Raw genomic sequence first — 53,861 nt, forward strand, 5'->3', positions numbered from 1 at the left:
ACAAAAGAAACAAGAGACAGAAGTAGTTTAAGTTACCTACTTACTAATACTAAGTAACGTAGTGCAGTAGTACGTAACGTATAATATAATATATTCTCTCTCTCTCTCTCTCTCTCTCTCTCTCTCTCTCTCTCTTTCTCTCTCTCTCTTTCTCTATTTCTCCGGAGAATTCAAACTCGTCCCATTCATTTTGCTTGAAACACGACGAGCGCAGGAAAGCATAGCTAAAACAGGCACACCTAATCGTGCTGGCCTTGCGATCGCCTTCGGCGATTAGTGCCGTGCGCGTAGAAATATGCACGCAGACGCGGGCGGTAAGTGTGCAACTTCCTGAGGCATGAGATAAGCTCGTTAACAACAAACTTGTATGCGTACACCGGAGAGTGCGGCAAGTGCTGCCGATAAACACGGCGGATCATTTTCAGCGCGTGTCCAATCTAAACACCATGTATGCGATCTGAATATGCGTGACTGGAAGTTCCAGTAACGCAAGGATAAGATCTATTATGTTTTTTTCACAAAATTTTACAACAGTTGCAAAGCTTTTTGTTGTAAACGCCATTTTGCATTTCGCACGACTGATGGGGTGCGTTATTTTAAAAATATCAATAATATATTTTTTTATATCCGCGAAAATTACGTGTCGATTCAGAAATAACGAAAAATTATAAAATCAAAATTGTCGCGACCGTACGAAGATTTTTTTCTCGATTCGCATGCCGGATCTAAAACCGATTGTTGATTATCTTAATCGGGTCTTCATAGCGAGTTGATGAGGATCACCGTTAGGCCTTAGGATCGTCGTCGTCGTTTCTTAATTATTATCCCGTTGTTAGAATTGCGGTCTGCAACACCAGGTACGCTTATCACGCGTGAATTCTCACGCTCGGAAGCAATTTCTTGCGTACATTGCGCACTTCCGGCTGATCGATGTCGATAATCGTCGCGATGATGAACGAAAAAATTTATTACAGGCATGTGAGCGCCTCATGTTATTTTACACACACATCCTACGAACTACAAAACTTCAGGATATCCATCTTATGACCGTTTCCGTCAATGCAGATAATTTCAATCTCAATTCAACTTGTTCTTCATTCTTTTTTAATTTTTAGAACTAAAAAAAGATGAAGATTAAATTAAATCGAGATTAAAGTTAATCTACATTGGCGGAAACAAGTATATAATGGATGTCTTGAATATCCTAAAGTTTATTATAGTTCAGATGTGTATGTATTATATATACATGAAATATATATTTTAAGTTCTTGTAAAGTTCCACGTTCTTTATACGTACGATAATTTATATTACTGTTTATTCAAAATAAAACTGTACAATTCTCTTTTAAACCTCTTTTAGGAACATTGCTTTAAGTGTCTGGCAATAATCAACTGGCATGTGTTGAGCTTCACTTGGTTACACGGCTCATGTCGAATGATTCACGGCGCGATTGGAAGTCTAATTACGTCTCATGTAGCTTTCCCTGATGGAGGGAAATCGGTCGCACGCTTGGCACGGGTCTAGAACTGGTCGATTTAGAAAACGATCACCCTCGGAATTGCGATAAATCACTATGGGTAAAATCGCTGGTAAGCGAGATGTTGGCATGATGAAGCTACAGTAAAAAAAATAAAAGAAAAGGGTGATTCACCTTCTCTCTCTCTCTCTCTCTCTCTCTCTCTTTTTCTCTCTGTTTTTCTCTTCTTCCTTTTCCTCTCCTCGTAGATTGGATCCCGAGGAGAATTAAGGGGGAGGACAAAGACAAGAGATGCGAGATGCAAGGGAACACCTGTCCAACAGCTGCCTCACATATGGCGCATTCGCGAGATTACATAAGGAGAGTAGATGCCTTGTTTTCAAATGCCGCGGGTAGAAGCTCTCTTGGAACAATTAAGATGATTCGCGTCGCGTTAATTCTGTCATCGACGGGTTCTTTAAGAGAGTCACCTCCAGACGAATGATTTCTCTTTCACGACAGCTTATACCGGGTTATACTGTTCTTTTTCGTAAACGATAAATTAAAATTCTGTCCTGGATCCTTTTACGTCTTTACCCTCTCGCGAAAGATTATACAGTACGTTCCGGATCCTATTATAGGACCGTCTGTGGGTGGCATCTGAATCTCTCATTCGGCTCACGGCGTTCACGCATCTTCGCGGAATGCAATACCGTCCCTCCTCTCTTCCAGCCGTTGCACAGACGCTTCGACCATTAGTCATCCACCAATGGGTCCTCTGTCCGGTAACTCACGGTCGAAAAGCCGTAAGTCAACGGAGAATGCTAATAATCTGCTTGTAAGCCCAGATCTCTGGTCTCTGCACGGTCGATCTCACCACGCTAAACCTGTCCTCTTCTCGCGAAGATACGTTTTAAATTTACACGGAGACCGCACTAAAAAAATCTGCCAATGGATAAACAACGATGGTAATTAAAGTGACACCAAGTTGGGAAGAAAGAATTCCGTGAAAATCTTCACGCCGCAGGCGTCGAGATCTCGACGTCTACGAGTTTGAGGATTAATTCCACGACTTGGTGGCTCGCGCGCACGCGGTCTTGGCGAAAGGAACCCGCGTATCGCATTATGAGAAGGCGTGGCAGCGCTACACGTAACAATAAAGCCGGTATAATTAAAGTAAAAAGGAAAAGGAAAAACGCGCAGCTGCCTGTCGGGCAGACATTCAGCACTCTCAGCAGCCGACCCATGCAACGGGCCTCCAATGCAGCGCTTGTTTCTCTTCATTTCGACTTGCATAGATTGTCAATTGAACGATTGAGCTACGTTCATTAATTCTTAATCACGTACGACACGTAAGACGGACTATCACGCGAATGCGGACTATCGACGCCGAAACAAGGAGCTAAACGCAATGGAAAATCGCTTAAGTGGAAGCGATAACGACTCGCTCGACGATGGCAGCTAATTATCGCTAATTGGTGGATTATGATATATCAGGAGGATGAAAGGTAGTCGATATTTTTTTTATATAGTTATTTGAAAATAATGCTTTAACGCTTTAAAAAGTAAGGTATTTTTATATGATCCGATTTTCATATGATCGTCAAAATGCTGAAGAGATTGATTAATCTGGTTTAAAGGAATGTTTTCTTACAACATCCTCGCAATGCATCAATGTCATCTCTCAAAAAGAGAGAGAGAGAGAGAGAGAGAGAGAGAGAGAGAGAGAGAGAGAGATTCATTTATGTTACAAGGTTCGAGACAACGCAAATATAAACAGCGATTAGGGAGTGATCCTAAGTAAACACATTCTGTGAAGTGGTTGCGAGTCGCAGACAGTGTCGGAAATAAAAGCGACAACAGCACCGATTGTGAGTGCCAACGAATTTCTTTGATATTATTCTTTGATAATACTGTTGAATGTTTTCTTCTCGATAACTGAATTGGGTCTAACTTTGAAATTTGACGTGCAGCTCGAAGAGACGAATCTTTAAACTCACAAATATTTATAAGATTGCATAAAAAATTCAAATAGTCGATAAAATGTCCAACATGAAATATGTTAGAGAGAGATCCAGGTTCGAATTCTGATTGAAATATTTTTCGTAATGAGTTCTTTACAGTGTTTTAAGATGTTCGAATTAACATTAATATTATTAAATTGCTTGTCAATTATTATTATTATTAATATTATTATTATTAAATTTATTTTTAATTTAGAATTATGTGTCGCAAGACCAACAAATAATCGACAGTTTGCTTAAATTGGAAATTGTAAGATTCACGCAGAAATATTATTAGACATCCACTTTGATTGAATATGATTTTTTTCGCTTATTTGTGCTAAAAAATTCAAGTATCGAAAGCATCTCTTTTTCATATTTGATATACAGATCGCATTTTGCTTTGTTGGTTCGTTACCGGTAGAGATCAAAGTAAACCTTTCGATTGGTGGTGAAGAGGCCAGGATGATTAAAGTTTGCGGGTTTGAAGAGCACAAGGGAACTTTGAGAGGCGCGCGCGCACGCGAGAGAGAGGAAAAAGAGAGAGAGAGAATGAGAGAGAGAGAGAGAGAGAGAGAGAGAGCAAGATGTGTGGCATAAAAGGCGAAAAGGCACCGCCCACGCTGAGAAGAGAGGCGCTATTCCGGCTGAAAACTAGGACGAGCAGTGATTGAATTAATCTTTTTCGTTGATCATTTTTTAAAAGAAATCTTCATTAAGTTCATATTAATGCGCTCGCGCACAAATAAATTAGAAATGCTTAACACCTTTAACCACTACTAATAAAATTATTCAGGAATTTTTCTCGCATTCCCTTTATGAAAAAAAAAACACGGTTTGTTAAAGTATCTAAAAATTTAGATACAAATCTCGAATCGAAATTTAAATTTTTAGATGCTGCTGCAAAATTGTTCTTTCTATGATAAATCGAATTATCGCAAGTTGAAAATTTTTCTAAAATTGAATTAAAAAATATAATTAAATTCTTCATAAAGTCTTATTTTAATCTATTGTTCCAATCAAGAAAATTACTGGCGGTACTTTTGAGAGACCGCTATCTCCCAGGACGACCGCAAAGGTCTGATCCCAGAGTCGATCACGAACGAAACGGATGTCTTACGGCGTCCGTTTGTCGGTGATTCCACGGTGTGTCGTGAGCTAGATCCGAGGGTCGAGTGATTTCTATACCCGGCGAGGAGCCCCCGTGCCCTTTCACGATTTCCGTGAAATCAGAATAAAAAGTTGTAACTGTTGGCCGCTGCACCGTAACCCGAGACCTGTGTATCCTACGTGTTTCGGTCCGTATCGCAGCCACGCTTTTAATGCCCGCGCTTGACGAAAGAGAACCATGAATAACAACGACGCGCGGCGTTTTTTCCTCGAAATACTAATATGAAAGGCATTTATTTTGGCATTTATTCACGGTCCCTCATTAAAAACGAATATTGGTAAAGGGGCAACAAGAGCACGATCGCGTTAATTACTAACATCGACTCCTATTTAGCGGGAATTTGAAGAATTCTTAATGAGAATGAGAATTCATTAAATATGTCAGTAATTGCAATATTTAGCGTCCAATTGGGTGTAGATGTAAAATTTATGACGGATTGATATGCTATTTTTCTAGACACGGTCGAACGATCTAAGAATGGCATAAAGAATCAATCAGATCGGCAGCATGTGCTATGTGATAGTCACTGGACGCAGTCTGTTATGGACGCTCTTATCTCTGGCAGCGTTGATGGCAGTTTTATCAGGCCTCATCACTCCCAGATGGCTTGTAGGACCACCGACCATTAAGGACACAAGTAAGTAGCTTCTTCAATTCAAATAAAGTATGTATCGAAATCTCTCCCCCCCCCTCCTCTCCCGTTGTTTGTTATCAAGATAAATTATAGTGAATCATTAGGATCATTTTAACCAACTCCGGTTACTTAATCGATCAGCATTATTTTATTAAATAATATAAATAAAACTATCAAATTATATAACTTAATCGATCAGCACTATTTTATTAAATAATACAAATAACTATCCAATTATATAAAATATTATATATAATACCAAAACAGAACAACAAGTCATTATATTAAAATAATGCTAAAATGATTATTATTTTTTCATCATTTCCGATTCATTTTAATGTCACTCTGACGTTATCGTGACTTATTGTTCTGCTTGGATAATTATAAAACTATGACGTTAATTAATAGAATTAATTATTAATGTAAAAAGGATATTAAAAATAAAGCTGTCCATTAGAAATATTGTTTTAAGTTAATTATCGTTTAAAAAAGATAATCTCGTGTGTCGAAATAATCCTTAATATCGTCACAGTCATTGCTTCAAAACTTTATAGAAAACGGCACGGAACTATACACACCAACCGTCGGGATCTTCAATCGTTGCACGAGATTATTCGGCAAGACGCACTGCGCGAATTTCAACGTCGACGGCTTTGCGACAGACTCCAACGTCTTCCCGGGATGCTGGAAGGCGTCCCTGTTTTTCTTGTCCGCGGGCCTGGCGGCGATGTCGGTGACCGTGATAGCCGCCCTGCTCGGATGCTGCGTGCAGAGCATCGGCCGTAAGAGCATCTTCAATCTGGCGGGAGTGGCGCAAGCCGTTGCCGGTAATGTTGCTCTTCAACGGAGGCGAGGATTGAGATGATGGGATGACGAAACGATGAAACCCCGACTATAAGCTTCTTAGCTCGCGGCTGAAATAATCCTTGAAGTGATGGGCGATGTTTTTTATAAAAAGATTTGTATTTCTTTTTCTTTCACATGTAGTGAGATTTATAGATCCCAACAATTCTTCCTTAGAAACTTATATACAACGTTAGCTCCGATATACGTATAAAGTATATTGTTGGCCTTTTCTCAGCGTGACATTAGTAAGAATGACGTTAGATCTCAGAAAGCAATGATCGCTTCGTTGCAGCTGAGTATTCCGCGTGCGTAATGTGCTTTCAGTCTGACAATGGTGTCTCGAGAGTGCGAATGACGCAATCTCCATTGTGACGAAAGGTTGTGCCCGGAATAATCAACGAATATACATGCCTTAAAAAGTGATCTCATTGTCACGATTCTACAAATCAAATAATCGGGAAACGCATCTATGCAAAGCGTACTTTGTATTGTCGTTCTGATTTCGCACATTGATTTTTATAGGAATACTATATCTTTTTGGGATGATTTTGTATCCTGCCGGTTGGGGTGCTGAGAGAGTACAGAGGATCTGCGGTCCTGAAGCCGATGCCTTCTATCTCGCAAACTGCAGTCTTGGTAAATTAAATTAGAAAATTATAAAATTAGTTTTTAAAATCGGATTTTTATATTTTTCTTTAAGAGACAGTTCTTAAATAATTACAGTTATAAAAAACATTTCTAAGAATTGTGGTAGCCATTGTTCGCCAAGCAAAACAAGGCACGATAGTGTAAAAGAAATCGTGATTTTTGAAATGAAAAATGACTTTTAATAATCATTTTGGAGCTATTTTTATATTGTTTTGATGTCATCATGATTTTTTTTTGTTTAGATTCTCTTTTACTACACAAAAAAAAGTAAAATAAAATTAGACTAGTGTTGAATTAAATTAAAAAGTCTACAAAATATAAAAAAAAATTAATTTAATTATATGATTAATTACTGATATGATTATTATTATTAAATTGATTATCATTTAATTTAATTTACTAGATTATTATTCAGTTTAGGACTGAAATTGCGTTTCAAAACCGACTGTGTTGATGCGCAGTTTGAAGTGCTGGAAACTATATATAAATTTATTAAAAAAATATTAAGATCCACTCTCATAAAGTGTGTATATATAAAATATATAGTATATATAAAGTGTTTTCTTCTTATTTGTGCTAAAAAAGATCGTTTCTTCAGGTTGGGCGTTTTATAGCGCGGCGATCGGTGTCGCTCTCACCTTCGTCTGCGCCGCTTTTAGCGGACAAGCAGAGAAGTCGACGGCCAGTGACAAGGTCCAAGACAAAATGAACGAAGGAAAGACCCTAATATGCTTAGCCTGAGCATGCAAATAAAATCAGCGAGGGGTCTGGCTTCGCCGTGTAATGGATGATGCGAAGCGTCAAAATGGAATACTAGAAGAAAACCAGTGCAACCAGAAATATTCACCTCGTTGTGTTCATCGCGCAGCAAAATGGAAACGAAAGTTTTATCGTGGTCGAAATTGTTGCACGAATAATTTAATTATGGGCTTGCGAGGGAAATGGACAATATTGCTGAATGTCATACGCGACGTATTGTACGCATGAAGATCAAGTATCGGATACTTACCGTCTTCCCACACTTACTGCCGCAATTTATATTGACGCCTACGATGCTCTGCAGAGAATTCCTATTTTATATCATATACATGTTTTTATATGTTAAAGAAAAATATAAAATAAAATGGATGTTTTTTGTTCACTCGATGTGAATAAAGGTGAATGTATTCTACTGTCACAACGAAAGAATATATCTAATGATTTCTCAACATTTGTTAGCTCTATTAATTTTTCCCACTGTTTCCAGGCACACCTGATTGATAAATATATATAATAGAATTTATTCATTTTATTCTCAACAAATTTCGTGAAATTCGGTCGAATGGTATAACTTAAATAGGTATATGAAATTATCGGCTGTCAGTCAATTATATACACACATATAAATAATGAAGGCACCAAGGGAATCGACAATCAATAAATTATTCGGAAATTTGTATGAAAATTTCGAATAAGACGAGTGTAATTGGCAATTATAATAAGAAATGTAACATTATAACAAAATCGCGATTACAGTTCGTGTGTGACGACACGCGTGTGATTATTTACTTAGAATATGAGTGTTATTTGGTTGATGACTTGCCGTTAGAACCGCTGACCATTGATCGGACGCCGAGGAGTAACGCTATCGTACAACTACGCGAAGAAAAGTGTATCGTATCATGACGAGAGATACTCTTGTCGCAGGAATGTCAAATTCGGCGGATGTGACACGTACGTCGATCACAGTCGAATTCTCGTCGCAGAGATCCGTCACGATAATGAGGATATTATCAGCATCTGTTACGCATTCGCATCCGAAATACGTCTCTCTCCCTCTTTTTTTCTTTTTCTCGACAAACATTTCGAGTTATGTGCAATATTTCATGATTTATCAAATATAATCATCTTACAAAGAATCAGAAAGTATGCGATCGAGTGTTTCTGGCGCGATGAATCTCATATGCGAAACCTGGAAACATCGTATTATTGAGAACGGAATTTTCTTTCTGAAGAGAACGGAATTAAATTATACGTCCATGTTTCGCGCGGGAAATGTGAGAGTGTAACTACACATGGTCATAATTAGAACAATAATAATAAAATAATATATATCGCCGTGAGACGCGCAATATATATGATAATAAAAATAATAGGAATCTTTTTACTCCTAACTGCTGTTGACAATACCTCTCAATGAGGGAAACTTTATCGACGTCTGATAGAAAAAGCTATTAGGCGAACACTTGGCGTAGAGTCAGCCTTGTGCAAATGTAAATATTCATTAATTCTATTTACATACATAAGCTACGTAATAAATTGCCTGTCTAGGTTAAGGAAATTGCGAATTATCAAAATGGAATCTATTCTGAATAAATTAGTAAATAATGCATTTTCTCACCGGAAAATATTATATATATCAAATCATTATATATGTTACAAATTCTCAAATTCATTTCTTTATCCTTAATCTAGACGTGCTGCATCTTTCTTGATTTTTAAAATGCGACTGATTTCCACTAGAGGATTCTTGCGGGGGCCACACCTTCTTCAGTCGCTACAGTTTCTAACTTCTGCCGCACACACGCAACTTATTACTATTTATATAAATATAAGTTAATAATGTCCGTGAAGAGACACGTAACGTAGAAAAACAATTTGATAAAATGCTACAATAAATGTTTTCCACCTTTCGTTTATAAAACATTTTTATGAACAAGAAGCGACACATCATCGTTATGTCACGTTATTGCGCTAGAATGCTTGGGATGACACGTCGAAGCTCGATAGAAAAAAAAAGATGAGAAATTTATGCAAAACGTAAACATCTGCCCTTCATTAACGCGTGTGTATATCCTCTTTCTTATCTGCAGTAGTATTAAATTTTTAGCAACTTCAACACATATTACATGATTTATCTGCTTAATACTTTCCTGTTCCTCGCCGCGCATAACTCACGTGCAATTCACGCGCGCGTGCACGCAGCGAAAGATAATATTTTGAATGGATAATTATGTAACAAGCGAATTTGATTCTTTTTGCCGAAGCTGATTATGTTACCGTCTCGTGTATGAGCTAAGCCCTTTCTTTCTTTTTCTTTTCGCGTTCGAACTGACGGTCTATATACTCTAATATTCCTTAGGAGCCGCAATGACGAGCGATCGTATCGCTCGGTCAAACTCGAACTCAATTTATCGTTACGTTTCGGGAGCAAAGATCTCGACGGAATTGTCGACATTCTGCGCGTTGGAGCGCATCGCTCGTCTCCGTTCTTCAATTATTTGTCGTCGTGCTTGCTCCCTCGCCTCGCGCGCCTTTTTATTTGCCTCGCTGTTCGCGGTCGATTTCGCTTTGTGGACTGGTATGACTCGACGTTTACCGTTCTGTTGCGAGGCCGACGCGGCTTTCTTGTCTGGCACGACCTATGTGCACAAAGTGTAATCGCGAAGAATCAAAATATTATACAAGAATTTGATTTTTATTGAATAGAAGGAATATAAATTGAAAAATTAGATGTCGATTCCGTATCAACAATAATATTTGCTCATACCTCTTGCCATTGCGACTTCCTCAGTTTCTCTATCTGGTCAAAGAGTTCGTTTACTTGAACAACCTGTAGCATCACCATGTCCCAGAAGCCAGCCAAGTCTTCGTTTGTCGTTGGAAATTCTTCACCTGGTACCTGATTCTAAAATATCAAGATATTTTAGCCGCTAATTTTATTATTTGTTTGATATTCTAAATAAAATACCAATTAGAAATTTTCTTACGATATTCTTTTGACATAATCCTTCAAACTGCTGCATCTTCTGCGAGGCTAATAATCTAGCTTTTCCTGCAGCAGATCGCAGCTTACCAGCCGCCTCTTCTGGCAGTGCAACAGTATCGCCGCTGGCTAATTCGGCCTCTGCAGATGCGGCCAACGATAACAGTCTATCTGTCTCTTGTTTCAATAACTGAAAGCACAATATGTGTAAATTCTTATTGCCGATATAAGTATTTACATCGTGTAATATACGGATTTATTCTCCAATTACCTTCATAAAATAATGACCATCTTTCTCTTCGACTACTTTTTCCGCTTCTTGTGCTTGTTTCGCTATGTTTGTCGAACTGGCGCTGGGTTCTAATACAGGTAACACTACTTTCGGCGCGGCTGGTTGCTGATCAGGTATGCTTTTACTAGTCGTATCACGTTGCGGTATGTCAGCTTCTATGGTAATCGGAATCCTTCTTATTACGTTGGTCGGTGAATTTATAGTTGGGAGACTCATCTGTTCGGTTTTCCGTGTCACCGGCATTATCCTGAAAACGTAAAAGTATTTCATTATCAAATAGAAAAAAAATTCAACAAACTAATTTCTATTTTACTTATAAAACATAGAATTCACCTTTGTAACGGCTTTATAACTTGTTCCGTGCCGTCTGTGGGTTTTCTACTACTGACTACAGGGAGCTGTGCTCGAAATTCCGGGCGCAAATGTCGCAGAACAGGCAAATTTTTTAACGATTCCTCTGTGTTCGCGTTATCTGCCGAAATGTCATTGTTATTACTGGATTTATTGAAACTACTGTCGCTGATGTTTAGCTTAGTGATGCTGCGTTTGAAGAAGAAACCTTGCGCTAGAGCACCTGGACCGTACAGCCGCTCTACTCGCTGTTGAATAAAGGATTTCTCGCTGCTTGACGAAGTGTTTAACACTTGATTCTCAACTTCTACTGACGAGCCGTTTAGAATACTAGTATCGCTAAACGATGCACCTGAAACTGCAAAATAAATGGAAAGAATTAAAAAAAAAAAAAAAAAAAAAAAGTAAAAATAAGTATAAAATATAAGGAATAATATAGAAGAGTTAATTCATTTTCTAAAAAGATATTGGTGCGTATTTTTAAATGATTATTGAACAATTGATATAAAAATATTGTTTGACGCCAAAAGCGTTTAAGCTTTTTAGAATCTTCTTTGCTAACAATAAAGAAAATCCAAAATAAAATTTATAAGAAATAGCAAATAAAGGAAATATACTATAATATACAACAGAACTTGCAAATAAGACAGTACAAAAGAGACTAACTACATAACGCATGTATCTCTTACATACATCGAAAGACAACAATTGTTAAACATCAACGATGATGTCAAAACATAAATAGAGCCAATGTAACATGACCTATTGACATGAACTTAAGGATAAATTAAATATTATATTCTGTATTTTCAACTTATTTAAGAATAATGTGCATCATTACTAATATTATATTTACTTGTATTGGGTTGTCCGGAAAGTTCGTGCCGACTAACCTATATAATTTAATAAATGTACTAAAATTTAAATTTTCTGCATTTCAATTTTCCTTCAACATCGGCACTTACATAAATCGAATAAATTTGAACAATATTATAATTATTTTGCTTTATATACATTGTAACAAATGTTATAACGGATTACTTGTTTTTGAAAGAATTTTTCATCGAGGACATTAACTTAAATAACATTATAATTTCCCGAAATATTATCATCTATAATTGTGGAACTTTGAAATTCGTTCTCCTTAATACAAATAAAAACTTGATGCGATATATCGAAATTAATTCATAATAATAAAAAACAGAATAAGTTTTTAAATTCAGTTTAAAGAAAGTATATGAAAAAAATGAAGAACTTTTATTTAGGGAAATAAATTTAGCACATTAATTTTATTTCTCTAATTTAATATATTAAAATTATTATGAAAAAGAATTTTTCTTACGATTAGTGATGCCTTGCTTCGGAGAGGAGAAACCTGTAGTCCCCATAGACTTGTTTTGTTGTCCGCATGACATCATTGGTGACAATCCGGGACTCCGTTTACTAACGGCAGTGCTTGTCCTGATAGGACTGAGTTCGGAAAATGTTGGAGGGTGCAACGACACTGCTTTGTCGACTTCCGAGTAACCCTGGCATGTCAAGCTGATCGAATTTCTGCTCTCCATGTACGTCTCAACCTTGCACTCCTCCTTCACACCGTTCGTAAATCCGTTTTGTCTATCCATCGCTAATGGCGATATCGACTTACTCTTAGGCGGATATTGGGGCGTCGGAACGTTCAGATTCTCGTTGGATCTGTAATTTTTCAGATATTTATCTAATCGAGATTCGCGTGTATATTTTACTGATTTTACACGGTGTAAAATACGCGAGTGCCTTACCTGAAACCTGCAGGACTTGTGTCCCTCGTGATCAGCCTCGTGCCAGGACTGCTGTCTCTCGAACGAAATCCTTCTCTCAATTTACTATCGTACCTGGTGATTCCTGAGTAGCCGCTTATACTGCACGCCAATCCCAAGTAACTAGGCTTCTTCGCTGTCGTCAGCTCTGGCTCGGGGCTGCCATGATGAACATTGCTGGCATTCAGCTTCTTCTCATCGGGAGTAAGATGTGATTTCTGCAATGTCTCACTGCTGCCGTTTGCCAATTTCTCGGGTGGCGATACCGGTTCACCGTTGCACGATAGGTTCAGACTGTGCAGAGTCTTCTCGGACACAGAGTCCACGGTGTTTTCTGAAAGCGGAAATTTCGATCTAGCATTCGCGAAAATTCTTCGATCTTCTTCGGCTCCTATTTTCAAAAATTAAAAACGAAAGAAATATAGAAATTATCATGAACGTCACACCGCGCAATCAAAAGAAATATTACAATCCTGTAAGTTTGGCTGCTCTATTACTATAACGATCATGAACTAAAGTTGCGTAGATTGAACCGCAACAGAATGTTTAAATTTGTCGACATTCGGATTCTTCTGTCAAGCTTTTATTTAGGTTCATGAAATCTCACGATTCACTGTGCTCTCATTAACGATGAACGTCTGCGAGCCAACTGCTCGGCTGACGAGACATTCACCTTCGAAAAGCACTGTCGCCCACGCACTATGCACACGCCAGTTCGCGTTATACAAATTTTATTCGCGTCATAATCATAACGTGGCCTTATTTCCTAGGAACCGGTGGAGCGGTTCCAAGTTCGCTACGTCGAAACAACCGGATGGAAATTCAGTTTAGTCAAAGTACTCGACTACGATCAACCGGCGCACTTCGCAGAATTGAGATGAGCCAACGACAGTTCTCCACGCTCGTCTAAATTACCGCGACGGTCCTGGAACACTGAGCAGAGACTCTCGCGGTAGAGAGACTCCCTCGTCAATGCCTTCTTGGCAACGACGAGGAAAAGAAGCGTTTGCACTTGGTGCAAACTCGCCTGCAGTCTAAATCCGATCGGCATTTTGACCGAGCAAAAAGCGTCCGCCAATCTGCGAGAAAGTAACGGTGGAGAGATCGGCGACCCCCCACCGACCTTGAAGCATCGAAAATCTATATGAATTTCGAGTAAAGATCTATGAAATACCTGAGGTCGCAATACAAAAGATAAGTTTTTAAATTTAAGTTAATCTGTTTTCCCGAGAAATTTTATCAATTCGCGATGCATTTGAATTTGTAATTAACGCCCGATTACTTTTCGACGAAAAAAGTGAAATATTATACATGGAAAGAGAAGGATTTTAAAGTATCTAAAAGTTTACTAAATATAGATTTAAAAATAATTTTATTGGACCATCAACATGAAATAATTAGGACGCTCAAGCTCATCAGTTTCTTATATAATTATTTTGATGGTAATAAAATTATTTTAAATTTGTATCTAACTAAATTTTAGATGTTTCAGCAAAATCATTCTTTCCATGTATGAGAGAAAACTTTTCTGATTAAGTGATGTCATGATTGTTGGACATTAAATGTGCGGCTTTCATCATCAATTAAGTGCCACATTTTCGAATAATTGAAAGAACTGGTTTACAGATAAACTGTACAATATAATCCCACGTTCTTTCAAGCGCATTCCACTTTTTTCCGCGGAATGACTTCCTCATTCGAGTGATGCTTCTAATCATTCTCGGCCCGACCGAGCTCTACGAGAAACGATCCTTCTCTTCGATAGAGAAGATTATCTTGCAGCCAAGTTCTTTTTTCAAAAAATCGTAATGTTCTTCCTAGAAACAGTAGCATCTAAAAAAATCTACAATTCATCTAAAAAACATTTCAATTTTTGAGTTTTTTTAATTCTCTCTCGAAACCTTAATTTATTTGTATCTATAAATTACCCGATTTTTAAATATTATGAATTCTAGATATCTCCAGATTTCCTTCCGAATATTTTCAAAAGGATACGCAATTTAGGGGGATTATTAACTAGACAACTTGAAGAAATAAAAATAATTTGATCGTTTCAAGTTAAATTACTTTTTTTATTTCAAGTTGTCTAATGGTCTAGTAAAGTTGTCTAGTCAGAGAATAATTTATTCGTAAAACGATTAAATGATTCTCGATAATAAGATGACGATTACTAAATTGTTATTGATAACGTGTCACATAATCGTGGAGATTACGTGTTTCTCAATGCAGAATAGCCAACCTGATCGGTCGGACGCAGAGCGGTCGACGTCCAGGCTGCAGCTGCCGATGCTCTCCTGACTGGTCATGTTGGGGTGATGCCTGGTGGCGATCTGCGCTGGCGGTCGAGGGTCCGGATCGAGGCGGTGATAGTTGAGAGGTTGCACTGCCAGGGAGAGCGGTCTAGTGCGTCGATGTGAACGAATACCACCGGCTCCGGGTACCGACGACGTCACCGTCGCGGTACAGGAGTCGTCGACGTCCTCCAAACCCGCCACCTCGCCACCACCGCGCCGAGGCTGCCGTTCCTCGTCCACGCGATCCTCGTGCACACTGCACAGGTCCGGTTCTCATCCCATATGCTGTCACGCGTGTCAGAGCGTTCTCGAGCTCGGTGCGGTTACGATATTTATGCGTGCATATGCGTATCTTAATACATCGTGTGCGATCCTGTGAACGCATTGGTGAACGTATATTGATATTCCCGGCTAACAGTTAAAATGATTTCCTCTTGATAAAAGAGGAAATCATTTATCTTGTGACACATACGTAATAAATAATATAATACTTGTTGATAAATTTGGACTTTCAAGGAATTTCAAGATTCAGTAATTTTGATTATAAATTATAGATAAATTTAAATCTATAAATATAATTCAAAGCGATTTTTTCAGATTTTATTTTTTATACAATCCGGAACAATATAAAAAATAAAAATTTGCACTGAAGCTCAAAGATCTAGATCGCTGAACGGGAAGATACAAAATTTCACATTATCGACGACGTGTTAACATTCGTTTTTGAGAGTCTAATCTATCATAGCTCAAAGCTATATAAAGGTTTAAAAATAATAATCCCGAAAAAATAATAGATTATTTTTCAATATACGTTATTTTAATTAAATTTTAAATCATGTCGACACTTGTCATCGAGATGTTACGTTGCAATCATGCTAGTCTGTTCAAATTTATTATACAATCACATCATTTGAATCAATATGATTAAAAAACTCCAAAAAAAATTAAAAATTTTTACAGAAAAAAGATCTTACATTAACAGACGAAATCAAATAAAAAATTTTTAAATAAAATTAGTAAGAAAATAAATTACATTTTGATCAAATAGAGCGGATGAAATAGAGCAGGTTTTAAAAAAATTGATTTCTGATTAAATTCTGAAAAAAATATCACTTTAGCTCTTTTCAACAAGAAATATATATCATGTTGTTCACCAAGTGCGTTTATTATCGGACACTCTGTAGCTGATACTAACAGAAATAATTTTTTTGATTCCAAATAAGTATTTCCACATGAGACTTTGACACAGATTGACTTTGGAAAAGTTTTTAAAAAGAGTTCAGGAGAGCGACCTCGATTGATAACGAGATGTGTTCTTAAAGAAAGACTGCTTTCTGATGGTTTTTATGCCAAGTCCAACGGAACAAGTTGCATTTCTCTGTTTCTTTTGTGAATGTCACGTCGTCTCGAAGCAAGTGAGAAAGCGGCACGAATTAGCATTTGCCAGCGACTGTCGCGACTGCTTTTTTGCACATAACATTCGTGCAGTGTAACGGCAATTGATAAGCTATGGTTGATTTCTGATTGTTTCCTTTCGTCATGTATGTATCACCGAAGGAGCTCGAGAACATCATGGATGGAAGCTGGTGGCACCGCAATGTGTCCGACGGATTGTCGGTTTCTCGACAGACCGAAGTATTCTGCATGTATAATATTACAGTTGGATGGGACGGAGGAGGGACGGGAGGGATCTTGCCGAGAGACTCGACGACATAACGTTGATGCCGGGAATCTCGAAGACAGCAAAAATAGATTTTACAACGGCCGTTCCTCGGCCAACAAGAGGTCTCGTTGATCTCGGTTTCGTCGCGAGAATTCCCTCAGAATTCTTTCACCGCGGCGCGACGAGTTAAGCTCTGTGACGTGGTATCAACGGGCCGGATATTCTCATTATCGATGTAACGAGAGTAATTAACGATATCGAATTCGCGTAGCACATAACTGTCCGACAGGAGTGCGGTTTAATGTCTATAACGCGGAGAAAACTGAATGGAAAGTCTTTTTTTTGCGGTGCAATAACCATCAGATTTATGACTTAACGAAGACAAACATTATGCGCAGACAATCTCATTAATTTCGCCGTGACTTTCGTATTTTTCTGCACAATATCAAGACAATGAATAAGATACAGATTTTTATTGTCGCAAGTCACGAAATACGTACTAATATCAATTTTTTCCCAAGTTGCATTATAAAGTAAATGTCCCAATAACTAAAGAAGGTATAATAAAGTTTTCTATTATTAATTAATTTTCTATTATTAATTAATAACACCATCCGATAAAATTTGATCTTCTTTTTATAACACGAATAATCATTTCCGTATTTTTAAATAGGCAAAGAAAAACAATGATTTTTACTATTAATTAATAGCAAAATTAATTACAAAAGGAATTAATATCCACATAAAACTTTTGTTGATTATTGAAAAATACTAACATATAAATTAAAAAAAAAAAAAAAAAGAAAAAGTTTAAGTAAAATTATATATATTACACCATATATATCGATTATATCAATAATTGAGTTGAAACTTTTTTAAATTTAATTTTCAGTTTCTTATAATATTAACAAAATATATTTGGACTGCGTTCCGAGAGCACGCTTTCAGCGTCAATGCATCATTCGATAAATCTTCAGTGATACTCCCTCCAAAATCATGGGTTTTTTGTCAGTATAACAAAACTAGTTATAAAAATATATATATATAATGTTTTAAAAGGAAGAAAGAGCCTTTTGTTGAAAAAAATTTTATTTGAAAAATGAATAAGACAAATAACAATTTTATTTTTTATTTGGTAAATGGTAAATCATTTGATATACTTTAAGTATATCAAAATATATCACTTCATCGATATGGCGATAACGCTGAAAACACATTTTCGGAATGTAGGCTATAATGTGTTTAGGTAAATACAGTAATAATATTTTTAAAAATTAAAAAATGTAGACATTATGACTTTTGTTTCGACGCTCACGTACTGTAAACTTCATTCTATCTTTATTATAATATATAATCAAATTTACACCATGTAAATTGTCTAAACCAAACGCAATTTATGTCTCAAAATGAGTGAAGCTACGACTGTCTTCGCGACATTTAAATAATTTGTCTCAATAATTCGAAATAAAATTATGTTTTTATTAAAAATTATTTTTTATATTTAATAAAATATTTAACTTTTTTAATTTACCATTTTTTGCTGTTATTAAACAAATATCTGAATAATTTCAAATTTATATTGTTCAAACAATTCATATTATTAATTTTTTAATTACTAAGTTTTATTATTGGAACATTTATCTTATGCATAATAAAACTTTCGCATATCATTAATTCTTTTGCCGAATTTTAATGAAAATTATAAAAAAAATTTCATGAAAAATTTAATTGCGAGACTATGAATTAAATATTCATTATGTAATCGGTAAAGAAATGTTTGGAAAATAGTGTTTGAATTTCAAGAATTATTGCAGAGTGGCACCAGCTTCCAGCAATTGATTTGTCGCTCACAGACAAGAGACTTGTGCAAATAGCTCCGGCGCGCAAATTAAATTGTCGGCAAATTGGCGCCGGTGTTAATTGCACGCGCTAATTGCACGAACAGCATCGGTCATTCGCCGCGAATCGCATGGGAGTTATCAACTACAGGTCCATTCATTTCGGTCGCACTTTTCTTCATGAAAAACAGAGATGTACATTTTGAAGAGAGAAAATTAAGAGATTATCACAGAGTGCGACTGAAAAGAGTGAGCCTTTACGTATAATATCGCGGATCAGTAGTAAGCGGGTGCATATCAGATGCGATCAAACTACATGCAATGGAATTGTTCTCACATTGGCGATTAAACTTGCGCGACAGTTCAAGACGAGATGTCTTGCGCAAAAGGAATAAATTGTCCATCAATGATTGTCGCACGTTTACTCGCTCATGTAATCGCGAAAATGTAATGTACACAGAAACAGGGGAAGCTTCTTCGAACAAGTCAATATGTAGTATCTCGTTTCTCAAATCGTTACACGCTGTTATCATTCATAAGTGCAATTAATATATAATTGTACGCTCAGAGAAAAACATTGTGATAATTATCTAAGTGACAATCGTACAAGTTTTACATTATACAAAATTGATGTATATACATAATTGAATAAATAATTTTTTATAATTATTACATATTATTATATATATGTACATTAATTATCTACATATAAAACTTAAATAGTTGTCATCTATATAATTGTTGTCATCATATCTTTTTCTTTGAGTATGTAATACATAATTGTATAATAGACTTTCCTTCATTTTCTACATATTCCAAATTATATTATTTTTTTTAAATAACATATGAATATCACCATAATGTACTTTCTAGCGCTTTCACTGCCACCAATGTGACTTTTCGATAAAAAAAAAAAAGTACGCCGAGCTCCAAACTGCACTCGTGCGTGTAATGCATACGGCGTCCATAACGGATTAAAGAAACGAGCCGCGCGTGTAGGTAAGACTGTTCGGTGTTGTACAATGTTGTTTACGATGCGGAAATCGGCGCTGACATAATTGCAAGTTAACGGTTTAAAGTGCAACGTGGGGTGCAGGCGTGCGGCCAAGCAAGACTAAGGTGTGCAAGGTGAACGAATCATGCTCGATCGCCGATGACGATGATGATGGCGATGATAGCAGATAGCGTGTATTTGTATGCGTGGACACACGTGGACAGACGGGGCATAATTGACGTTGGAAAAATGTCGAAGTATTATTTCACATGAACATGTAACAATTTCTATAGCTCGGGAGACCTCGACGTTCTCATAAGGCGACGCTGACCGTGAAGATATTCTGACCGATTCATTCTCACTCGATGTCTATCTCGAATACTAGATTCGTCCCGATATATCAGGAGTGGCGGATGCATGTGGATGCACCGCTGCATTGCGCCGCTAATGAATCTCGATAATACCTATTCACGTTCTATTCGCTCACCGTGAAACATCTAGGGCTCCAAGGGACGCTTATAACGTATCGCGTGTTGTGTCAATGGAACATTAACTTATCATTGATTAATTATTAATGCCACACGTTAAACATCAATTATATCAACAGTTATTCACTTGGATGAAAAAATGTCGTACACCTGAATACAAATAAAGGTGTGTTATTCTCTATGAGAAAAAAACATGCATGTGAAAGTGCAACGCACGGAATATTAGTTATTGGAGCAATGGGGATCTCTATTGTTAAAATCTTAGGAATTCTCGCTGTTAATTCTCAAGGGTTTTTTTTTCAATCCTTTGCAAACGTCTCTTTCTCACTGCCTACCTTCGCCGCCAATGTTTCCAGAGGAGGAACTTGGAGACATTCTTTTTCGCGACCGGGTTCACCGTGTAGGTGCCGCTCTCGATTTTTAAGGGCATCCTTAGCCGCGAACGCGTCACTGCGGATTGCAGCTGAGACGCGACGATGGCTTGCGGTCGCCGCGAGCCGATATATCGATCGCAAGATGATCTGCGAATGTCAAAGGGGATGATATTGCACGCGCAACACTCTCGCTTCGTATTTCGAGCGGCAATAAGCTTATCGTTAAAATGCAATTTCAAGCGTTATTGTGTCTGCGCTGTTATTATTCGATCCTGTTTTTCTAATTCAATGACTTCAGCCGGGAATTCTTACCAATGTAGATTAAGTTTAATTCTCGATTCAACTTATTCTTCACCTTTTCATAATTCTTACGCCCGTTTCTATCATCGTAGATTAACTTTAATTTTGATTTAACTTATTTTTCATCTTTTTTCAATTCTAAGAATTAAAAAAGCATAAAGAGTAAATTAAAACGAGATTAAAGTTATTTTACAGGTAGAAATGTACGTTAGAATTAGAAAAAGATGAAGAGGTTGAACCAGGATTAAAATTAATGTACATTGAGATAGAAATGGAAGATAGAATTATAGAAATTAAAATTTCCTTCGTAATTGGTAAATTATTATCAATATCTTTATTGTTAAAATGCGTTTATAAGCACGTCATCTCGATTCATCTCAGCTGGTCTCGCGAATAAGGAAAATATATCTGCAGTGCAGTTTCACCGCGATTGGCACTGATTTATTTATTTTAATCGCAGGATAGAAGAATGAGGGAGTCAAGTCGTATCGGTGGTTGCGATTTTACTTTTTTTCGCTTGCCTTTTGTTGAAACTGTGGCACTCACGAGCACGTTTCTAAGATGACTAGTTGCCGAAGACTGGCATTCCTAATCTCGTCTCTGCCACTGCAACTCTTTCGCTTTCTCTTTCGACGCATCCTCCTTTTCCATCTCTCTCGCACTTTTCCGCCGAATCCCCCGCCATTCCAGTCGGTCTTCTCTTTATCTTTCCCCCGAGGGTCGAGGGTATATTTTTGGAACACTCAAAAAACCACGATGGCACAGAGCGTTGCGTCTTTCCTCACGCCCTACCTCTCCTTCCTTCTTTACTTCTCTTCTCTCTCTTCTCTCTCTCTCTCTCTCTCTCTCTCTCTCTCTCTCTCTCTCTACCTCTCTCTCTCTTTCTCTCTTTGCGCGGACATTAACGCGTGAACGAATGTGGAAGGGCACACGAATTTTAAAGAGGACTGCGAGCGTGAATACACGTGCCCGGCACGCGCGCGCGCCTCGAGGAGAAACGCGCTTCAAAAGCCGGTCGCATTCATGTAACTTGCGAGAAATCGTCATGTCTTACACCCTCGACTTTTTTTTACGAAACCTGATTTTTAAGACATCAAGGATTCAATTTATTGTGTTTTTATTGCTTTCCAAAGATATTTGAAAGTCAGAATCATCTCGCGAATAATTTCTAACTGTTCAACGAAAACAAACTGCGAAGAGATTATCAGAAATAAAAATTATTTCATTTATTTGCTGTAACGAGGAAAGAGACATGAGTAAAAAATTATTATCTTTGAGTTGATTGCAGAAAAAAGAATGGAAAGAGAAAGCAAAAAAGAATATACCCTCTTTAAAAGAACACTGTTATTTCTTCATAATTAATTATTACATTAAAGCCTGTTTTTCATTTTCTGGTTAACTTGTGGCTAAGCTTTAATCTAATAAGGTAAATATTGTATTTTTCTTATTGTGGTTAATAACTAAACTGATAGAAAATAACTTTAAAATTATCACGTTTCATTGATAATCTTCTTAAGAATCTATGTCTAACAATGCATTATTTAGTTATCATTGGGATGAACAATTGAAAAACACAACTACTATGTTATGTTTTTCAATTGTTCATTTCAATGATAACTAAACTATATGCATTAAATTTACAGAAAAAAGAGACTATATTATGTTGTTAAAAAAAAATTAGCTGCCACAGCTAAAAATGTATGGCAGCTAAATTTAGTAGTAATATATGGACACCTAATGTCATGTCTGCGAGATCTAATTTCCATTGGCTGTGAGGCCTAAATATTATCATTGTAACAGACAAGCATTTTGCTATTATGTTGATGTATTGATCATTGCAGCAAACGTTTTTCTGTGTAGCAGAAATTTGATAGCAAGTACAATTTCAGCAAACCATATTTAGCTGTAATAGAGATAAATATAATTTTCTTTTACACGGACATATCCGATAACTGTGACAACTAATTTCATGTTGCTAAATAAATTGACTGCAACAGACATGCATACTTTGCTATCACGTCCTTATATTAGCTACAGCAGCAAATCCCTTATATGTAATTAGTAAATTTCGTAGCTGTAGTAGCTAATGCAATTTCAATTAATCAGAATTAGCTATGATCATTTTTTTTCCATGTTTATTTACGAATTACTAATTTATTTAATTAAACTATACATTTATTTACAGTTTTTTAGTATATTCATCTTTTTAAGACAAGATGCCTGATTGAGCATCAAATTATTAAAATATCTTGACAATTCGCATTATTATAGTAATTTAATTACATTTATAAGTTTGAAAAACCAATTCGGCGCGCAGTGTGAATAACTAGAAATATGGTATATAATATATATGTACATATACAATATGTAGTATTCAGATTGAATTATTTAAGCATTAAAAATCTAACTTTGACCATTAGAATCATTACTTCTATTCCTTATAACTTTTACTTTTACTATTACGTCTTTGGCCCTATTTCCTTTATTTATCTCTAGTATCTATTTATCTATATTTCCTTCCTTTGTTCGATATTCGATTTCGATTCTTTCATTTCATTGCATTGCAAAATAAGTATTGCAGTTTTTGTTTTTTAAGTATTGTTGTTTTTATATTGATAGCAATTTAGGTATACAAATGATAAACACTGAAAATATTATATTTTTAATATTAAATTTCGATTTACCTAATACAATTTGTTAAGCACAATGAAATAATTTATAAAATAACTAGTTTTCGTAAGAATCTTTATTTTTTTTCGTGTGCCAGCATATTTCACAAAAAAAATTGAAACCTGCCCCCAGTTTCAGAAAGAAAATCTGGTAATTTTATATTACACTGAAATTGCATTTCAAAATTAATATTCTGAAATTTTTATAATTAAAAACATCAAAACTGATTTTGTGAAAATTTTCTTTGTTTTCTGAGTTGTATTGTTGTAGCAAATGAGCGAATTCTTTTTCAATTGGAAGGGAAACCTGAAGGTAAGAATTCACTGATAAACGGTATTCTTCCAAGTAGGTTTCTAACGATCGAAATAACGCATCTTCGAGTAAACGACTTAAGCAATTTCGATTTTACATGCAAACAAGCGGATAAGTGCCGTGTAAGTCATTGGTGAGGGCTAATAACTCCTTTTGGTTTCTGTCATCGTAGTCTTTTACGGATCGTTAATCCGTAAGCGCTTTTATGGCCTGCGTAATAGTTTCTCCTTCTTCACAGCATTGCAGGATGTCTGTTTCTGAATTCGATTCACCATCGTAACAAAACATGCATCCTATAAAAGACGGGCATAAAAGACTATTACGCTTTATTTGTATTTTCAATAACTTGGTATGACTCATTTATTTTTGAGATAAAAGTTCTCGAAAAAACACGATTTTTCTGTGAAAAGTTTCCAAGGAATGCACGAACTAAGCTTGTAATAAAAATTAAAATTTACGACGGATGCCAAACTCTGGAACTTCGACAAAGATTCTTCATCTAGCAATAAATTATATTCAACAAGTCTCACTTCGAACGAACAAAATTCAGAATTTATACTTAATTCTTATATAAAAATTTATTCAACGTAATAAAACTTGTTCTTAAACCATTCTAGTTTGCGTAACGAAAGAATTGTGTAAATTCGAGAGAAAATGGAAGTAAAACAGAAGCCACAATTTATCCCTTCCCTTATTTCACCGCCTTGAAAGATCAGTTGCAGAGAGGCAAACGAACGCCCGCGAGGCGGAAACCTTCCGTCTCTTCCGAATAATTCAAGCAAGTTTTCTCTACAACTATTCTATTTCGGGCGTCTCCCGGCGAGATTTATGGGTTCGGCAAATGAAACCGACAAGATCCGGGATGTCGTTGAAGGGATCGGCGATTCATGTCGTCGGATTCTCGGTTCGTTTGCACCGGCACCAAGAGTGTCCCGAGATGTCAGCGACTTCTCGCGCGCTAACGATCCGGAGACCTCATGTCGAACTCGGGACTCCTCGTTCACAGGACCACTGTAATTTCAGCGGACCCTCGGCTAAGATCGTCGCGAACAAACGATGCTTGATCACGAAGATCACGTCAAGTACGAGAGAGAGAAAGAGAGAGGACATGGAGTTATCTTTCTTTGGCTGAGGATTTATGCCACACGAAGCATTAACCCGAAATGCAAGTTTTGACCGAATCCAAAGTTCTGCGCTTATCGAACAAGAGAGTTCCTTGACCTATAGCCGGTCCTTTTTCCTTCTCGTTGTACAATTATAACGCTTGTCACGACGCTCAACAAACGATCCTCAGTCACGAAGCACGCGAGCCATCGATGGGAACAAAAAATTTCGGGGACGATGATTTATGATTCGATCAGAATTCATTCGCGAATTAAGATTTATGTAACTTAAGATTTATTAAACTTTATGAAAATTTTTTATGAACGATCGAATCGGTCAGTTTTCAACAATGTTCATGAAACACATTGCATAGTGTGAATCTAACAAAATATCTGACACAATCGATGATAAAATCGTAATTTGTGAGAAAAGGATTTCATAAAAATCGATATAAAACATTCTTGGTGCAACATTCTACGCGACAGTTTCGTGCATGCTGTAAAATTCGCGAAAAAGTACACTAAGGACGTAAATAAGATCTAAAAGTTGAAAGCATGAGAGTGGTGTGAAACAAGAACTGCCGTCTGGGAATGCCGAGAGCGCAGCTATGAATTCAAGTACGATATAGTCGCATTGCGACAGAGACATAAGCGAGTCTAAAGAATACTTTCATGCGTGGAGCATATTTGAAAAGTATCACGTATTACCTAAGTATATATATGTATATATATATATATATATATATATATATTACTAATAATATCCTAATAATTAATATACCTTAATTCTTTGACTGCACACGGATTTTTATAAACAATCCTTCTGCTATTATTTTTTGATATACTTAATGTAATTTTAAGTTTTTACAATAAAATATAAATATTTTAAATTTCTTACAATAAAATATACATTCTTAAAGAAAATATGTTTTTTAATAAAAATTTTCGAAAAAAAGTTGAAAGGCTCTTCCCAAACTTTACAACATAAATATTATACAAAATTAATGTATCTCGATTTATACATATATATTGTAGATGATAGTAAATGAAAAATGTGTGTTAAATTAATATTAAAATTAATACAGCGGCTTGAATTCACATAAATGTGCATCCAATTGGAAAAATATTGTTAGAAGTATGAATAAATTTTGTATACTCAGCCTTTATCTTAGACCGATGAGTCAGTAGTTTGTGCACCAAGTTTGGTAGGCTTTGAGTCCGTGAATTCAGTAAGTTAGCCGTGAAAATACGATTATTTCGCAAACGAATGAAATCACGAGAGAATGAAATATTCTCATACAAAATTTAAAGACGCGTATAACATGATAATATTGCGTATATTTTCAAAATCTTAAAATACTTTTTATATGCCAACATATATCCGTCTGTCTCAAGATGTACTACACCTGTCTCTGCGTGAAGGTTTGAATCTCCATGTGCGCTTCGCATATTTATTCCTCTTTTCTTTTCATTACTTATGTCTACCATTGAAACAAACAGTTATTATATACACAGACAGGAAGAAGATTAGATCGATTAAAGTGTCGCGTCAATGAGCTGTAAACGTTATTTGTAATCGAATAACGCTAATTAATAGACAATTTATATAGCTGACTAGCGATTAAAGGAAGTGTGTAACGGGAGACTCTTTTGCATCTGTCACGCGTGACCTGAATGCAAAATGCCGTTTGTTCTCATGATTTTTATTTCATCACGGAGTACATTGACACGACGTTTCCTGCATGAACTTAAAACGAGGAAAATTTATTATATTAAATTTATTATATTTATCTTCTGGACAGGAGTTGTTTTGAGAAAGGTAGAATGAAATAAAAATTGAAATGCACATGATTTATCGATAATCATAAAAGCATAAAGATTCTAAAAATATAAGTATATATAACAAATTAAAATAAAATTATTAAAATATTAATTTACATTAACGATATCGTATACAAAAATGATAAATTTTCTAAACTTTATTAAATTAAGCTTTAATTTTAAAATTGTAATTTACGAATTTAAAAAGACTCAAAAAGCATTGACATTTCGAAAGTAAAGATTTTAAGCTTTAAAATTCTTTTATTAAATTTAAATTTCGTTCATCTTTAACCAGATAATAGTTCCTTAAATTTTGAAGTTCGTAATTTCTAACTCTTGTTTCAATCCAAGTGTTTATGCATATTTAAAGCCACTAATCAAACAACAGAGATAAAAATTTTTTGGATATCGCGGTCGAGAGCTTATAAACTATATTAAGTTATGAAATGAACAAATTAATTGTAGGAAGAGAGAATGGTCTAAAACAGAGAGCCACAGAGAATCACAATTAAAAGGTTCAAATGCCAATATTAGAATTGTTTTTTCTATCCAACATATGATGGAGAAAATATACGCATGAGCGAACGGATTAGTGTGCGCAAGATTCACCGACGTGAAAAATGGTAAAAGTTTGAAATCTATAATCGACTATACATTTTATCGTTCGACTGCATAATTATATACTAATTTTGACATTAGAAGTCGCGTTTCTATTCTATCAGGTATGTTTTTTATCATGTACAATGAGATCCTTGTAACGACTTCCAATCATACGGAGGAGGAATTTCTCCTCGCTTTCTGAAAATCGGACGAGCGTCGCCGGTATTCAGGGGTAAGTGACACCGGCTGAACTCTCTCGTGTCTATATATAAACGAAAATAAACCAGAATGACATTTGAACTATACTCTTACTCTCGCCCCTCTTTTGGCCACGACAGGCCTAAAGAGAAACGTAGAGAAGGACGAGAGGGATTGAGACGTCGCAACGAATGTCTGAGAAAAATTGTGTCAGCTAAATCAGGGGGCTCCTGATCTCTTTTTGAATGATAAGCCTTTCTATCTTCTCTCTTGTATTATTCTTCTTTATAATTAACTGTTCATTTCCGACGTATTAGTATAAGTTGCGTATATGTATTTTGATGGTTCGGGAGGTTTAAACGAGTCTAAAGATCTTGACCAAAAAGAGAATGTCGATGATTCATTGGATGCATGACGCATTGTAATCTTGATATTGCCAATTATGTCAACGCAATGTTGCATATATTTAGCGTTTGATCTATCTATCATGGAAAGATCTACATATAAATAACTTTTCCGACTGATGCGCACATGCGCTAAAAATGGTATGCAATATGATCGAGATTGAGGAAAAACCAAATGATGTTAGTCATAAAATTGGACTACTCGTCGAAACATTAAAATATATTGTAATAATAATCGCTGGCAAAGTGTTTCCAATTTCGCGATTGAATAATGATAGATTAATTTATATTATATTATATTATATTATATTATATTATATATTTATATTATATTTACATGAAAAACATTACGTTAAACTGCCTATTTTAATAATTTTTAATAATTTTTACATGATAACCTAACATGAAGCAATTGCTTTGATCAATATTCATAATTGAGTCCTAGAAGAACTAATTCACTATGCAAATTATCGTAAATATGTGCCGGAAAGATTTGCCATTGTCTGAAGGAGGAACACTTAATTGTCCACTCGTCCATAAAAACATTCCTCGCGATATCATCGACATTGTTGTCGTAGGAAGTAAGATATATGAAGAATTAACTCACGTTGCAGAGGAAGGTTGTATATCGGGTGGTGAAGAAGAGAGAAACTTCGATTAAATTCCACATTGAAGAATCTCAGAACTATTATTAAAAAATCACTATTGTTAGCTTTACTTAAAAAGTTATCAGGCTCAAAATTTGATGTGCGATCACGAGACTTAAGTTATATCTTGCATTTTATCACTATAATTACATGTCATTAATCTCCCATGTGACTCTAATTAAAGGTGTAGTCTGAGGATACGCGTTAATGATCAGATATAATGTAAACATTTCTGTCCTACAGCCGCAGGAGCATACTATATCATATCTCAAGATCGTTGCTTTATGTACATGTGTACAGATTTCATGTGTTACGATTCGGCTCCGAGGCAATCAGGACTCTTTAACGAGTCCTCGTGCTTGTTAAATTGAGCGTGGGTTTGCCAGACTGGTACTAACAAGACAATAAAGAATCACTTCGGCTTCTGTATTTTAAGTCATCGCGTTGATTGCGCCAAGTATTTGAGCAGAGTCATCCTGCCTTTCCGGTTCTGATGTCAAAATTGTATCAAAGCTATGCTTTTTTGTGGGAAGAGCTTAACATTCTAAATGTCTTTAGTAAGAATGCATCGGATAAAATTATCGAACATCGGATATCTGAAAAGAACGTAACATCGAATATCCGATATCCGGTCGGATATTCGGGAAGGCAATTTTTCGAGTCGGATATCCGATATTTTTCAAATATCCGATCGGATTTCGGGACAATGTCTAAAAAAAACTAAATAAAAAAAGAAAAAAGGGAGCAGAAAGAACTGTATTAATGATAATTATAGAAAGAAAAAATTGTTTGATTTTGCAGTAATATAAGATATTATAGCATTATCAATACTTGCATATTTATTTACAGAATTTTTATATAATAAAAAATCAACAATTTAATAATATAAAATTTCAACTAGATATATTCTGGGATACTAATGATATCCGGTCGAACAGTAAAAAAGCGCTGGATAATACCGGATACTTTTCGGATATGCATCCCTAGTCTTTAGTCTTATTAGTCAACGTTAACGTACGAGTGGGAATTAAAAATAAATTATACATTAAACGTATTCTACGCTTTGATTTTATTCATGCGACGTATGAATAAAAATGAACCCGAATTGAACGCGAGCGCGCAAAGCACGACGCTGACGAAAATGCATTCCAACGTTGTTGAATCACAATGAGCTTCGGCAATTATTCGCGATGTCGAAAGCCTCGCGGAAAACGAAGTGGCTGGAGTTTGTTGTGCAAACGTTTCGCAGAATAATTCCCGGCGAAACGCCTGCACTTTATTTGATGCATTTATGGAAAACGATGGACAGTTAAAAGGCGTCATGAATTCATTGGACTGTTTTTCCTGTTAACTTTTACGGAATATCTATAGCTGATATTCATAGTACGTTCTTAATTTAAGTATCTATTAGTAATTAAGTAATATCTTAAGATGCTAATATAGCTCAGTAAGTGACTTATGATATCTTAAGACTGTACTTAAGACAGTTTTAAATATAAGAATCGACTATAAATATCAGCCTACATCTCTTCTTTATGAATAGTTTTGATGGCACATGCAACAAGATGTCGCGATCACGTGTGCAATGTTATGCTCTACATCTTCGGTTATAAAGCGGCGTTTTTGTTATAGATATAACGTGAAAATAAACGAGTGCGTGAGATTGCGTGCATCTGTGTCGTTTTATGGAATATACATGTATACGTGTAATCGTAATCGTGTGCGCATTAATGTTATTCTATTGAGACGAGGAAACATTAGGCTTGAACATAAAGTCGACAACTATTGTATTTCTATACAACATGCTTATAGATTTTCGTATTTCAGATTAATATTAAATATACACGAAATGTACACAGAAAGAACGGCCTTGCTAACGATTTAGGTAGATACAGATTTAAAAATAATTTTTTTAGACAAAATAATTATGTAGAATGTTGAGGCTGATTGCTAGAATATCAAAATTGTTCACAGAGTTGAAAAATTTGCGTTAAATTTAATACATTTTACATGTTCCTAATCGTCCACTCAAATTTAACATAAAACAATGTTAGAAAGTAACAAATATTACACAAAAAATTAACAAAAAGAATGTAACATTGAAACAATTTGTAAGCAAATTATAAAAGCATGTCATTTTCAGGAAAACATTTAACAATTTAGTTAACATTTATAAAATATTAAATTAATATTTTATTCATTTATCTTAGAATTTACGTTTGAAAATACATTATTTTTATATTATTTGTTTATTTAAGTGTTAAATATCATATTTAATGGTTTAACCAAAATTTTTTTAGATCCGTATCTATCTAAATTTTTAGATACTTCGACAAAATCATCTTTTTTTCCTATAAATATCCATAGAAATCTTTATATCAATAAATATCCGCGCGTAATGCATGACATTTCGCGAAACGCAAGCGAATCATAGTTCGCATCCAACATTTTCGAATGTTTTGCGGTCGCGATTTCCGCGTGAGACAAGGAACGATTGCAACGGAAGGAAACATCGGACGTCCATTTCCGTCTCGAATAGTCACATTCGAGAGGGAAGAACAATAGGGGTGTCCCGACGCGGGACACGCTGCACGCCTTCTATCTTCTCTTCGTCGAAAGGGGAAAAAAGGGGGAACCGGATTTCCGAAAAAGGGAAAGCGAGTCGCGGGATGCAGGTTGCCTGTGCGTCTCGCAGTGCGCACGCACGCACGCACGCACGCACGCACGCACGCACGCCCACGCGAATGCGATAAATTATGTGAGGAGGCGGGCCTCGCGACGGAGCATAGAGGGCCCACCATAAAAGAACCTGTTACGTTCCAGATATTAGCCCGACGAGCGCATATAAAATTGACTACATTATGAATGAGGGGGGGGGGGGTATTCTTGTCTATTCTCTTTTCCGACACGAGACGAGATCACAATGAGAGCTGGGTAGGAAATAAACGCAAATAGGGTCACCAGGGTAATCCTCGACGCGGTTAATGGCATCACCGTTACACAATAAATAAGTACAGGCTTGCGAGCTTGTTGTGACTGCCTTTAAGAGTTATGTCCCACATATGGGACCAGCAATTATAGTTACCCCCAATAAAAGTGCCGTAGACGTACCGTCTCTTACAAATTTTTATCTAGCCTGCGATATCCAGGATTGCGATCGTTTTTGCAAAATGTTCAGAATAAAAATAAAAGCACATTTTTTTTTTCACTTCAACTCTGTCCCGTTATTTTGCTTTGCAAGTAATTTTATTAAAAAGAAAAAAAGAGATGAGCCCCTCTCTCTCAGGACACAAAATTTTCGCTCGAAGCTGTTACTTGCTTCCGGAGGAACGTCGGGGGAGCATTTTACCGAGTATCGTGCGATTCTTTATTCCTGTTTATCGATCGACAGCAAAACCGGTATGCGTACCGTACTATACGGTGTTTCGTAAAACGGGTAACCAGCAACAAAGAGCATGAGGAGGGAGGAAGGTTCATACGGTAGTTTCGCATCAGCCGATGCGACGCTATTGTAATTACGAGACATGGTGCCGGATAAGAACAGTTTTCTGCATGGAATAAGGTGCCGTGAGTTTTGACGATCAGGGATCATAAATAAATTGACAATATCCGATGGAGATGACGCGATCGTATTTAGTACATGTCCATTACAGGGTAAAAATAAACTACGTTCACTCACTCACGATATTAGCTATCGCTCAAGTGCATACTCGAGTCGCTCTTTTTAATGGAGCTGCATGAATTGCTCATATTGTTTTAGCACTTCAACGAGCGATAAGGTCACTTCCATACGTTCAACATACGTTTTACATCCGAGTATTTATAATCGAATAAACTACATAAAATCTCTAAAATCTTTGGAGTGGAATTTAATTCTAAAGAGTGACAATTGAGCTACACTACTGTTAGAAATGTTCTTAAATTTTATTAACTTTTAAGTTACACAATTTGAATTTAATTTCAAGACATTACATTCAATTTAATGTATTTATAACTAAAAAGTATATTTGCATGTACATAAAATTTAATATATTTTTCATGAAAATTTATGAAATTTAATGTACACGTTCATTACTACTGTAACTTAATTTTCAGTTAAATCATTCATTACTTTTTGTTCATAATCACGAGCTTCATTTATATGTAAAGGAAGCTCGTGGTTACATTTCTAACAGCGTAATGTTGAAAAATAGTTAATTGTAAATTTTTAAGAATAAAATTTTATTTTTTAAAGATTTATAGATTTCATTCCAAAGATTTTTTAGAGAGTACGTCGGATAAATAATGAATTTATTTTCATTTATATATGTATAAATAAGTCGTCATATGTATAAATAAGTCGCGTAACTAATTCACTTCTAAAGTACAATCATGTTTGTAATATTTTAAAGTAATAGAATTAAAGTCAATAATCCGATGGCAAGACGTTATAGAAATTTAAATGATAAATGATTCGGCTCGTAAACTCGTGATCGAATCGGCCTTTTTGCAGATTGAATAAGACGTGCGATTTAGAAAACGATATTTGCGCGCAACAGCACGGAAACATAGAATCTTAATTGAAAACCTGAATTGCATTGATCACAATTAATTTGAATTGCGTTAAGCGGTTCCAAGCCGTTCTGTACACGTTTTGGATTTTTTTGGATTAGTCTAAATCCCGATAGCGTGAAATACATATATAGTCGAGAGAAATTATGCGGCAATCGCCTCGCTTGCACTTTGCAGTTGCAACGTGGCAGCTGCCTCATGTCGAGCGCGCTTTATCGCAGCTGTACTCGCGATACATCGATCATACGAGAGTAAGTAACTGCACTACGGATTAGAGCGGTAAAACGAAAATTCGCAATTTATGCTTGTATTTGCTGACAATAAATTCCCGTTAATTCAATCAGTCCTACATATACATGTAATTGCAGTATTAAATATCCGGAGAGGCGAGCTAAGAAATTATGAAGAAAAGATTTATTTATGTTACGCAAAAATAAAAATACAAATAATTTTCATATCGCACGTCCGTAAAAAAGTGACACAAGTCGAAATTTTTCAAACTTCATATTATATGCAGATTGTATTCTAAATAATCGGTCTTCAGGAAAAATAATACAAGCTGAATACTTTTCAAAGGAAAATGATACAAGAAAAAATGACAGATCAAAATAAGAGCATTTTTTAAGATAACATAACACTATAACAAAATTAATATCTATATTTTGCTTGTAGAGAATTTGAAACAAACAGCGATTCAAAGTTAACTTATGTTTAATACTGTCGTAATAAATTTATTAAATTTATAAAATACAATTTTTTTTCCTCCTTCCTGAATTCTGTATTTTTGACTCTTTTCGCGAAGGTGCGATATGCCTAAAATTCATACGTTTTTAATGTATGTCTTCAGTTCAAAATATATACGTGTCTGTCGTTAAGTCGATTGCCAATCACTCTGTTCGTAATTGCTCGGATTAATATCGTGATTTACAAGCATCTTGATTACCTCGCTGCACCATCGCCGGAAGCCAAAGTCGAGAGTCACTCTCGTAATGATCCGTGCGCGAAACAATGATTGGTGTAAACAGTGCACGCGTGCGAGGACCGGTCACCCGAGAATCTCTCGACGCGAGATCTCGCACACGCCGTACTCGAAAGCTGTACTGACGAACGGACGATGCAATAAGCGAATCGAATGCTGCCGCCAGCCATTACGTTGCTATCGCGAAGAAGAGAGAAGGAAATGCGGCCGACACAATTTTAACATATTACATACTGCGCCAGTCGATGACCAGCTGTGCTACTCCAACTTGTCTCGTCGATATAAAATTATAAAATATATAGCTAACAATATTTCTAATTAATAATAGATAGAGATATATATAATTTTCTACGATCCATAATCAAGTTTAGTTATTTAATCTTGAATTTTTATGAAGAATATTAAAGGAAATCATCAAACAGGAAAAACCATTGCAGATTTAAATTTTGAAAATTGAAATCTTATTTTTATTTATAAGTCTTGTTTGGAATTAAATCTTATTTCGTTCAAAATGGTATTATATTCGAAATTGTACTTTACCCCACCGTTTATAAGTTCAGAAACAATTTATACAATTACTTACAATTTTCTTGCATCTCACAAAATGTTAAGTTAAAAGTCTTTAAAAAATGTTTTAACAATTAACTTGCAAAATAATAAATTTTACAAATCAAAAACATTATAACAAAAATTTTTTCTCTTCTTTCTTTGTTCTATAAACTCTTTAATAAAGTTAAAAAATATTTTATAAAAAAATAAATTAATCGATGTGTAAAGAGAATTTTTATTTATAATATTTATTTTATTTATAATATTTAATTTCTATTGTAACTATAATAAAAAAAAAATAAATAAAAAAAATAAAAAAAAAGAATCGTACAAGCTCTCGAGAGTTTGTAATTTTGTAGTCAAAATTTGTCATTTGTTGTGTTGAATGCACAATCTTTAAATTTTCATTGATAGATTTTTGTAAAATTCATTGAAATCCGTGCGATGTTTAACGTGTTATGTAGTGAGCGACGTGTGCGAGCCCCGGACTCTTGAACATTACCGTTATTGCTTTATTAAAGCTCGTACGTCATTGATCAAACTCTCTCACAGTCTCTGAGTGATTTCACGACCTCGCTGCCAGCAGGTGCGAGCGAAAAATATAGGGTAGTACTTTACGAAAAGAATCGGGAAATATAGTTTTACGAATTCGAAGTCGATCGTTTTTACGATTGCGATACAAAGTTTAATCTATTATTAAGCTTAAATAAACAACGACGTTAATTGGCTCCTCTCTTTATCTCTCTTTACAAATTAAATGTATTTCTAAATTCTGAGAAAAAAACTTGTAATTTTTTAGCTGTAATTCTACATTTTGAAAAAAAAAACTATGATTTTACTTTCTTTTAAATTAGGACAAAGGTGATTTTCCATTTAGCCTCAATTTTTATTGAAAATCGATTAATTTGATCTTCAACGCGTAAAAACTAAATAAATGGGTTGTCTCGGTGTGTCATCCGTTTTTTTTTCAAGCACAAGATGCACGTAACGGTTCATGCGTACATGGACATATTAATCGACATACGTCGAATCTCAACTTTACAACCTTAATGACGCGATTGACAGTTTAGCGACTGAAGTGGCGCAGTCGTTAAACCCGACACCCGACACTCCGGAGATATCCTATTAGTGAGCGATGCAGAGAAGAAAGGATAATGACTCATCTCATCGCGGGAGGTGCAACGATTAGTACACGATCCCACCCTATCGAGAGCGCATTCTTTTCCCATGCAATCTATCAATCGTTCTAAAGTGCTTTACTTATACGCTGCCGACTCTTGCGTGACTTTATCTCGCGCTTGGAGTAAAAGATCGTTGACGTTAAAATTTATACGAGGTGCTAGAAAAGTAACTATTCCTTCGAAATTAGAACAACCGGGATATATACGAATCTTTTCAAAGGTGAAACTAATCGAGTCCACGAAACAACAAAACAAAGAAAATTGATAACATTATAAGGTAATCTTTATATAGTAAAAAAATGTTATGTTTGCGTTAAAATTGGTCTTTGTTAAAAATGTTTTGTGTTGAATTCTTAACATACCCGAAATAATTTAACACAATATGATTATATTATTTGAATATTTTACGTTAAATTGACATTAATATTTCTTAGTATTAAAATAACATAATTTATGAATAAATAAAAAAATAAAATAAAAACAATGTAGTTTTAAAACATATATTATAAATGTTAATTTTACTAAACAAATGTGCTTCCACAATTTGTATCAAAATTACTTTTGTGTTAATTTTTACATGTTTGTGTTTCTAACATATTCGTCTTGTATCAAATTAATGCAAAAATTTGAGTGGACTGTAAAATGTGTTAAATTTAATAGAAATTTTCCAACTGTATGTACAAAAGTTTGACATTCGAGCAACTAGTTTGAATAATTATTTTGACGGTTTAATCAAATTATTTTCAGATTTGTGTCTAGTTAAATTTTTAAATACTTTAAATGTGAAATGTTAAATTCATGACAAATTTGCCAATAGTGTAGTACTAAAATAAGAATATTAACTCTCTAAAATAAGAATTTACAGAAAGTGAGATCAGTTTAGCTCGTGGAAGGTTCACACGTGATTCACGGCTGAACGTTATTGATAATCGAGATCTCCGCCGGAAATAATTCGCACGGATCTGTGCTTCGAGATAGCTCGACACGCCGAAGTATAAGCATCAGCTTACGATATTGAAGTGGGCTATAAGAAAAACGGCGTCGCGTCGGCACACGTGACTGCACTCGTTAATCAATAATAGTCGTACAAGCTACGACTCGAGTGATTCGATGTATATAAACTTCACGATTCGCCTCCGCGTACGAATGCTGAAACAGTCGTTTCAAAAGTTTCGAAGGCCCGTTCTTGTCGTAGGATGCGAGGAAAGTATCGACTCAAGGCCGACTCGAGATAATCTCCGAGCCGAGATCTATAGAGTTGAATTAACATGAGATCTCTCTCGCCCCTTTCTCCCTTGCTCTTAAAGACGAATGTTCAAATCCCTCGTGTAGGAATGACGAATCATCGATCGATGACTCGCATTCGGTTGTGACGTTAAATGACGCGACGAATGTATAGGATGTTCTGACGAAAACATGAAGGCACAACGTTGCAACAAGTAATATACCTATAAATCCAACAATATTAATTCATTATATATATTAGAAAGTGTAATATCTTTTCATGCTATCATTCTGGTTCCACCAGCCACATCAAGTACATCGAGATTGACACTCGCATTGTGCTAAATAAAAAGAATAGCAAGCACCATGTAAACAGAGAGTTGCTGTCTTGTAACCAGGTCTGAAACTTAGGTCTTTTCTGTGATCAAATTTGTGTATACACTTAAAATAAAGTACACGTTTGATTTGCAAAAGCGAAAAAGAGAGTTCTATAATTTAGTGCAGGAAGAAAGAACAGATCTCAGGTGAAAATCCCAAAGTAAGCAAAGACACTAGATGTTGACCAAAAAAATTATAAATTTACTAGAATATTTATAGGGGTATTTATAGGGATAGTGCGGGGGTTCGAGAAGACGTATTAGCGTTATTTGTATCATTCTGTCTTCATTATTTATTAGTAGCGCTAACAGCGTCTCCCAGAATGCCTCTATGATTTAATTCATTGATCAATCCTAATGAATTTGCTTACTTTTGTAATTTTCATTTGCTTTTAAGATACACAATTGACCTTCCGTACACATATCGATTAAATTGGAGCAAGACGATTCCGAATTTCGGATAGAAAAGATATTCCGACCTTTGTCCTTTGGATTTTTTATCTTTATCACTGGAATACTTGCGGCTGTTTTCCTTTTAAGAGACACAAGTATCATTCTGGCTTTATATTGAATGAATGAATCATTATTCATTGAATGCTAAGAAGGATAGAACGTCGACTGTGTCTCCTAAAAGGAAAGCAGCCTGAATAGGCGCAGTCGTCCAGCTCCGAAATCTATAGATAAGGATTTCGATACCTAGAAGGTTCTCGAAAATGTCGTCTGTGGAGACCGGCGCGGAATGTTAACGATATAACCAACTGCGAACACCTGTTCACGGCACAAATGAAAGGATGGCAGATTCCCGGTCTTGCGAAGGTCTTGCGTGTCCTGGGGACGCGTGTTTACCCGCGACTCTGGAAGAACCCCACCCTCAGCTTCAGCGTTGGCGACGCAACAAACACAGGCAACTTGCACGTATACCGCGATGATGTGGGAACGGTGGAATCGCGTCTGGATGAGGAAAGACGTCGGCGAGGGAGTGGGACCGCATAGATTCGCGGCCGGGACTTGTCATGTTGCGCGAAATTTTATTTTATTATTTACTCACGATATGAGCGCGTCCCCCAGGTGTCGGGCTCCAGGATGGCTGGCCGGATGATTTCCTCGCGACGATGTCGGACGTCACGCGTCCGTCGCGTCGCGACGCACCACTCGGTCACTCGGAGCCGATTCACAACGGTCTCAGGACCGTACTCCGAGAGTCTCTTCTCTCCACGCGACCACGCAACGGTACCCGTCAAATGTGACACACGCCCGCCATGTTGCCACGGCGACGCCAGCGCCACCCGACGGCCCGACAATGCGGCGCCGAAACGATGCTCAGCGCGAGCGCCAATTTCGAACAGTTCGAACGTACCGACTGCGACGTATGTCTCAGCAAACAAGAATGGATTTAAATGAATTGAAATGGATTCAGATTATATTTTCAGAAATATTGATTCATGAATGTTAAAATAAATGCTTTTCAATCCTGAATGCATTTTTATTCATTTATAGGAATTGCATGGAGCATATCTCTATACCTTTCAATCTAAAAATAATATTAGCTTTTTCTATGCATTGTGAATACTATTCAAAATTTTGAATAGGAAATGCAGTGTTTCGATCCAATTTAATTGAATCCAATTGAATCGAATCTCTATGTCTTTCAATCTAAAAATAGTATTAACTTTTTCTGTGCACAATACACATATTGTGAATACTGTTCAATTCAAAATTTTGAATAGGAAATGCAATTTTTCAATCCAATTGCATCCAATTGAATCTAATTGAATCCAATTAAATCCAAAAAAAGTATTCGCTATTTAAAATATTGATTCATGAATGTTAAAATAAATGCTTTTCAATTCTGAATGCATTTTTATTCATTTATAGGAATTGCATGGAGCATATCTCTATATCTTTCAATCTAAAAATAATATTAGCTTTTTCTATGCATTGTGAATACTATTCATGTATTCGGATAGAAAAAAATTTCAATCCATTTTAATCTATTCTGGATTGTAAAAGATATCTGGGATAATTGTCAATAAAACAGTTGCAAAGGAGAAAAAAGTAAAAGGTAAAAATCAAGAAACAGGAAACAAAGAGCATCTTGTAAAACAGGCTTTAAATGATATGAGGCTTGTTCTTTTTAGTTAAATTTTTTGCACTTCCACAAAATATTTTTTGTCTCCAACGTGAAGAGAAAAGGAGGAAAGATGAACTGTGCAAGAAGTTCAATTAAAAAGAACAGATTCATGATTAAAGTATGTCAACATGCGCATTCGCTAAATATTATTCTATATTCATATGGATAATTATAGATATACAATTGTATTAATATTTGCTAATATTGGCGTACAGATCGTGTCATCTGGAGCAACCTTCGATGGAATGTTTTTCGAAAGATTAGTACATGAATGATTATTCGAGGCCGCTAGAGGCGCTACTATGCTAGATTGATATTGTTTTTATTGTTGCTGTCGCCGCGTATGTTATGTTACGGACGTACAAGAAAGTTTCTGTGAAACGCCGACGTTCGCCGAAATTTCTGTGGTACGTAGAATCCAATAGAATTGTCCGAATTATCATTGTCTAATCATAATAATCGTCTCGAGTGACGGTTGCGATTAATAGCGTCTTGACTTGCTGTTCACAGAACACACGTGGCACGATTAGGATACCACGTGGGTTTTACCTATCAGGGCGATTAATTGACACTTCTATTCGACGAGGACATCTCCTACGATCGGACACCTGAGATCCTGATATCGTTCTGGAGACACGCCAACAAGACTTTGCTAACGAGATTGACGAATTGAAATCCGTAAAGAGGTTAGGTCAAACGGTGCCGCATGCTTTATATTGTAAAGAATTAAGCAAGTTTAGAAGAATTTTAATAGTGGCATAACATGAGTATCTTCCTTGTCGAAAAGTTGTAATTAAGGAAGAAAGATTTGTAGATTTAAGATTTTTATGTTAGATTTGACAGAAACTAGCTTGTCTTCAAATTTAATAAAAAAACTGAGAGTATGGCGGATCAGAAGTTGTTTTCGGAGCACATATACGATATTAAATTTCAAGAAGAATTCAAAAAACACTGGCACTCTCAAGGCGATTTTAAGAGCGCCAATCTGGAGATCATATCGAAACCTTTCAAAGTGTGTAAGATATCAAACTTCTTAAGAGACGAGATCCTAGAGAACTTAAAAAGCGAATTGGAACGTCATGATTATATACGCAAAGTCCTTGATCTCTATCAGTTTGAAAAAACTGAGGATCTGCACCACTTTACTGACAAGTATATTCAAATGTTGAACAGATCTTTTTGGAAAGATCTGATATCATGGATGAGCCGCAATACAAACATTGAGTTAAACGGAAAGGTCTTGATGTCGAGCGCCCGTTATCGTAATACAGACCGTTTATTATGTCACGATGATAACATGATTGATAGAAGAATCGCTTATATATTGTATCTAACTGATGATTGGTCAGAGGAAGATGGTGGTGCTTTAGATCTTTTCGATACGGACGAAGAAGGCTCACCTAGGAAGGTAGTGAAATCATTAATTCCAGAATATAACTCCCTAGTGTTCTTCGAAGTAGTGGAAAATTCTTACCATCAAGTAGCCGAGGTATTGGCACATGATAAGTGCAGGTGGTCAATCAATGGTTGGTTTCATGGTCCATTAAAAAAGGATTTTCGTAAGTCACCCAGACACGAACCAGCCAAAACTTTCCTGGAACCGAGTTCTACCAAAGTGAATTTGCATTCCTGGGTTTCCAATGATTATCTGGAACCCAGCATAATGGACCAAATTCAAGAGGATGTCGAGATATCATCTTATACGTTTCTTAAAAACTTCTTGAAAGAATCTGTGTATCAACAAATTGCAAATGATTTAACGTCGCAGGATATCAGCTGGCGGATGATAGGCCCGCCGGATATACGTCACTATGAAATAGCTGACGAACAAACTTTACCGAAACTATTGAGAGATTTCTGTGATCTATTTAAATCTATTTCCTTCTTTCAATTGTTGAAGAAATATACAGGACTCGATTTGGTGCCCGAGAAAACAAAGAGACCTAAGATGACATTAGAGTTACAGAGGTGGTCGTCGGGCTGTTATACGTTGCTATATGACAAATCGTTATTGAAAGATACTTCAGACGAGTCAACGCGAGCATTAACTTCAGATTTCTCGACCAGTGAGGTCAACCCGGATACAAATAAAACGCGTCGAGAATTGAAAAGGGAACGAACCGATGATGCTTCCCCAGCAAATTCATCTGATAAAAGAAAGATAGCCAGGTATCATAATAGACAATCAGACGTTGGTATGCGCTCGAATAAACATGAACATAGCGTGAATGTAGACGAAACTTCCTCGTCTTCAGATGAGATGTTATCTCATAGTGATACACTGGACAATGACAACGAGGATGATTCTGTCAGTGAGAATGGCGAGTTTCTGCTTGATGTGATAATACAGTTCCATACACAAGATGCCAAAGGCACGCCGAAAACAGAAGATACGATAGATTTTGTGGATCCTGATGCGCAGGAAGGTATTCTAATTCAAATCCCAATGCAAGATAATCATCTTTGTCTAGTCTATAGGTCAGTCATGATATGTCGTCTTCATAAATACTTGAATCATTTCTATGATGGCTATTCTTACACTTTTCTATGTACATATTACGAGTAGCATGATTCTTCATATGATTTGTTGATTAATATTGTTCTGTTGAAACAGATTAAAAAGGATAGGAAGATTCGTGTTTTAAGTCCGGCATTGTTGTTTCGTGGTAATCGACCAATATATTTTCCTGAATTAAGACAACAACATTCTCTTTGCGAGTGAAATAGTTCTCCTTTAAATATAACATTCTAGTCTCATGATTTTTCTTATTGAAAAAAAGTATAAATATATCACATATGCATAAATTTTTATGAAACCTGCTGATTTAAGTGGATGACAGTATTCTGAATGAAAATATAAAAAGAAAATGATATATATATATATATATCATTTTCTTTTAACATTCGTATTCTAATGTTATTATATCAGAAGAGAGAATCTTATTTTTTTCTTTAAATGAAAAATGTAAAACATATTATTTGCACACGAAGAATGTTTTTATAATTATATGTGAATTGCTTTGTAGACAAATATTAAAGAAAAAAAATTGTGAATAATATATGAATTCTTGTCTCAATACACAGATATATTCCAGTCATAAAAAATGTTTCTAATTTTAGACAGGATTTTTCCAGTAGATGCATGTTATGTTCAAAAAATCATCGGTACGTTAGCGATTTATGTGCTTAAGTTATGAAAGTCTTGCAATGATTTTGCTAGGATGTAGATTAATATTACAATGCAGGAGACATATAATTGTTTATTGGATGTGATATATACATGGCATAAAAGAAAGTCTTTCGTTTCATTTGCGAGAATCACAGCAAACGTAAGGTTCACATGCAGTCGTGAAGTTGAGTGAATGTGAGTGCAGCGAGGGAATTGCGTTAGCGGGATGAATATCGAAAAAAAAGTCTCCCTCGTATTTTACACGTGCTGTTCGCAGCATCCGGAAACTTTTCTTTCGCTCATCCTTGGAACTTATGAAACGCACGTAGATGAATATTGTGCTTAGTGTACACGACAGGGAATCAATGTACACGCTTCGTCTTTTTTTTTCTGAGAATCGACGCAATTCTATATTGATGGGATAAAATCTCCCAAGCCGAATTTAGTTGCAGAAAAGAGGAAGAGAAGAAAGAAGAAAGAGCGAGAGAAGAGTGAAAGCTTACGCTGTGTGGACGTTCCGGTGGTTACATTCGGTTTCGGGTTCCTGCACTTGAATCCTGGGTCGCGGCAAATTCTGTTGTCCTGTGCCATCCTTAGTAGTGGTCTTTGTCGTGATCTGACAGATAATAAAACCTGTTTTAGTGCAAACACCGCGAATGACGCGATGAGATTGTAACTTGATGCGAATCGGGATGAATGGCTTAAGGACCGCGCTTAACGCGCTAAGAGTTTAATCATTCGACGAAATAAATGGAGAGTTTATCCGCCGCGTTTTTCCTCTCATCGTATTCTATTTCGAGCAATTGTGCCGGAAGCTATTAATGGGCGCACCTACGATACAGCTCCGTTCCGGATGACGCCATCGGGCAATCTTTAAGCGATCGTAAATTCGTTCGTCTGATTGATCATTACTTAACTTAACTATTACAATAAGAAGATTGGACAATCGGTCGAGCTTCAAAATTGTCCTATTTTTTTAATCTAGCTATTACAATAAGAAGATCACAGGACGTTTTATTTAATCCTAATTGACATTCGCGGTGAATCCGGACATTTTTAAAAATTGCTTTGAAAAATTATTCATAACAAATATTTTTCATTTTACATAATTTTGAGTTACATACTCTCGATTTTTGATATTGAAAATGAAAAAATCAAATTTCCAATTTCATTTAATTACGTTAATTTTAGATAAAGATGTGTACATTAATTTAAAATACTACTACTATTGAACTCGCAAATACCTGCAAAAGAAAATTTCGGAGCAAATGTCGATTAGAGAGAATTTTTTAAGATTGTTATAAATGTAAAATGATTATATTATTATGAATGCTATTGAGATTATTACGAGTTTAATACCTAGAAAAAAAGTTAACGATAATCGCAATCTTATTAAAATTATTACTTTCACACTGATTGTGAGAAAAAGTGTTTTGTATTTATGATTATAATTGAATAAAATAATTATGATTAAGAGCTCCATTTATATAGTTATTATGCTAATGTTAGTAATAATAATGATAGTAATAATAATTATATTTTTAATATTATACGCTTTAAAAAATATATAGAAGGCATCGAAAATATATTACAATTATTTTCACTGTCAGCTCTATATTTCTTTTGCTGACTTATACGAGTCGACGGGCCCATTATTAGACGATGGATTCGTAATTAGACGATTATCGATTATTGCGCGTGACGAGACGGAACAAGACATTTACGCAGATTACCAATCACCTGGGACGTGGAGGCAATCCCGGCCATCCGTTTCCGCAGCTCGTTCAACTGCAATTCCTGCTGGAAACTGGCATCGTTCTCCTGCGACTCCTCTCGCTTGCCTCCTTCGATCGATTCCGTCGAGTATTCGACTTGGACCCAGGGGCAAATTGTCGGCGACGACTGCAGTGAACCTTTGCTTCCAGGTCGGGACAGACGCGGGGAGAGTCGTCTCAATAGTGACACAAGTTTCGATCTAAAGCGATACTTTTATCACTCATTTGGCGATACTTATATGCGACACGAAAAAAAACACGAGAAAAATATAATATAATGAAAATGATTTATAATTGATAAGAAACTTTTCAAACGTGTTTTTCTTTCTTTGAAATGTTTATTATATCACTTTTTCACTTTAAAAATGTCACAATTAAAAAATATAACTTTGAAATTATTATCATGAATAAGTAGTATAAGTAAATATTATTTTATCAATCATCGAAAGTGAATTTTAAACTTTTATAATCATTCATTATGGATATTTAGGTTGATGTCAAAAGCGAAGAAACACATAGATAATAAAAATCCTTGTAAAATACATTTTTCAATAAATCAATATTTGCATTTGATAGAGTACACTTGTAAAATGTAACGAAACTCTCCTCTTATTTCAAATTAATACAAAATTACATTTATTTCATTTCGACATCATGTAACTTGTTTCTTGGTTAGACATATTATAAATTAATTCAGTTTAAATAAATATAATAAATTATATTCAGTTTAAAATATGTTTTACAAATACAAATCTAGTCTATCGATGACAAATGTTGCTTCATTAAAAAATATTTACTTTTTAATGTAGATTTTTGTAAACATTTTCTTTATGTATTTTTCTCGTTTCTGATGTTTTCAACTTCATAAAAACCTTCACGATTCAAGAAGAATGATTTAAAAAATTGTCAAAATTCAAGAAGGATGATTTATTTAAGTGGTTGTGAAGTGAAAATGGCAAATATGACATTTGATTATATATTAAGTATATGTTATTTTTATCGATATAATATGATTTGTCAATATTTTTCTGTCGAAAATTGATGCATAATTTCTCTCCTTTTCTGAGAAACCTAATTTTCTGGATCACTTTTGAAATAAAAAAGCGATATGTGGAATTTTAAATGTTCATTTTTTTATGTCAATATGTTAATTATATGTATTTTGAATCCCAGAATAAATGAAACCTACGCCGCGCAATTTTCACTTTGCTAATTATTTCATAAAAGTGTAATCAATCAATTTATCTTCTTTTTCCGCGGCGAACTGCGTTTCCGTCGAGTTTTACATTCCCATCGCATGTCTTCCGAGCGAATGTTATTATCCGCTTTGTTTTTTAGCAAATTAATTGCTGTTTCCAATGTAATCGAATACTGCATTTTCTTGGTATCCACCTCGTTGCGTGTACATACACATTGTGTGTATACGACGTTATCGCGATTTGCTTTTCGCTAAACCTCCCCCGCCTTCATCCCATTATTACTGCCCGCTGATTTCTTCTTGACTCGCAAAAGTCTACCGTTATACTTTTCTGCTCGGCGGCCGCGCTCTCAGAGGGAGAGCTTGTCATAAATTATTTGCTTTCATTGCGTGCATGAAACGGGTTTGCACGCGAGGTGCATCGACATGGATTAGCATACCTCGTGCTCGGTGTCTGAAGATGATCGGAAGTGAGAGGCGTGCTTCTGGAAAGCTGTTCGGCGCTTCGCGTCGTATTTCCCCAGTGGAGTTGGTTGGAGCTGAAAGTGACGGATCTTCCTACTCTCCAGTCTAGGCTGCTGCTTTGTCTAGCTTGTAGATCTGGAAGGGAAAAGAACGAAAAATGACAAATCGAAGCTTTATTTAAAATTACAGGTCGAAGCTTTACAATTACATTTCCACAAGTCGCATCCACATTTCCCTCAGAAATTACGAAAGTATTTTACTCGTTTAACTTTAACTTTAATTTAATTAATCTATCTATTAATTAAACTGAACTTAAACATTTCTCCTTTGTATGAAAATCGAATTCAATTTTATGAATTGAAATGATAAGTTTTTGTTTATAAAAGATGAAATATAAAGAAGAAAAAAACATACTTTAAAAGAAGATTTTATTTTTCTATAATCAATTATTATACCAACATTGCATTTTAAAATATTGCAAATTTTAATGACTCAAAATATTTAAACTTTTTTCTTAGCTATATTGTAGTAGCATTATCTTTTTAAATAAAAAAAGTTTTAATGGGCTTAATATATATAAATTATATAAGAGAGAAATTTAGATGTGCAATTATCAAGAAAAAAAATAAAATTTAAAACAAGTGAACAAGCCGTAATTGAATGACTGACTCCTGAGTTCTCCAGTTCGTTAACTATGTTATGAGTCACAGTTAATGAATTACCTTGTTCGTTGGCGTTCTGGTTGACTCTCCAGTCCAGAGAATTACTATTCCTATTCACGTTATAAATGTTATCACAGGATTTGGTGGCAAGGCATGTCGCGTTATGACGACGTCTCAGCAGTCTTGATACTGGTCCCAAATTTCTGTAAAGATGTAGTATTTTTCAAATAGTTTTTTCTATTTCTATTTTCTATTTCATGCAACGTTAAAAACGAATTAAAAAATCTATTTACAACTTATTAGATATCTCGTATCTAATAAGTTATAATGTCCAGACACAAGATAAAAAAAATGGCATTATCGATCGGCTAGTCAGTTGTTATCTTCGTAAAGCTGATTGACGCCCTATCGCGATAACAAAATATTTCGCGTTTTTTCGTGATGAAAGTAAGGGAGCTTAGAGTCTTGCATAATGAGCTTTCTATAATAAGCCGTTATCTAAGTTTTAAGCCTTAAGCCGTAAGAAATTAACCAATCACAATCGAATGTGAGAAGAATAATTAATTGGTCAATCCCTTAAGACTTAAGGTTTACTACACCTATCGTGTTTGCGTTTGTCTAATAACGTAACAATACATAAGAAAATGAATCAAAGCTTTATTTCCTTTCTTTCCATGAAATAAAAGACTAATTAGAGCACGTAAAAAAATGTTTGGTTAAATTAACTGGAATTTTGATGAAAGTGAACGATCCAGAATTCTAGTTAAGTCTACTAGATTTCTGGTTAAATCTATAAATCTATAACTGAATGGTTATTTCAACTAGAATTTTAATTAACAAGATTTAGTACAAAAATCTTGTAGATTCAACTAATATTCTGGATCATTCATTTTCCACCAGAATTCTAATTAATTCAACCAAACATTTTTTTCTGTGAGGGTTGATTTTCGTAATACTTTATGTATTACATATTACGCAAAAATCTATGCTTCGGCCTTAATATTGATCGAGGAGAAGTGACGAAACGACACTCACTTCTTGAAGCGTCGCGTCTGTTCGATCGGCACGAGCGGCTTGTTCTCGATCGGTCCGCCAGTCGCTTCCGGTTCCGGGCAGTAAGTACCCACTCGCACATGACTGTAAGTCGCTCGTAGCTGCACCCCGTCCAGCGGTCGGAAGTGGCTACGTTCGATGGACGAGACCCGTACGATCTCGATCTTCGGCCGTGCCTCTCCTCCACTTTTCTTCTCCATATTCGACGGAAGGCGACGTCGTCTGTTCTTCTGGATCAACGACAAAATCCACCGACGCCGCACTAAGAGTTCAATTGCTCTCGACCTTATTACCCATTCGATAACGATCCTCCCACGTCGCATCTATCCGTATCGCGAGGGGGAGAGACCGCTGGCGTGTGTCACGCTGAGCAAATGCCCTCGGCTCATCTCTTCTCACCTCCTCGTTCCTTCTCCTCCCCTCTCTCTGGACTGTAGCGATTTTACTATCTCGTGAAAAATCGCGAGACGCTTCCGCGCGGGAAATCGGGGACCGATACGCGCCGATACGCTCAATCCTCGCGCGTAATTAAAGCCGCGAGTAAGACCGGAAATCTGTGTGTTGTATACCACACTTTTATTTTTACGTTACGGTAGAAAAGACACTGGAGGATTATCACGATGCGCTGGCGATCGTTGCGGACGATCAGTGCGCAATACGTCGTTGTTTTCCTTGTTCTTAACTACCTCGATGAGTGATCACATCGTTCGCGTGTGCAACACGCGCTATAAAGCGAACGACGTCTGGCAGTCAGGGATTTGATTCCTCGTCGCGAGAGATAAGAAGAGATCGCGTGAATTTTCGGGATCCCTTCGGTGCTCGATATCACGACGGACGGGTCTTATCTAGTCTATCGGACGCTTTAAAGTCCGTACAATTCTTAAACACGCCCCACACTCGTCTCTTTAGTTTTTCGCTCGCCTTCTCTCTTTCTGCCCCTCTTCTTCCTTCTTCTTCTTCTCTCTGCGTCGTGACCTGAGCGGGAGGAAAAAATGCGTGGGTCACGTTCATTCATCCCACAGGGAGGAGTACAACGTAAATTATCTCGCTGCGCGATCAGGCTCGAGCGCACGCGAGCACGTCTGCGCTTCCTTAATTGAATTGCTCACGCGTGCGTGCGTGCGCGTGTGTACGCGTGCAGCGAGAGATCGAGCACGCGAGGCTCGTATATCGCGACATCTCCGGCGCTGGATTTCTGAAATTAACGTTTCTGGACCACGTCATTTCACTCGCGCTATATCTCCGTTTCTAGCACTTGTCGCGTATCATGTTAATGAGAAAAAGAAAAATTCTGAAATTAACGTCTCTGTCATTTCACTCGCGCTTCTTCCGTTCCTCACATGCACTTGTCGCGTCTTCTTCTTGATAAGAAAGAGAAGAATACTGTGAGAATCGCACTGGACACACTCGCGAACTGTAACCTTCTTCTTTCTGCCACTAATGAATGATAATCGATGCCCTCCGGGCTGGCACATACATGGACACATACATTACAGTCAAATCGTTTTCATCGTGTATCAGTTTCTCGGAACAAGTGAGAACGGAGGTGTATTAAAATGATCGATCCAATGTGACGAGTTAGTACACGCTCGTATGAAATTATTTTACGACGCGCTAATCCTGGATGCATTAAAAACCGCGCACAAAATTAATAAGGTCAGATTGTATATTTAAGAGCGAATATCGTATGAACTACGCAAATCTTGTGGATTTCAATCCCAATTTAGATTCTTAGAGAAAAATTGATTTTATTGATATTAACATTTTGACTTTCCTGTGTGTATTTAATTTAATTGGAAACCTATGTGGTTCCAGGACGCCGCATGTATCAATTTAAATACACATATATTTTCTATTTATTACACTGAAAAATTTTAATAAATATTTGTTGAAATAATACTAAGTAAATATTCACTAAATGTAAACATATATTTATTTGATACAAAAATTATTAATTTGATTAATTTAATTATCACTTTTATTGTATAAATATTTATTTACTATAAGCAAGTAAATGTTTACTTTTACTATAGTATTATTCAAAGAAATATGTATTAAGATTTAGTAAATTTTTTTCAATACATCATTATATATGCGAATCAAGAACACTTTGCATTGATTATAGTATAATTTTGAGGAAGCCTATTAATTTAGCTAAAAATTTTCACTTAAAAAACATGTTTTAGTGGAAAATTCTAATATGAATAATTTACTTAAAATTATATTATGTTATAAAAACATTTTACAAATTTATGCGACGATGAGTACATTTATATATGCGGCGTAGAAATGATATTTATTATCTCCACGTCGTGTGTGTCTTTCGTGCATACGAGTCAAATATTTTGACCATCCACAAATATTTTGAAAAAACATTAGGTTAAAATTCTAGATTATACACAAGAATTAAGCACAAAAGAATAGTGTGACGAGATTTGTGATCAGGAAACTGATTCTGACAAAAATTCATGCCAGTGTTAAAGAAAAGATACACCTATTAGATATCTTCTCGTATTCAGCGATATGATCTTCTGCGTTTTTTCTTTGTCGCAAAAAAAAAAGAAACGCGCTACTTTAGTTATACATGCAAGTAATTACATCATACATAATTCCACGCGCGTAAACGCAAATGGGTGTGTTTTGTTTTTACAATGCTTCCGCGAGCGCGAGTATCGTTTTTCGATTGAAAAATCGTGCACGGATGTAGCAGATATCCCGGTGAAGTCGCCGTTTAGCCGCGCGCCGCGAATGCGCGACTATTCATTCATCTCGTAACGCAGCCCGTCACGTCTCTTTTCTCCCTCATTTCATTTTCCCATCTAGCGCAGCTTCCACCTCGGCCTTGTGTGTCACGTAACAATGTCCGTCCGTCCAATTCATATCGCGACGTGCCACAACGAATAACTCGAGTCAATCGACGCCGATCGAATTAATTTCGAACGGTGACAACGTATCCCCCCTTGGATCTCACGCGACCAAATTGGTTGGCTTCTGTCGCGTGTCGGTAGACTCGCGACAAGAACGCGCGATTACGTCGCGATTTTTCAAATGAAATTCTTTGTTACGTTATTGCGATTTTCTCCTCTTCATCTTCATTACGCCGCTGCTCGGACAGCGCGCTGGGTTTCAACATCTCGCTCGATTGTGCATTTAGCTGCGGGTGACCTATTTTGATATATACACCTGAACGATTTTTTCGTTCGTTTTAAAAACGTTATCATACTTGTTATCATCGTTGTTAGAACATTACGTTTTATTTTATTGAAAAAAAAAACGGAGGCCGCGAGGGATTTGCGAGTTGCGTTTAATCCAATTCAAAGAAAAACAGTTACAACGATAGCAACTTTATATAAGTTTTATACGCAGAATTAATGTACACGAATAAATTAATGTATATAATTGAATTGCATTATTTTACAATTGCAATAACTACAGAATAGTTTATTAAATTATGTGTGTATTAATTTTACATATAAAATCTGTATAATTATCATCTTTATAATTGCTTTTATAAACATGGAAAAAAAGATTTGTTAAAACAACTAAAAACCTCATTGATTCGACAAATTTACAGCCAGTAATTTTTTAAAACGTTAAATTAGCACAATTGTAGATAAATTGCAATAAATTATAATCATATTTGTTGTAATAGTATATATAAGTTTATTAATACTGCAAAGATAACTTTCTAAATCAATCAAATATAAATTATAGATCAAAAAATTTTAACAAAATATGCTAACTAAAATGGCGCGTACTTTTTACTGTAATGAAGGAAGTTTTATATTAGCAATTTTCATTGTATAATAACAAAGAATTAGCTGAATTAGCATACTAATTGCTTATAGATATAATTTCTTTGTTGAACCATCAAATCTTCTTAGTTATAGATGTTAACTCGCACAGCAAGTGTCCTAACTTTGTTGATCCACCCAATCTAATTTTTTTCTATTGTATCCTTTTCTCTGAGTATAGGATGATTGAAACAATTGGCTGGAAATGCCATCGATTGTTCTTTCAAAAGCTCGTGAGCTTTTTCTTGTGTAGAGAAGCTTCTCTTGACGCATTTATCCCAATTTTTCACTTCTGTCAGTCCAGAGAAATTCTACGGCACACTCGTCGTATATTCGGAAAGGTCAGAGGGATTGACGTCCCTAAAATCGCGCGTTAAAGGGCTAAATTTATCCACGAGGACGAGACACGCTCGTTTTTCCACCTTGACGTCAATGTGACTCCATCGTGAGATTCCTCTGTGATCAAACAGAGAAGGAAGGTCGCCGACATGCCGGAACTAGATCGTAAGTATAATTACCACGCCGACCAACCGCGGCGTGGGCGATCGCGAGTGGAATTATTTTTCAGTGCAGTGGTATGCGCTTCCGTGTAGTTTTTCTCTTGCACGAATGTAAATATCGTACTGTTGCGGAACATTAAAATATGCGACTAGTTCGTCTCGAGAATAAAAATAAAGAATTTCATGGTCTACAAGATTATCTCTTTGTTCAAACGTGACAAAAATATTTCTCCCAATTCAATCCAAGCACTTTTTCTGTTATCTTCGATTTTTAAATCTCTATTGAGATCTCACTTTTATTAATTAAATGTACGCATTTATTTCTAAGATTCTGTAATATACACTGTTACACAGAAAAAAAAATTAATTTGGGTAGTACAGCAAACTTGTAACTTATTGCGCGAATTCAACATCTCTACAACTAAGAAGATTTGATGGTTTGACAAACCGCTAATGTTATTCAGCTGTCAATTTTGCTACTTTAACATTTAAAAAGTTGATTATCTACGACTGTAGATTTGTTTTGAATCAGTTTTCAGTTGTTTTTTTTCTATGTAGAAATATAATTACGAGCTTCCTTTACATGGAAATGATGATGTAAAGCTCATAGTTATGAACGAAATTAAAAGTAATGAATGATTTAACTGAAAATTAAATTACAGCAGTTTATTAAATGTAATGAACGTGTACATTAAATTTATGAAAAATAATTAAATTTCATGTACATGTTTACAAATATATATTTTTCAGTTATAAATACATTAAATTTATAATGTAATATCATGAAATTAAGTTCAAATTGTATAATTTATATTGTTGTGTTAAATATATTAAATTTCAGTATATGAAATTTTTAACAATGTATGTAAGCAAATCATGCCAAGTGTGCATTTATCAATAAAAATAAAATGTGAATTACGGCCTTAAATTTACTGAAGCTGATGCTGAGTCTATTCATTTAAATGTATTCTTTATGTTACGTATGTGCACAAATTTGGATTATTCTTATTAAAATGAACTTATTCATTTTCAGTATTCATTTTTTTTTATATATAACTCGTTTCTGATTCTTTGAAATCAATTAGTGTCTTTTAGTCAGCAAATCAAAAGGATCTCACAAACGTTAGTAATTGTATTATATATTTTGACGTTAACTCCGAAGGATTAACTGGATTTTTATACAAATCTTTCTCTCAGATTTTTTACAGCTGTCTAAAGAACTCTTCTGACTCTTGTGAGTTGCGGTTTAAATTGAAAATGACTTATTTTGCGATGCTATCTCTACTCAGAAATCAAACATTCTTTTTTAAATTACGGTATACGGATAATAACGTAGCCAAGGTAGAATGACGAAAATAAAAAAAAGAAAAGAAAGAGGAGAGGTAAGCTTCTTTTCGTGCGAAGGTCATTTTTTACGATGGCATTTAATTCAACAGCGTTGAATCGAGTATTTGTGATCTGTTGTACAGAGAATGTCTGAAAAGTCGTCTCTAAGCAATTGTATCACGAGCCATCGACACAGATTTTAATCCAGTTTATGACGTTCTTGAATCTCTCTCTCTCTCNCNCNTCTCTACGTCGACTCTCTCTCTACTCTCGTC

General features: G+C 35.7%; 3 protein-coding genes across 3 annotated transcripts; 2 read left to right on the forward strand and 1 right to left on the reverse strand.

Annotated features, from left to right (window-relative positions):
• The first annotated feature begins 5,138 nt into the window (after positions 1 to 5,138).
• LOC105627909 (lipoma HMGIC fusion partner-like 2 protein) lies at positions 5,139 to 7,500 on the forward strand. The gene is made up of 4 exons (XM_012209181.1): positions 5,139 to 5,268; positions 5,820 to 6,092; positions 6,634 to 6,747; positions 7,358 to 7,500. Exons 1-4 carry the CDS (start codon positions 5,139 to 5,141, stop codon positions 7,498 to 7,500), a joined length of 660 nt encoding a protein of 219 aa, XP_012064571.1.
• Positions 7,501 to 9,935: 2,435 nt separating this feature from the next.
• On the reverse strand, positions 9,936 to 48,166 carry LOC105627911. The gene is made up of 13 exons (XM_012209183.1): positions 47,949 to 48,166; positions 46,974 to 47,116; positions 46,227 to 46,386; positions 44,554 to 44,788; positions 43,317 to 43,429; positions 15,186 to 15,496; positions 12,929 to 13,280; positions 12,490 to 12,842; positions 11,130 to 11,505; positions 10,776 to 11,043; positions 10,509 to 10,694; positions 10,289 to 10,426; positions 9,936 to 10,160 (listed from the first exon to the last, which is right to left on the reverse strand). Exons 1-13 carry the CDS (start codon positions 48,164 to 48,166, stop codon positions 9,936 to 9,938), a joined length of 3,078 nt encoding a protein of 1,025 aa, XP_012064573.1.
• On the forward strand, positions 40,528 to 42,210 carry LOC105627910 (prolyl 3-hydroxylase OGFOD1). The gene has a single exon (XM_012209182.1). It carries the CDS (start codon positions 40,528 to 40,530, stop codon positions 42,208 to 42,210), a length of 1,683 nt encoding a protein of 560 aa, XP_012064572.1.
• Positions 48,167 to 53,861: the final 5,695 nt, after the last annotated feature.

This window comes from Atta cephalotes (genome assembly GCF_000143395.1).
Source record: "Atta cephalotes unplaced genomic scaffold scaffold00011, whole genome shotgun sequence".
Lineage (NCBI taxonomy): Eukaryota > Metazoa > Arthropoda > Insecta > Hymenoptera > Formicidae > Atta > Atta cephalotes.

What these genes read in the sequence shown, in the direction of transcription:
- LOC105627909 (XM_012209181.1), top strand. Translation starts at nt 5,139, where the DNA reads ATGTGCTATGTGATAGTCACTGGACGCAGTCTGTTATGGACGCTCTTA. An exon ending in ACCGACCATTAAGGACACAA is followed by an intron (nt 5,269 to 5,819) that starts GTAAGTAGCTTC and finishes AAAACTTTATAG; the next exon opens with AAAACGGCACGGAACTATAC. An exon ending in TCTCGCAAACTGCAGTCTTG is followed by an intron (nt 6,748 to 7,357) that starts GTAAATTAAATT and finishes TCGTTTCTTCAG; the next exon opens with GTTGGGCGTTTTATAGCGCG.
- LOC105627910 (XM_012209182.1), top strand. Translation starts at nt 40,528, where the DNA reads ATGGCGGATCAGAAGTTGTTTTCGGAGCACATATACGATATTAAATTT.
- LOC105627911 (XM_012209183.1), bottom strand. Translation starts at nt 48,166, where the DNA reads ATGGAGAAGAAAAGTGGAGGAGAGGCACGGCCGAAGATCGAGATCGTA. An exon ending in CCAGAACGCCAACGAACAAG is followed by an intron (nt 46,387 to 46,973) that starts GTAATTCATTAA and finishes TTTCCCTTCCAG; the next exon opens with ATCTACAAGCTAGACAAAGC. An exon ending in ACAAGTCCTGCAGGTTTCAG is followed by an intron (nt 12,843 to 12,928) that starts GTAAGGCACTCG and finishes GAAAAATTACAG; the next exon opens with ATCCAACGAGAATCTGAACG.